The 60,948-nt window shown below is 41.5% G+C and overlaps 3 protein-coding genes and 2 pseudogenes across 5 annotated transcripts; 4 read left to right on the top strand and 1 right to left on the bottom strand.

Annotated features, from left to right (window-relative positions):
- Positions 1-1,711: 1,711 nt before the first annotated feature.
- On the top strand, positions 1,712-5,019 carry LOC135517004 (coiled-coil domain-containing protein 80-like; annotated as a pseudogene).
- A 3,376-nt stretch (positions 5,020-8,395) lies between these two features.
- On the top strand, positions 8,396-18,155 carry fyb1b (FYN binding protein 1 b). 3 transcript variants are annotated; one of them, XM_064942356.1, is made up of 18 exons: positions 8,396-8,580; positions 11,101-12,088; positions 12,966-13,092; positions 13,329-13,401; positions 13,521-13,564; positions 14,136-14,253; positions 14,410-14,569; positions 14,717-14,849; positions 15,010-15,029; positions 15,147-15,219; positions 15,363-15,458; positions 16,302-16,342; positions 16,460-16,541; positions 16,666-16,765; positions 16,851-17,013; positions 17,111-17,144; positions 17,297-17,328; positions 17,507-18,155. In XM_064942356.1, exons 1-18 carry the CDS (start codon positions 8,578-8,580, stop codon positions 17,527-17,529), a joined length of 2,310 nt encoding a protein of 769 aa, XP_064798428.1. In that variant the 5' UTR covers positions 8,396-8,577; the 3' UTR covers positions 17,530-18,155. The 3 variants fall into 3 exon arrangements, with proteins under 3 accessions (XP_064798428.1, XP_064798426.1, XP_064798429.1); XM_064942354.1 differs by having other exon boundaries at positions 11,098-12,088; XM_064942357.1 differs by lacking the exon at positions 15,363-15,458 and having other exon boundaries at positions 8,398-8,580; positions 11,098-12,088.
- A 5,603-nt stretch (positions 18,156-23,758) lies between these two features.
- On the top strand, positions 23,759-24,849 carry LOC135517765 (ATP synthase subunit e, mitochondrial-like). Its single transcript, XM_064942353.1, has 4 exons — positions 23,759-23,837; positions 24,406-24,460; positions 24,564-24,662; positions 24,769-24,849. The coding sequence occupies exons 1-4, from the start codon at positions 23,802-23,804 to the stop codon at positions 24,792-24,794; spliced, it is 216 nt and encodes a 71-aa protein (XP_064798425.1). The 5' UTR covers positions 23,759-23,801; the 3' UTR covers positions 24,795-24,849.
- Positions 24,850-35,161: 10,312 nt separating this feature from the next.
- LOC135518603 (rod cGMP-specific 3',5'-cyclic phosphodiesterase subunit beta-like) lies at positions 35,162-47,426 on the bottom strand. Its single transcript, XM_064943758.1, has 22 exons — positions 46,956-47,426; positions 46,062-46,214; positions 45,591-45,680; positions 45,275-45,415; positions 40,890-40,964; positions 40,728-40,792; positions 40,144-40,210; positions 39,956-40,003; positions 39,694-39,843; positions 38,885-39,028; positions 38,722-38,787; positions 38,188-38,334; positions 37,927-38,034; positions 37,690-37,799; positions 37,130-37,217; positions 36,889-36,989; positions 36,270-36,377; positions 36,080-36,143; positions 35,888-35,962; positions 35,676-35,759; positions 35,306-35,429; positions 35,162-35,187 (listed from the first exon to the last, which is right to left on the bottom strand). The coding sequence occupies exons 1-22, from the start codon at positions 47,424-47,426 to the stop codon at positions 35,162-35,164; spliced, it is 2,505 nt and encodes an 834-aa protein (XP_064799830.1).
- Positions 47,427-51,729: 4,303 nt separating this feature from the next.
- LOC135518602 (purpurin-like) lies at positions 51,730-54,258 on the top strand (annotated as a pseudogene).
- The last annotated feature ends 6,690 nt before the right edge of the window (positions 54,259-60,948 follow it).

Here is a 60,948-nt window from a genome sequence, read left to right as displayed (position 1 = left end):
TCCGGAATGGTCACATCCCAGTCAGGACAGACAATACATCTGTTGTGGCATACATCAACTGCCAGGGTGGCACTCGCTAGATTATTAAACAGCAGTCTGTAGCTCAAACACACAATGTTTAAAAGGGTTAGGAAGCACTAAATCATGCCACCGTTACTGTAGGACTCATTGTCTTGGCTCTTATCATTGCTTCACATCAGAAGAAAACAATGTGAAACATCTTTCTCTTTTCTCAGTCAGTACCAGGAGCACAAATGTTTCCATGCAAACGTAGTGTTCTTGAACTCATCTTAATGTAGGTGAATGACATATCTGTCGCCTATATCCCTGCTATTGGCAAAGGATGCGTGCTTACACTCATTTCAGAAGTTCTGACCACTTCCTCTTTTTGAGTGATTTCTGTCCTCCATCTTATCGTGGAGTCTCCGTTTGCATGGTGCAGTGTGCTGAGTAAGATATCTGCAAAGACAAACTGCAGACCTGTTCCCTTCTGCACCAAGAGTCCAGAAGGAGTATACAGACAGACCAACGCTGATATGACATACAGTTGGAGGCATGTTGACATTACTGTTGTGTTGTTCACCCTCATTTGAAGTGTAAGGTCATTACTTTCACTCAACAGTCTTACTATGTCTTTCTTCCTTTCAATTGAAAAAAAATGGAACTTAAAAAAAGACACTCGACATCTGAAAGACCCATCAATTTCACACCAGTCAAGTGAAAGAGATACTGTAGCACCCCTCGTAAGATTGAGCAAGAAATTATTTTATCATAGTCTGGACAACACTTGCTTTGGTGTGTGGTGTGAGTGTCAACCTCTCCAACTCAATGACTGAGATCGTGAATTAGTAAAAACAATGCATTAAAAAGAAAAACATGAATCAAGAAAGCTACTTGTTGTTATTTGTCATCTACAATATAAAGTCAACGCTTGAATATCTGACAGATGTTGGAATCAAAACTATAAAATGAAACTATTCTCTAAATCTTAGCAATAATTGTCTCTCGTCTGTGTCTATTTAAAGCCTTCTCTCCCCCCCAGGCTAGGTCCTCTTATACACTCTTAGAAAAAAAGGTGCTATCTAGAACCTGAAAGGGTTCTTTGGCTGTCCCCATAGGAGAACTCTTTGAAGAACCCTTTTTGGTTCCAGGTAGAACCCTTATGGGTTCCATGTAGAACCATTTCCACAGAGGGTTCTTCATGGAACCCAAAAGGGTTCTCCTATGGGGACAGCTGGTGAACCCTTTTGGAACCCTTTTTTTGTTTACGACTATTGAGGAAAATGTGTGTTCCTGTGCAGTGCATGATGTTTACATGCGTTCTAATTGTCAGAAAATATATCCTGTGTTTATTTTAGATGTACAATACAGATCGATGTTTGTTTTGTTCCTGCACTGTTTGATGTTAGAATCTGTAAAAGCTCAGGTTTCAGTACCCCTCCCGCTCGCTAAAACCTCTTCTCTCATCCTCTTCTTCTCTCCTCCTCTCTGTTATTCTATAGCTCGGCCTCTAACACAGATAGTCTCAGTCTGAAGTGGAGATACCACCAAGCATGCTGCTTGAGTGTGAACGGCTTTGAAGTTGAAAGATCCCGGGAGATTCCTGTAACACGGTCGGAGAATAATGTGAACCGGGAGTCCTCCTTATCCCCAGTCAACCCACTCTTCTGGTGAGAGACATTATCCCTCACTTACCACCACCCCACTGAGGATGTCTAGACTGCTCTCTGTTCCACTTGTCCTGGCTTCTCTGTGAAGTCACAGCCCAGGGGTGTCCGCCGCACGGCCAGAGAAGGGCAGACATCAGACCAAACCCCAGAATGAAGAACCTGCTGGTGTCCTGGCTCCGGAGGAAGATCATGGGGGTGGCGGAGAGGGAAACACGGAAAGTCCTGCAGCAAGCCTCGAGCGAGAAATATTTTCTGGTTGATTTTGCAGGTAAGAAGCATTTGTGGGTGATCACAGCCCCGTCTCACAGCGAACACTAACTCCACGTGATGGAGAAACAGATCCATGACATAGAGCAGGAGAGGCTAAACTGCCGCCTGGCCGAGAGGGACTTCGTTATCGTCACCATCATCCAGAACGCAATGATGGAAGGCAGGATCCAGAAGACCATCTTCCAGGGAGAGGCCACTGTGGAGAGCATGGGCCCAGGCATGGTCAAAAAACGGATGCATTACCTGGAGCTGGGGGACCCAAGGCTTCTCCGTGCTAGTCAGGAAGAAGAACCTGAGGGTGAGTGAGCGGTTCCCTTACCCCGTCCATGTGGAAGCCGTCCTGAAGGTCATTGATCAGTTCCCCATACGCAAGCTCGAAAAACTCACTAGGAAGAGCTCCCGTCTGAAATGTAAAATCATCAAGAAGAGGATGGATGAAGAAAAAGATTCCTGTGATTAAGAAGGTTCCCAGTCCCGGTATGCAGGCAAACGTAAGGAAGCCCGTGGACAAGAAGGCTGCACTGAAGAGCAAAATTCTGGACATCCTCAGTGGTCGCTCCAGGTTCGTCATTCGAAAGACACCCCTTGATTCAAAAGGAACACAAATATTAATCACAGGGAAGGCAAACTCCAAAGCTGTGGGAGAGGACAACCCCAAAAAATTATGGAAATGTTGCTACAGAAAGAAAAACATACCCCTCTACTGTGGAGGCAAGAGAAAAAAAGACTATAACCAAGTGATAATAGGTCAAAATCAGAGAACGTTGGTGGGGGAGGAGAATCATTGGAGAAAAACACAAAAGAAAAAGCAAAGGGAAGAATGATGGGCAGAAGAAGAACAGAAAAGGCAAAGGGAATAAATCCCACAGAGATGTGAATGAGAACAACCAGGAAGTACTGATGGCCTTTGTAGAGCAGTTGAAGGGGAACAGAAGACTTATGGTAAATGCTTTTATGGGTAACTGTTAAGTCTATCAATAAATCTGTTTGTTTGTGATAGATGTGCTCATTAATTTGTGATACAGGCCACGCCCAGTGACAGTACACCTCAGTGTGTCCAGCAGAGGGAGGAGAATGAACTTCATTTCTGTGACCTCGCTCTCAGGAAAGTTACTATGGCAACCATCCTGAGCTCAGGGTCCGATACCACCCTCACCCTGCACCACTACCAACTTGGCACTGCTATGTGTGTGTCTGTGTCTACAGAATCCATCTCTCAGATTGATCCTAAATAAATTTCTCTTCAGGATTATAGTGTCGTTATAATAACTAAACATCTGGTTTTCCTCTTTGGGCTTCCCTACCATAAAACTCCGGATTTCTATATTTGTTCCAGATTCTGAGCCTCAATTCACCTCCCTACCAGAGAAGTTCACTGATCCAGATCTCATCTCTCAACTGATAATAGAGTAAGGGATGTCCTCCAAGGATTTCTCCATGGCTATGACCGACTACGACCCAAAGCTCAATGCAAGGGTCATCTCTCTCACCTTTGCGCTGACACAAATCATTTGGTTACACAGATTATCAGGTTTAGTAGTTCAGTAGTGATCAATTGACACATTCATTAAGTGATATTTGTGTCTTGGTGGGTTATGTATTATAGGAAGTATGTCATGTACCTCCACCCTCATCTGTGTTGATGGATTATGTTGACACCTTTCCATCATGACGGTCTGAAATGGAGAGGGAGAGAAACTCCTGTCGCCTGCTCCAAATGCCAACAACAGGGTGGGCCACTGCTGAGGTATGTGATTAAGTCAACATGGGAACCTTACATAATACCCCCTATAAAGCATTATCATGTGACTTGTAATAGTTACAAAGCAGGGCACGGATAATAATAGAGCCGTTTACCCCAACCAGGTTCATGTCTAAAAAGAGACTGCTGATCATCTCTACTTCATCTGAGGATGACTACTCCTTCCAACAGTAGCTCCAGGGGCTGAGAGGAAAAGCCTGTCCTATGGGTCAGGCTCCCTGTTAAACATCGCCAGACGAGTCTAAGAATGATTGAGTGTTGTTAACATCAGAAACATTATGCTATTATCACAATCGTCCTCACTCAGAAGTAATGGAAGGATGATGACTAAATACTTGATTTCCATTGTTGGTCTTTCCAACAGGCGTCCGTCATTTTGCTGTCCGGAACAGGACCAACAGGACCAACAGCCTCAGGCTCTGTGGAACGGTATCCACTCAATGGTGAGTTTGTTTTTTAGAAGATAATACTGTGTACTGACATGTCAACATGTCATACATTGTATGTTTTTGGACAGGAAATAGAATCCAAATCCCTTTGAATGATCCAACCATTCTTGTACACAGACCTTAACCAAGAGATATGCCACAGAAAAACAATCTTTCTATTTCCTTCTGTCATTTCCCACACTGATTCGATCCCACTTATTAACAGTCCAATGGTTGATGGAAATAATCGGGAAATGGCATGACAAACACCTTTCCTTTATTCTTCTCAGGGAAGAACCAAACTGAGAACGAGCGTTTTGTCATGGGATGTGGTCATTGGTCTCCGGGATCAGCTGAAGATCAACTGGGAGTACTTCAGTGGGGTGGGGAAGGACGGGGATATGAATGACTGGTTCACCTCGCCCATGTGGTCTCTGGCCAACATCTAGGACCTATCAGACTCCATGGAGCTGCGGCAGCACGAAGAGAAGCTGCAGAGGACTTTGGGTATTCACTGTCCTGAGGTTACTGCCGATAGTTACCAAGGTCATGATGAGGAAGCAGACGAGTGCTACTTTTACCACAGGTCAGAGGTCAGAGGAGTGAAAGAGAGAACAGCCCAAAGACCTTTAAACACCATAGCAGCAAGCTCAAATGAATGTTTAATGGTTGTGGGTAAAACACTTGACATAATAACAGATGGAATCATAACCATTAAAGGAATTTTATTAGAAATGTCTTTGCAAACTAAATCAATTTATCAGCATTTTGTACTTTGAAACATTACCAAAACAATATCTACAAATACTTTCTTGAAATTAAGTTATTTTCTATAATTGTGAAGTTGACATCTGGTTTCTTTTAACTCTACAGACCTGGACAGCTGTAAAAAGAGAAAGTCATAAAAAAAACAATGCCTGAAGGTGTGCTTCGAAAGCTCCGCTTTTTGGCTTCACCAATCACACAAGACCACATTGTTATGAAAAATAACTCACACTCTTACAGTTAGACATGTAGACTAACGTTAAAATCCAGGTAGTAGAATAGGAATTTGTTTGACAAGAGAATGTAAGGTGATTAGCTGTAGGCTAATAGATATCCGTGTTTCATGTTTTACGTAAAATAGAATAGGAATAAGATGGGTCTAATGAATTTGGTTGTGTTTGACCTGGATTTATGTCTGTTGTCTTTGAGCTATGCTGGGTCTGGACCGGGATTAATGAGGAGAAAAAATATGTTCAGCAGCTTTGAACTGGACACAGATGACTAGGTGCAGGGCAATTCCACGATAACAGAGTCTTTAGAAGTTTTCCAAACAAAAACCATAGATTTCAAAGTTCAACAACCATACAACTCTATGCACATGGACGACATTGAGCAATTTCCACAGACAATTTTACAAAACGCATTTAATTGAAGAACAGTGCAGGTGTAAATTTTGGTGACAGAATGAAAGTAGGATCTCCCTCGTTTTTTTTGAAGTGGCCACGTTTTCCAAAAGCTCTTCAACATTTACTCCAAATGAGAATTTAAAGATGTCTGCAGAATGAATGGGGCTGTAAGCAATGATATGACACCTTGAAAACCACCCATCTATTTTGGTTATTGAATGACAGTAAGTGAAGTGGATTAGCACCCGTTAACAGAATGATGGTAACAGAATGACATCATGGGTCTCTGATCTGTACTGGGTCCCTGATCTGTACTATACTGCGAATGCATAATTAGGAATGATATTGATTCAGATCCGACTAAGTCTGTACCAATCATAGACATCTATGTTTCACAAGTTTGGACCTCACAGCACAATACAGTACAGTAGAGCACAGTAGAGTTTAGTATGGCACAGTATAGTTCAATACAGTACAGTAAATGATACTGTACTCTACTCTAGTGTGCAATACCGTACTGTGCAAGACTGTACTGTACTTAACTCTGCTTTGCTGACTACTGTGCTGTCCAAACATGTGAAACTGACCAAATTTCAACAACATTTTAACATCTATGGACCTCCGGTGTCTGTCGGTGCTCAGTGTATGAGAGGAAAGAGTTGCATGTAGCCAGCTGTGTACATTTGTTCATATTCTTTGCTAGTTAGTGAGTTATTAGCCCAGTTATAGCATATTTCTAGTCAGCAATGGGGGAGTGGTTGCTTCCTACAAGAGCACAAAATGTGTATTTCTAACTATCTTTGAAAAGAAAGACAGTTTTTTTCTGTCTTAAAGGGGAAGTGTTGTATTTTGAGACAGGCTTGAATAAACCAAGTGGCCAATAGGCACAGGGTAGCATCATTTGTTTGATTCTCTGTGATAATGATATGGGAATAATGATGCATTTTGTTTTGTAAAATGGATTCTTCCATCAAACAACACAACATTTTCAGTCACCTCCTTGTCTGAATGATGATATATAACATAACATAAACATATTGTTGTCAATCCCCACATGGTATTTTCAAAAGTCTCATGGTATGTAGGCCTACATTGAACACCCCACATTGGCTGCTACTGTAGGCTAAATGATAGAACAGCTATTTCCATGTTAACATGTTATGGGATGCATTTTCTCCATTTGTTTTTGATGGTAGGCCACTCTGGTAGGCCTACATTATGATCAAATAGCCACAGTAGGCTACTTGGCCGCTGTTATAACTGTAACTTAAAGAGGGTACAGCCTCAGTGCCCATATTTAACGTGTGCCAGAAGTTGCACAGAATTTTCAGAATGCTCAAGTTTGCACTCAGCAGACCTGAAATTTGCTCCGTGCCAAAAGAAATTAGAGGGAACGTTGCTCATTTGTAGGTGTCAGGGAGAGCCGGGAGAGGACATGGGAGGGAGAGGAGGGTTGGACAAACTGTTTTCACACTCTTGCTTTGACCACCATGTGCCAGAAAGGAAACATGCCAGTGGAAGGGAGTACAGTTCCCGCTCAGCCCAGTCAAAACTGTTCGCTGCTCTGGCCCCCCAATGGTGGAACAAACTCCCTCACGACGCCAGGACAGCGGAGTCAATCACCACCTTCCGGAGACACCTGAAACCCCACCTCTTCAAGGAATACCTAGGATAGGATAAGTAATCCTTCTCACCCCCCCCCTTAATGACTTAGATGCACTATTGTAAAGTGGCTGTTCCACTGGATGTCAGAAGGTGAATTCACCAATTTGTAAGTCGCTCTGGATAAGAGCGTCTGCTAAATGACTTAAATGTAATGTAAATGTAAATGAGAGCGGGTGACCAACTGTGCTTTGTGACTTCTATGAACTCCAATTGTAACCAATTCGGTTGCAGTCCTTCTGTTACCGATTTGGGAGCAGAATTACTCATTTTACACACTTAATAAATCACAAACCAAATTATCAGTAAAAACACTATAATTAATTGCTAGGTCTATCTTTACTTGTTACTTCTGCACATGTCCATTATCCTCCCTCCTCATGAAGGAGAGAAATGTGAAAATATTTTAAAGATGTGTGGGTTTTTGATAACTGAATGACAAGGCCATATAATTTCAGCATTATGGTGGCTTGATGCATTTCTAATGCCTTTTAAGACTTTTTCTGCTAGATGTTTTCTAAGACCTCTTTTCCATCTATTTGACCAGAAATCAAAGCCTATGTTTATTCCTATTTTTTTACGTTGGAAATGGTAGAAAAATATTATATATGCCTTCGTTTCGCAATAATTTAGACTCTTAGCTTTCATTTGACACCAAATGTGATGTGCTTGAAAATGCCATGCAACAAAAAAGGTACAGACCTTCCTCCCTTCCTGCCATTATTTTACTTTGGACGAGAAAGATGTAACTCTATTTTTGTTAATTTCAGGTCAATAATTTTCACAAACGATCTGAGACAGCTCATATCTAAAATATCAGACCGTAATCATCCAGAAACATTACATTTTATTCCCTTTCTACAATCAACAACAACATCAATCCCTCATTTACTTATTGGCTAACCCTCAGGTTTGACTACATTAGCCAGTAGACTTTGTGTCTCTGACCCCCCCCCTTATGTAATTCAGTACATTTTATTACAGGGTTTTGTATACTAGTTAACTACGTATGTCCAGTGGGAGGAAAAAGGTTGTATTTCACGACAGTTCTGGGGAACTACTGTGGAATTGTGACGCTGGTGGTTCATTGGAGATGGAAAGAGCAATGTACCTGCTTGAAATATGCAAATACAGCAGATGGACAGAGAGAGATAAGACTGCCATGCTGATGACTACACAGGAGTCATTTAGCAGAGAGGGGAAGTAGCCAATAGCACACAGACACTGAGGTCACAAATGCTCAAACACACACACACACACACACTCACTCACTCTCTCTCATGCCATCGCTCACAAAAACACATTCAGTACACACAGAGAAACTCTCTCCTACCTAAGGGCCGCCAGCCCACGTACAGACTGGGTAGATTCCCTGGGCGCTGACTGTTGCCACTATGGTGAGTACCTGCCTTACAATCACATCCTCATGAGTTGTGACCCTGAGAAGTTAATGGTGCTGTATCTTTATTGACTGTATGGCTAACTTGGGAAAGTGTTTGTTTGAATTCTTTGTTAGTAGCAGGTGTTTCGCTGATTTTGCTTTATTTTTTTATTTTTTAATGTGCAAGATCCTATATTCATTGTCTTATTTGTTATACAGGGCCCTGTTTTCTTTGCACATTTTTCTTGGGAAGTTTTATGAAAGTGCTATGAGATGGGGGTTCTGTACTTGATTACTATTAACCTATACTGTCTCTTTTAGAAGGGTTTGTAAATGTAGTTTTGATTTGGATGATTAAAGTAGCGCTTTATAACGGGTTGGTGACAATCTAGATTGTGTAATACAGACTTTTTAACTTGTTTCACCACATTGAAAAAACCTGTGGTTCCTCTTTGCTTTTACTCAAGGCATTTTTTTCGTTGTCTCTCATTTCTCTCCAAGCTTAACATCTAAAGGACATTGACCGTAGTGTGTCAGGAGATTCGTTCTTTTGTTGGAGAAGTCATTAATTGATTCAAAAAAGAGTCAACGTGTTACCTTCGACCCTCGGTTGTTAGCTGTAATTGTCTTGCTAGGCATGCAGCACATCTCTGGTGAAGTGACTAGAGACAGTAGGGCACTGAAAGTCTCTTTTTCAGTGTTTTGGTGACAGTCCACGTCACATACAATAGCCATATAGACAAGTGAAATCCACTGTATCTGTGAAGTCGTAAACATGACATAGCATTGTCACGGTTCTCTGTGTCAGAGTGGCGGAGTCCCTGCTTTGAATATCGTTAAATGGGTTGTACGTCTCACAGCCTTCAACACATAAATGACAGGCAGACAGTGTCTTTATAACGTCGATGCATTATAATCATTAGCTCAGAAATATCTACATTTATTAGGGACATAAACTAGTTTAGTGGAATCCAGCTGAAGTTGTGGCCTGTGTGGTTTCTAAGGAGAAACGACAGTTGAGGAACAGCCACGAGAATAGGCTACACATTTACCACCTAGTAATCTGGATGCTCACCAATGAGAGTAATGATAAAACAAAGTCAACTGACATTGACTCTTAAGCAGAACCAGTGTGAACTACTATAATCTCCCTACATTGCTCTTTATGTGACGCGACACACTTTATTAGGCTATATGTGTATTCATAAAGAGTGACAAGTCCAATACACTGTGAAACAAGTATTAACAAGTATTATGTTTAATTAATTGATGACTTAATGTCACTTTCAATGGACACTCCTGCCCCCTAGCTGTCTCCATTGTCTGTCCCCTGAAGTCCAACAACAGCACAGTTTGTTTCTCCCTAGTCTGGCGGCCATCAGCGTTGTGCAATCGGAACGCCTGTCCTTTGCACTTCCTCATGATAGGACTGCTATGTCTCAATTTCGAACAACCCACAATACAGTGAGGTGTGGTGCTACAAGAGGAAAGCCATCCACCACATGTCCTTTATTAGCAACAACATGAGGCATAGATTTGTACTGCAACTATCACCAGTGTGGCTAATAACAGATACATACAGTATTCTAACCTTTCACCAGACAGCAGAACCTGAGGTACCTGCTCACACAGTGCACAGATAAACAGCTTTTTTTTGTGCCCCAGAGGGTCATTTGCATCTTGGCTAAGGAAAGACAGAATGTCATAATACAGAACCCTTTCATCATAGAGGGGTAATCTGATTCATTAGGTCATATTAGGTCTTCATTACATTTACACGGCTCTTTTTACAGCCAGGCATTCAAGATACCTTTTTCCCCCAACTAGTAGTAGCAGAACCATTATCGTTAGAATGACTATATTGTTTATGAAAAACAAAGAGTGTAGGTTAATCAAACAATGAGAGCACAGAACACCTATGTACCCACTTCCTGTTTAGCGCCATGACTTTGTTGCATTTCCTCTGTGATCTGTTACACATACTTGGACCCTGAGGAGCTTAGTGCTCTCAGCACAGCAAGACACGGAGAGGTAGGTGAATCGTTGTTGGCTTGATTTGAGATTGAGGTGAGATTGAGGTGGTTTAATACCAACGTGGTGAAAACATCATATAGTTTACTCAGGGTTAAGCATCCTTTTCAGAGGCCGTCCTTTGATGAAATGTCAATCTAAGCTGTAAAATCATAGAACAACTTTTCTCTTTGATGACCCTGACCCAATAAGAAGGAGAAGTTGTACATGTGGAGGTTGGAGTCATTTCTAAATGTCAGTTATAAAGCATCTGTTACAACCTGTTTTCTCCCTGTTTTCTCTTTTCCCTATATCTCTCTCTCTTTCTCCTTTCCCTAGCTCCCCAGTTAGATATGTCTGTGAGTTTGTATAATAGAGACATAACCAACAGTGTTTAATGAATGACTATTGATGTAAATTATAGTTATTTGTTTCGGTCTTCCTCAAATTAGTATTTACTAGGGGAAACTGTATCCATAAAGGACACTTCCTCCTCACTAGTCTTGTGTTTGTTTGCTGCCAGCAGAACAACAAGTCTGATGTGAAGGCCATCACGGCTCGCTTCAACACGGGTGGAAACTCCACAGAGGGCACCTCTACAGGACGTCCCAAAGCTGCAGTGCACCCCACCCTGTCCTCTGGACCCCCCATCCAGCCTAAGAAACCTGTCCTGGAGACCAGCCTATCAGGCAGTGCAGCATCCACCGCACCCAAACCCAACTTCCTCAAAAACACTGTCTCCACCAAGAGTGCTCCAGAAGTTAGGGAGTTGCCCAAAACCAAAGCGATCGCTAGCATGTTTGAAAGTGCCCAAGAGGACAGCCAACCCTCTGCCAAACAGTACCCATTTAAACCCAAACCTCCTGGCCCAGAAGTATCCCATGACGCTGAGGTCAAAATTCCTCTGCCAAAACCCCCTCTCCAGAAGCCCTCTCTGAGCTCGACCCTGTCTGGCACCAAGCCTGCCTTCCCCAAACCACCCTTGTGTGTGGCCAAACCCACCTGGGGCAAAGAGAGAAGCTCCAAACCTGACGACAGTGGGGGTACGCCGAACAAATTACCCCCTTCCATAAAACCCATCAGCTCCATTGCAAAGATGCGGCTTCAGACAGAGGATAGTGTGGCTGGCGCTGTGGATTCCACAATCAAACCGTTCACACCAAGCACTACCCTCAAGCCCACAAACGTCAGGACAGCTCAGAATGCATTCAATCGAGGAGAGACACTATCTGAGGAAGGAGTAAAAGAAATAACCAAACTCCCCCTCACCTCCAGTGACTCTTGTCCACCCAAACCTATAGCCAGTAAGAAACCCAGCTTTACTAAGAAGCCACTGGGCCACACCATTCCAGTCGTGGGGTTGAACCCTTCTGCCCTTACCAGTAGCTCTTCTTTCCCCAAAAGGAACCCACTGCCTAATATCCTGGCACTGGGGACTGCCCCAGCCAAACCCAACCGGCCTCCTAGGGTCAACTTGGAAAAGTTCAAGAAGGGCACAGAGGCTAGTACCGATGGTAAGTGTTTTGTCTTTCACTTACCACTAATAAGCCACATCCGGATAAGTCTATCAGCTGCTAAGATGCACCTGCTGTGGTTTTCTAAGCGTGCTCCAGTTCTGCAGATTGACGGGCCTTTCACCCAGTCTAGTGGTTTCTGTGGTTTTGTATGTATCCACTGATCGGAGACAGGTGGTAGAACACACACTTATCAGCCATGTCACAGGTTGTCATCACAACAGACAGACCGATTAGAGGGGATGACCTTCCAAAAGCTTTATAAAAGTCATTACACACAGAAGTACAATTCCACGTTGAAATGCGAAACCAAAGACGCGAACATTGGCTTCCTCTATTCAAGTTCCCGCTCTAGTTTCTGCTTTACCTTCCTCCTTTTTGCAGCTGATGTTTGCTCCCTAATTGCGGAGTTCCTCTTACAACAGGGACACATCCAAGTGAAAGGTTTCCTTTTTTTGGATCCACATGTGAACATGGTTTTGACTAAAGATAGACTTCACCACGGTTTGCATTACTGTAAGTCCGCAGACAGAAGAGGGGTCCAATGTGAATTCCACACTCCCTCTGGGGACAGTGTCGTTTTGACTTAGGATTGTTGTCTACATGCAGGATGAAATTCAACATATTCAGTAACCAGATATCCCATGCTTGTTTTCTGCTGGACACGTTGTAGGGACATTATTATTATTTATTTTTTTATCTCAAACTCTGCTACTGTGCATTCCCTTTCAACCACAGAATAACGTCCATAGAACACGGAGGACTGAGGTCTTATTCAATTGCTATATTAAGAATCTGCAATTGATTTCAAAAGGAAATGTTTTTCTTCACTGATGTCTGAAAGGACCATCTAAAGGTTTGTGATTTTACCCTGAAGGTCCTGCTGGGTTTAGAAAGGGAAGTGTTCCCCCACCTCCTGCCTCTCACCCCAGTAACCATGTGGCCCCACCGCTGCCCTCTAACCCCATGGCCCCTAGCCTGCCACCGCGACCACCAGGAGCCATGTGAGTATCAGACTCTGATAATCAGGGGAATGTAGTGTGAAAAACGAACAATATTAGGCTAGGGTGATTGGCACTGAGGTACATACACAAGTAAAATACACATTGGCCTGTAGAGACACAATGCACTTTCTTCACATCATAGAAACATCCAATTGAATACTTGTGTACTGACTTTATTTTCATGGATGTGGTGGGTCATTTTGGCCAGTTGACTGACTGACTGTCTCTGCCTCCAGAATCCAACCTGACCCAGATGAGAACTATGATGATGTGGGGTTAATGAACAATCCTCCCAGTCAAAGGAATGAGGTGACTTTAAATATTTGTCACTTTGTCAACATTTCTGATTTTTTTATTTGATTTGATTTTTTACAAACTATTGCCATGTATTCGTACAGTATTCTAACTAAATATTTTTCCTCCAATAGGACAGTGAAAGTGATGAAATGTATGAAGATCTTGATGAAAGATGGTGAGAAAAATATTCCCTCATAGAGATGTTAAAAGGTCTCATCTTTGTATCTGTGCCATTATGGCACCTGTGACAGCTTGGGCAGCGCAATCTCCATTTTAAAGTAGTAAAAAAAATATATATATATATATATATATATATATATATATATATATATATATATATATATATATATATATATTAAATAGTGTAAAGCTGATATGGGTGTTTTTACCACCCCCTGCAGGGCTGGAGTCCTGAGCCAAATATTGTGTGTCATTTATTTTGGCCATTAGATAGATGGTGGTGAATATTTTAAAATGTACATTTTAGCAAATTCAGACGCTCTTATCCAGAGCGACTAATAATACAGTAGTGAGTGCATACATTACCCTCAATGGCGTACATACATTGGTCTTCAATGTCCATGGGTTATATGGATATAAAATGGGTTCTATCCAAGTTGAGTCCTCTATCCACAGTATCTCTATGGATTCCCTCCAGTTTCTATTAAACTTTTATTGTACCAGGTTTTAAATGAACACTGCCCTCTAGTGAGCATTAACACCACTGACACTTATTTTTTTACCAGGGAATCGTCAAAGGAACAAGAGAAAAAGCGAGAGAGGGAGGAGAAAAAACGACAGGTGGAAAAGAAAGAACAGAAAGAACGCGAGAGGAAAGAACAGGAGGCCAGAAAGAAATTCAAAGTGAGTGTTTGCACTGCAGAAGCCTGTTGTTCAGTGGTTCCCCTAAGTCTTGCTATATTGTAGTTATCATGGAGTCCATCCTGTAGAATATTTGGGAAGTTAATGTGTATTACGTTGCATCCTCTATCATGTTTTTATTTCTCCTTAATGTGGCAGCTGACTGGTCCACTGGAGGTCGTCCACAGGGCCAAGGCCAGGGTGGACAGTAAAGGGAGCAAGACGGACCTGGGGCTGAAGCAGGGAGAGTCTATTGACATCATGCGTGTTTTGGACAACCCAGAGGGCCGCTGGCTGGGAAGGTCACAGGATGGCTCCTGTAAGTGACAGCTGTCTCCTCCTCCTCCTCCTGTCTGCTCTTCCTCCTCTACTCCATCTCCTTTCTATGTGTCTTACTTTTCTCCCTCACATCCATTTAAATATTCCCCATGTGTGAGACTTAGACATGTGCTTTGTATATTTTCAGATGGCTATGTGAAGACGGAGTCCGTTGCGATTGACTTTGACACTCTGAAGCGTCAGGGTGGGTCTACACCCAGTCAGATGGAACACGAACCGGAGGTATATGATGACGTGGACTTTCATAATGACCTCAGCAGGTAAAATGGCCACTGACACTAAAAACCTTTGAGACAGATAACCATTGGAAAGATATGAATACCTTATTATGAAAAATGCACTGCATCAATCCCTTTCACTGTCTTTAGTTTGGACTGTGTGATTATGTGCTCCATTGAAATCATGTTCTCCTCATTCCAGTGGGATCAAGGGTCCAGGAAGTAAGTTTCAAATGACCACAACTTAATATTGAAAGTGAATAACACAATATGTGCAATGTGGTCACATGACCTGAGTTACATCAACAGTAGCGTAAATCTTCCTTTTGTCATTCCTAGTGGTTCTTCCTCCACCACCTGAGGAGGATGGGGACGTATATGATGATCTGGACGAGTCAAGCTTCAACGTCAGGTGAGAATACCGTGACCTGCTGCACTCTGATGATGTAGATTCATTGGCGTGCGTTCATCTGTGAGTGTATACTTTCTATGCATGTGTCTGTGTGTGTGTGTATGTAAATAAGTGTGTGTGTGTGTGTGTATGTGCAACCCTAGCCTCTCGGACACCAGATTGCCTCCTAAACCTCGCGGCCTCTCTTGGGTGTTAAAGGGCTTCGAGGAGTGGAGAAAAGGCCCAGGCAGCAAAATTGAGTAATTCTCTCATTTAGTAAGATGGATCAGGAAAATTCACTGTCATTAACTCCTAACCCTATAACCCAAAATCTCAACGAACTAAAAAGGAGGAACAGAAGGGATTCATTAACTCATTACTGAATAATTGAATCAGTCTGAAATCATTTGTAAAACATCAATAAAAATACTGGTTTTGTATGTCCTTCAGTTAATTAAAGGTCCAATGCAGCCGTTTTGATCTCAGTATCATATAATTTCTGGGTAACAACTGTGATCGTGTTCAATTAAAATGTTTTTTTTTTAAGAAACAAACATTGCTCTTTTCTAAGCAATCTTTCGAGCAAGAATTTTGCTAGAACTGTTAGGAAGTGGTCTGAGTAGGGAGGGGAAAACTGAAAACTAGCTGTTATTGGTAGAGAGGTTTGGAACTTTTTCTTATCGGTCTATTAACTAGACCAAACTCCATCCCACCAAAACAGGCTGAAATTTCAGGCAGCCTTTTCAAACAGCTAAAGTGGCGTTATCATAATTTTCACAATTTCGCAGTATTATTCCAACCTCGTGGTGTGGAAATATATATAAAACACAGTATTCACAGTTTTGACTGCACTTGGCCTTTAACAACCGTTTCATTCTGTCTATAAACTTATATGTACCCACAATTATATATGTACAGGTGTGAGTTAAATAATTGTAATTGTCGGCATTAGTTGACTTTCTGTGTGGTTGTTCAATTATCTGTGTTGATTCATGTCCATTTGATCAAAATTGACCTACAGCAAAAGCAATCCAATCAAATTACACCAGAGACAAGGCATAACATAGACTAAGATTTGAATTTGTTTTTTTTGTCATTTTCAGAGTACCTCCACCTTCCCAGTTTGATCAGGAAGGAAATACTGGTAAAGTATTATGTTGAATATCTTGGGTGACTGTGTGCTCTGTGTCGGTGGAATTACAAAAACGTACATTTTCAATGTGTTTTTACTATTCTTTCTTTGTATCTCTTGCTGTTCTAGAACATTTGGCTGAGGTCATTGACGAGGAAATCTATGATGATGTGGATGTCACTAACTTCCCTCCGACTCCATCTATCAGCAGGTAATGAGAGAGAGAGAAAAATGGACCCATGGATAAACAAAGTTACTGTAATGACATAAGAATGTCCTAATCCCCCACTGGGAATTTTTTTTGATAATGTCATGTTCCATCTCTCTCTTTTCAGTCTCCCACAAAGTAAAACCAGGGATAAGGCTGAGGACAAAGATCCTAAAAAGCTAAAGAAATTTGAGAAGGAAGAGAAGGATTTCAGGAAGAAGTTCAAGGTAAGTAGTATGCTATTACCATTGACATAGATTTGACATTTTATGTGTTTGTTTGACCCTCAGTCCTGTTCTCTCCCACCAATAGCATGATCGGGAGATCCAGGTCTTGTATCAGGTGACCATCGTTTCCACCTTGACCAATAAGAAGTGGAGCAGTAAAGATCTACCGTTGAGACCTGGGGAGACTGTGGATGTCATCGTTGAGCCTGTAGACAACAAGCTCATCTGCAGGAACGAAGAGGGCAAGTGTGAGTAACAATGAATCCACACATTGGCATTCTGCAATAAAACCATTTTTGCAAGGGGGGCTAACTTTAATGATGGTCATCTCTCTCTCTCCTTTAGTTGGCTACGTCTTGACTAGCCATATTGCAGTAGAGTAAGTACAACACAAAAACAGATCATACAAAAACATCCAGAAATACACACCATCTAAAGTATGTTATTGACCAGTTCACCAAAACTGCAGAGAAAATGCTTAGATATGAAATGCCCTGAATTTGATATAAATGATCTGTTTTGCTTTTACAGAGATTCTGATATCTATGATGACATTGGTGATGGTACGTTTCAGACTTTTGACATGAAACAATGGCATTTATACAAAGATCAAGTGATCAACTAGATCAATTTTATTCTTGCAATAATGGTGCTGATATGTTTTTTTAATGTCAGAGGATTTTTATTTATGTATTATTTCTATCATTTCTAGTTAGCCTAATAATTCACATTTCTTTGCAGATTGCATCTATGACAACGACTGAACACTGTGTGCCAATATCTTGTTTTTTGGTTTGTTTCTTGTTTCACATCAATAATCTTTATCTTATTTATTGTGGTTATTTTGGGGGTGATATGACATTTTCATTCAAGAACAATTACCGTCCACAAATTCAGTACTTTCTCTATGTTTTCCCTTTATGAATAACTGTGACTGCAATGTATAGGCCTAAATTACGTACAATGTTGCATTTTTATATTGAACCTATGGGTTACATAGCATGACTTAATCACATTGAATACTTATATTCGATATTTAACAAGACACATTACACACTGATTGACAACAAAGGTGTGACGATGAGGAGGATGATAAACATAAACTTAAATACTCATCGTAAATTAATTTCAGATCAGCATTTCAGATCAGTTGTCATAGCTGGCTGGTTATCACCTGACAGGTGTGTTTCCTATGTCATATTGTACTGAAAGTCCATGACAACCGTAGGTTTTATGCGATAGGTCTGACCTTTCTGACTGAGAGTGTGAGGGAATAAAGGCCTTGGTTTCTTAAAAAGCCCATGTCATAGAAATGCATTTGATTCACATAATAACAAATACAATAAAATAAATGATTTGCCCTTCAAGGGTTGCATTTTTCTGCATGAGATTCATGACTGCTTTCTCTGAATAATGATATTTACTAGAATGGCAGTATTTCACTGGGACTCTATTTGCCTAGAACACACACAGACTATGTAGCCTATCTAATGTTATGTTTAGATAAAAAAGAATGGTGACTAAATAAACCCCATGTGGGAACCCACTGAGCTATATGTGGCAAAAAAGAAAAGAAGATGTATGTGCATTCAATTTGATCTGCTATCAAAAATCACTGAACAAGTTAATAAGAAACATCTTAGGAGTGTTGAGTTTGGTCAACAAAAATTGTTATTGTTAATTTGCTACGTGAGGCTTATTTGATCAAATAGAAGTTTCGTAATGATTAGATTGTCAGAAAGGCTATTAAATATTCAAATTCCTAGTTCTGTGCACTGATATAAGTGGATGCACATGGCACACACCTACTCCCATTGCCTGCTGCACTGCTGCTTGGATTCCACCTGGCGATCTGTTCACCGTCTGCCCTGGCCTGTCTCCCCCTGTCTGGTACAGGTACCTCCACCACACTCAACCCTCTCTCCCGAGCTTTTGCTCACCTCCAGCACACATGCACTGTTGGTGCTAGTGACTCTGAATGTACCATGGCTAGCCCTAAGTCGTTATATGTATATTTTTTTAATCTTGTGCCTTTTGCTATTTTCCTCATGACTCCTGCATACTTTGTTGGCGACAAACTTTCTTTACCCAAACGTGGGACAGACTATGTTAGTTCCCATCCTCGGAACTCTGACTCTCTATTGGTTACACAGACTTTTGGCCTCCCATCAAATCAAATCAAAATCAAATCAAATGTATTTATATAGCCCTTCGTACATCAGCTGATATCTCAAAGTGCTGTACAGAAACCCAGCCTAAAACCCCAAACAGCAAGCAATGCAGGTGTAGAAGCACGGTGTAGAAGGTGTATGCAGGTGTAGAAGCACCATCCTATTCTAACCACCTCTCGCCGGCTTTGAATTCATGTTACCTGATGAAATTGCTGTACAATGTTGCCATCTGATGCACATTGATGTCTTAAATCAGCACTGCAGAGCTCTCCCTGTCCTATGCCTTGCCTTGATTGTATTACTGTTGATGATATCTGGAAATGTGCATGTACACCCTGGCCCACCTACTGTTGCTAGCCCCAATTCTGACTTGTGCTCTGATATCTGCCTCACTGTTTTCTGCTCTCGTAATAGCCTGGGTTTTCTGCATGTTAATAACATTAGAATGTATCAATTGAAAGTGTGGGTTCACAGCTCCAATCCAGATGTGTTGGTCATTACTGAGACGTGGTTAAGGAAGAGTGTTTTGAATACGGATGTTAACCTTTCTGGTTATAACCTTTTTCGGCAAGACCGATCTTCCAAAGGTGGGGGAGTGGCAATCTTTACCAAGGATCACCTTCAGTGCTCGGTTTTCTCCACCAAGTCTGTCCCCAAACAATTTGATTTGCTAGTTTTAAGCATTAAACTTTCAAATAGCTCTTTGTTGACTGTCGCTGGGTGCTATTGTCCTCCATCAGCACCAGCCTGTACCCTACCTGCCCTAAGCTCTCTCCTGGCCCCTTACACTAAGTCTGAATTTGTCCTGCTAGGTGACCTAAACTGGGACATGCTTAAACCAGCTGACCAAGTCCCAAAGCAATGGGACTCCCTAAATCTTTCTCAGATTATCACCAATCCCACAAGGTATGACTCCAAGCACCCAGAAAATGCTACTCTCCTCGATGTTATCCTCACAAATAATCCTGATAGGTATCAGTCTGGTTTTTTCTGTAATGACATTGGTGATCACTGTTTTACAGCCTGTGTTTGTAATGGCTGCTCAGGGAAATAACCTGTCCTGATTTGTCATAGACTTTAATGAGCAAGCCTTACTTCACGAACTGGCCTCTGTACTGTAAAAGGGTATAGAATCAGCTTGATCCCCTCTGTCGAAGACGTTTGGACCTTCTTTATTTATATTTTCAGTGGTATTGTTAACAAACACACCCCCATAAAGAAAATGAGAATTGAAAACAGGTTCGGCCCCTGGTTCGATCGTGATCTTGCAGCGTTACTCCACCTCAAGAACTGCATTTGGCAAAGGGCTTGGCACACGCATACTCAGGCTGACTGGCTATCGTTCAGGCAAATGAGAAATACGTGTACTCAGGCTATCTGGAAGGCCAAAGTTAGTTTCTTTAATTAAGGAGCAGTTCTCTCTCTGTGGGTTTAACCCCAAGAAGTCCTGGAAAACAGTTAAAGACCTGGAGAATAAACCCTCCTCACAGCTGCCCATGTCCCTTAATGTTGATGATGTAGTTGTTACTGACAAGATGCATATGGCTGAGCTCTTTAATCACCACTTCATTAAGTCAGGATTCCTATTTGACTCAGCCATGCCTCCTTGCCCGTCCAACATTTCCTCATCTCCCACCCCTTCTATTGCGACTATCCCCTATGCTTCTCCCTCTTTTTCCCCTGCCCTGCTACAAAGTTTCTCCCTGCAGGCAGTCACTGAGTCCGAGGTGCTAAAGGAGCTCCTTAAACTTGACCCCCCCAAAAAATCTGGGTCAGATGGTTTAGACCCTTTCTTCTTTAAGGTTGCTGCCCCTATCATCGCAAAACCTATCTCCAACCTTTTTAACCATTCTCTCCTTTCTGGAGAGGTTCCCATTGCTTGAAAGGCAGCCACAGCTCATCCTTTATTTAAAGGGGGAGATCAAGCTGATCCTAACTGGTATAGGCCTATTTCTATTTTAACCCTGTTTATCAAAAGTTTTGGAAAAACTTGGCAATAATCAACTGACTGTCTTTCTTGATGTCTATAGTATTCTCTTTGATATGCAATCTGGTTTCCGCTCAGGTTATGGATGTGTCACTGCAACCTTAAAGGTCCTCAATTATGTCACCATTGCCTTTGATTCGAAGCAATATTGTGTTGCTATTTTTATTGACTTGGCAAAAGCTTTTGATACGGTAGACCATTTCATTCTTGTGGGCCGGCTAAGGAGTATTGGTGTCTCTGAGGGGTCCTTGGCCTGGTTTACTAACTACCTCTACCAAAGAGTGCAGTTTATAAAGTCAGAAAATCTGCTGTCTCAGCCACTGCCAGGGAGTAGCCCAAGGCTCAATCCTAGGCCCCACGCTCTTCTCAATTTACATCAACAAAATAGCTCAGGCAGTAGGAAGCTCTCTCATCCATTTATATACAGATGATACAGTCTTATACTCAGCTGGCCCCACCCTGGATTTTGTGTTAAACTAAGCTTTTTTAGTGTCCAACAATCTTTCTCTACCCTTGACCTTGTTCTGAACACCTCCAAAACAAAAGTCTGGTAAGAAGAATGCCCCTCTTTCCACAGGTGTTATTACTACCTCTGAGGGTTTAGAGCTTGAGGTAGTCACCTCGTACAAGTAGTTGGGAGTATGGTTAGACGGTGCACTGTCCTTCTCTCAGCACATTTCAAAGCTGCAGGCTAAAGTTAAATCTTGACTAGGTTTCCTCTATCATAATCGCTCCTCTTTGACCCCAACTGCCAAACTAACCCTGATTTTAGATGACCATCCTACCCATGCTAGATTACGGAGACATTCATTGATCGGCAGGTAAGGTTGTTCTCGAGCGGCTAGATGTTCTTTACCATTCAGCCATCAATTGGCCACCAATCCTCCTTATAGGACACATCACTGTACTCTATACTCCTCTGTAAACTGGCCATCTCTGTATACCCGTCGCAAGACCCACTGGTTGATTCTTATTTATAAAACCCTCTTAGGCCTCACTCCCCCCTATCTGTGATATCTACTGCAGCCCTCATCCTCCACATACAACACCTGTTCTGCCAGTCACATTCTTTTAAAGGTACCCAAAGCATACACATCCCTGGGTCGCTCTTCTTTTCAGTTCACTACAGTTTGCAACAAACACTCAAACTGGGCAGTTTTATCTCAATCTCTTCATTAAAAGACTCAATCATGGACACTCTTACTGACAGTTGTGGCTACTTTGCGTGATGTATTGGTGTCTCTACCTTCTTGACCTTTGTGCTGTTGACAATAATGTTTGTACCATGTTTTTGTGCTGCTACCATGTTGTCATGTTGTGTTGCTACCATTGCTGTGTTGTCATGTTTTGCTGCCTTGTTATGTTGTCTTAGGTCTCTCTTTCTGTAGTGTTGTCTCTCTTGTTGTGATGTGTGTTTTGTCCTATATTTATATTGTATATATATTTTTTTTTAAATCCCAGACCCCCGTCCACGCAGGAGGTCTTTTGCCATTTGGTAGGCCGTCATTGTAAATAAGAATTTGTTCTTAACTGACTTGCCTAGTTAAATAAAATAAATGCATTTCGGCCTACTTTGAAAGAAAACAACTTTATATCCGAGTTGTGCCTATTGTTTACGGGTATCTACCCTCTCATTGGCTAGAATTCCCCCACCTGATCTCGCCTCCTCCCGCCTGCCTTCCTTCTTTGAGAACATATATTTCCATTGTAGAGTGGTCACTAGACTATCTTGTCATTATAATAGATTGTCTTTCTTTGACATCCTCAAACACAGATAGGGGTCTTACTGGAGAGGAGCAGGCGTGTACATTCCTGAACTTGACGTGAAGATATGTCAGATGAACTGTCAGTATACTCAGTTGAACTGTTGATGATAGTAGCTGCCCTCTAGTGGGTGCAGGATGCTCAACCTGTCAGAATTATATTATGATCAGTTTCCCTGTCTGTGTTGAATAGCTTATCTGGCAAATGGGAAATGATTTGGGTCCCTGGGTCCCAGCTCACTTGGGAGTGGGTGGGAGTGAAATAGTAGACCAGGTAGAAAACAATGCTTTAAAACATGATATAATTGGGTAGAGGTGAGGCCAAATGTAAGATTAGAGCCATAATGATAGATGTGTGGCAGAAGAGGTGGGACAGCGAGCCCAAAGGCCGGCATTTATTTTCCCTACAAAGAAAGGATGGTGGACCAAGATTCAATGGTCAGATTAGGAAGGAAGAGATGGTGCTGTTTGCTCAGTTGCGTCTAGGGCATTGTACATTGAACTCGTCATTAGATCTGTTTGGCAAGCATGGGAATGGTTTGTGTACGGAGTATATGGTTGATGAAACAGTCAAGCATGTGTTGATGTATTGTTGTAAGTACCGGTATTGTTGTAAGTATTGGTATGTGGAAGGGAGGGAAAGATTGAAGTATAGGGTTATTGAGGTTGGATGAGGATGTGGAGTAGGAAGGGATTTCAAATCAAATCAAATTGTATTTGTCACATGTGCCGACATGACCTATATTCTGGTACAGTATATAGGTCCTGGATGTAAGGAAGCTTGGCCCCATTGATGTACTGGGCCGTACGCACTACCCTCTGAAGCGTCTTACAGTCAGATTCCCGAGCAGTTGTCATACCAGGCGGTGATGCAACCGGTCAGGAAGGGTTTGTTAGAAGTTACTAGGGCTCTTTTTTATTTTCTTAGTAGTACATGATTAGATAGGAGGGTTTATTTTATTTTAATGTTTATGGATTTATTAATTTAGTCTGTGGACTGTGATAGACTACACACTCCAGTACAGTAGGTGGCGGCATGCACCTCTAACTTTTGTTTGCGATGTCCATTATATTATAGAAGAAAAAGAAGACTTCCTCAATTTCTCACTAGCAAAATGGTTCCTCCAGTTGCAGTCTCTCCTGTCATCAAGGTAAATCTATATTCATTTTAATAACTTGTGTTGTACTAACTCATTTGAATGCATATGGTGAATACAGCAGGTTATTTTATGTCATGTTAAAATCAGACGTCTAGCTTGTTAGTAAGTTTAGCTAGCTAGCTTCTAACATATGTTAATCGTATGACATTGACTGGTTCAATCCAATGAGGGTTAGCTAGCCAGCTAAATTACGATATACCTGCCATAAAGATAGTATAACTAAATAATCCAGCCAGAATTGATGACAATATGTTACTTTGACCCAGGTTTAATAGTTCAACTCACTAGTCTATAATAATTCTGAGGCAAGGTCACAGTATTGGCTACATGCCGAGTACGCTCGCTAACGTGCTAACTTATTAGCTAGCATGGCTAACTGGGGCCGTTCCAGGTCATCTCACATGTCGTCTAACGTTAGCGTGCAAGACACGAATTAAATATTCTGCCAAAAGACGATTGAAAGTCAACCAGCATAAATAGATAGTGGTCAAGGCAATCGCATACGTTTGAACTGTGTAGGTAAGTCAACTAACTAGCTAATCAATTGTCTTTATTTCAGACGGCCAGGTGGTCATTCTTGCTCATTGGCATGTTTTATGGCAAACAAAGATATGGTAAGTAGCTTACTACCAAGATATACGGTTGTTGTAATGTCACATGAGGGTATTTTGAATGATCATTATTGCAGTATCAGTGTCATTGCTGTATTTCCCTTAGACTATCTGAAGCCAAGAGCAGAGAAAGAGAGGCTTGTTGAGGAGGCAGAGAAGAAGATCCGAGAGGAGCAAGAGAAAATTGCCAAAGCACTTGCAGAAGGTAAATAAAACATTTTTTTAAAAACGCATCAGAATGTTTGGTCTGCAGTGAAGATGTAACTGAGGAAATGTTGTGAAACACGTTTTTCTGTTTTGTTTTTTTACAGCCTCTGAAGACACCATCCTTAAATGAACTGCCTATGGATTCTGTTTGAAAAATAATGAAATAAAAAACATAAGTAATTTAATGTATTAAATAATTATTCTTGGATATATCTGTTAAGATGGTAATGTGTTTTGACATCCAGATTCATTTTTATTTATATATATATATCTATTTGCGCCAGATGTTTCCCAAATATCCGATATGAAACCTAGCTGAAACGTTTTTGTATAGTTAGAGGTATTAGTCTCAAATCTGAAAATGCACTACTCAAAAAAATAAAGGGAACCCTTAAACAACACAATGTAACTCCAAGTCAATCACACTTCTGTGAAATCAAACTGTCCACTTAAGAAGCAGCACTGATTGATAATACATTTCACATGCTGTTGTGCAAATGGAATAGACAACAGGTGGAAATTATAGGCAATTAGCAAGACACCCCCAATAAAGGAGTGGTTCTGCAGGTGGTAACCACAGACCACTTCTCAGTTCCTATGCTTCCTGGCTGATGTTTTGGTCACTTGAATGCTGGCGGTGCTTTCACTCTAGTGGTAGCATGAGATGGAGTCCACAACCTACACAAGTGGCTCAGGTAGTGCAGCTCATCCAGGATGGCACATCAATGCAAGCTGTGGCAAGAAGGTTTATTGTGTCTGTCAGCGTAGTGTCCAGAGCATGGAGGCTCTACCAGGAGAAAGGCCAGTACATCAGGAGACGTGGAGGAGGCCGTAGTAGGGCAACAACCCAGCAGCAGGACTGCTACCTCTGCCTTTGTGCAAGGAGGAGCACTGCCAGAGCCCTGCAAAAAGACCTCCAGCAGGCCACAAATGTGCATGTGTCTGCTGCCTGCAACATCCTCCAGCATGACCTGTTTGGTGTGGGGTGGCATTTCTTTGGGGGGGCCCACAGCCCTCCATGTGCTCGCCAGAGGTACCCTGACTGCCATTAGGTACCGAGATGAGATCCACAGACCCCTTGTGAGACCATATGCTGGTGCGGTTGGCCCTGGGTTCCTCCTAATGCAAGACAATACTAGACCTCATGTGGCTGGAGTGTCAGCAGTTCCTGCAAGAGGAAGGCATTGATGCTATGGACTGGCCCGCCCGTTCCCCAGACCTGAATTAAATTGAGCACATCTGGGACATCATGTCTCACTCCATCCACCATGCCACGTTGCACCACAGACTGTCCAGGAGTTGGAGGATGCTTTAGTCCAGGTCTGGGAGGAGATCCCTCAGGAGACCATCCGCCACCTCATCAGGAGCATGCCCAGGTGTTGTAGGGAGGTCATACAGGCATGTGGAGGCCACACACACTACTGAGCCTCATTTTGACTTGTTTTAAGGACATTACATCAAAGTTGGATCAGCCTGTATTGTGGTTTTCCACTATAATTTTGAGTGTGACTCCAAATCCAGATCTCCATGGGTTGATAAATTTGATTTCCATTGATAATTGTTGTGTGATTTTGTCAGTACATTCAACAATGTAAAGAAAGTATTTCATAAGAATATTTCGTTCATTCAGATCTAGGATGTGTTATTTTAGTGTACCCTTTATCTTTTGGAGCAGTGTATTTGTGTATACCCACCCTTGTTTTCTTCTGTGTAAATTGAGTGAAATAACTATAAAAGATACACCTGGAACCAGATGTACATGTTAGGCTTGGGTGGTATACCTTTATATGGGTATTTGGAAAAAGCAATGGGATGCTTTGTCAATACCATCAACTATTTATTTGAAGTTTTTCAATACATTTTAATATTTGTAGCTACTCTTTAAGTTACACTACATGACCAAAAGTAATCAAACATCTCAATCCAAAATCATGGGCATTAACATGGATTTGGTCCACCCCTTTGCTGCTATAGCAACCTCCACTCTTCTGGGAAGGCTTTCCACTAGATGTTGAAACATTGCTGTGGGAACTAGCTTCCATTCAGCCACAAACATTAGAGAGGTCAGGCACTGATGTTGGGCGATTAGGCCAGGCTCGTAGTCGGCATTCCAATTCATCCCAAAGTCGGGGCTCTGTGCAGGCCAGTTAAGTTCTTCCACACCGATGTCGACAAACCATTTCTGTGTTGACCTCTCTTTGTGCACGGGAGCATTGTCATGCTGAAACCGGAAATGGCCTTTCCCAAACTGTTGCCACAAAGTTGGAAGTATAGAATTGTCTAGAATGTCATTGCATGCTGTAGCGTTAAGATTTCCCTTCACTGGAAGTAAGGAGCCTAGGCTGAACCATGAAAAACAACCCCAGACTATTATTCCTCCTGCACCAAACTTTTTGACACTGCATTGGGGCAAGTATCATTGTCTTGGCATCTGACAAACCCAGATTTGTCCGTTGGACTGCCAGATGATGATGAGTGGTTCATCATTTCAGAGAACGTGTTTCCACTGCTCCGAAGGCCAAGGGCGACGAGCTTTACACCACTCCAGCCAACGCTTGGCATTGCGCATGGTGATCTTCAGCTTGTGTGCGGTAGCTCAGCCATAGAAACCTATTTCATGAAGCTCCCGACGAACAGTTATTGTCCTGACGTTGCTTCCAGAGGCATTTTGGAACTAGGTAGTGAGTTGCAACCGAGGACAGACGTTCTGTGAACTTGTCTGGCCTGCCACGTCGCTGCTGATCCGTTATTGCTCCCAGACGTTTCCACTTCACAATAACAGCACTTACAGTTGACCAGGCCAGGGCTGAAATTTGATGATCTGACTTGTTGGAAAGGTGGAATCCTATGACAGTGGCACTGAGGCAATTCTACTGCCAATGTTTGTCTATGGAGATTGCATGGCTGTGTGCTTTATTTTATACACCTGTCAGCAACGGGTGTGGCTGAAATGGCCAAATCCACTAATTTTGTATATGTAGTATATTACCTTCAGTCAACTTGTGCAATACCTTAAGAGATGAAGCAGATTGGGTTCTTCATTTCACCATAGTTCCCCAGAACAGTTAAGCCATCCCTTGTTTGTACGGTAAATAGCATGACCAGAGAAAGCGAGCTGGTGAGTCCATAGCGTTCTATATCTATCGGCGATTCAGTTGTGCAACGCACATGAGATGAAGTTACACTTGTATACAATTCACTACTAAATGTTTGCCATCAGTTATCTATCAGCTGCCATTTATTTCCCCCCTGTGCTTCCTACTAGTGTTTTATTTTTTCTCCCCCATCTGCTCCGTACAGGCCTACACATGCTGCTCTTTCTTCAAAGGCATGCATCACAACTTTGGTAATTTGCATAATTTATCTCGTTCAACTTTCACTTGTAAATGTCCACACTCACCGAAAAGGATATTCGGTAACTACTAGCTAATCCTGCATGACTTTATGACCTGGATTTACCAACCATTGCAATTAGTGTATGTTCGTTTTTGCTCGTTAGCATTCAGATAACGGTGTCTGTCATTTAGCTTGTTTGTCTTTTTAATGCCCCCTTGTGTGCTATGCCAGTAATACTGTATATCCTGGTATGAGAGCAGGACAATATGAAAATCTCTGTCACCCTGCCCTTCACTGTGAGATGACCGGAGTAGGGACTAGGCTGTAATCCAGGCCCAGTATAGCATAAATCCCAGGATTCAGGTCATAGGACAATCTAAGAAAGTGCTGAGTGAACATTACTGCCACACACCCTTCGACCCAGGTTTAACACACAATAGACACATACCTGGTCAATTTTACTTTACATTCATGAATATTCAACATGCAGTTTTTTTGTTGACAATCTCAAAGCATTTGACTGGGAGGTTTTCTACTTGTAATCCTGAATGACAAGCAGAACAATGGCAGAATTTTACTTATGTTATGTAGGCAAATAACACCAACTCTGTTTAATGTTAATTAGGTTTTCTCAATGCTATTAGTGAGCTATATTGTGACACTCACAAAGGGTGTGTGTGTATATATATATATATATATATATATATAATTCTGCAACAGCCATAAATAACATGGCTTAAAATGTGTTCCTCTGTACAACTCGGTACTGCAACTGTGCCATAACAATGTATATGGGTCAGAAGATTGGTGGAAACTGCTGAGAGTTAGTGCTGGTTAAGAGGCTTTATTTCCAGATGAGTCATGAGCTAGATACTGACTGGAGACAATGGTAATTTCAGCTGCAAATTATACTGTGGAGCTAATATCAAGACAAAACATTCCCAAAATAGAAAAATGGTTCAGATTGACCAGGGGTGATTTAAACCTTGTTCACATTGGCAGTTTGAAGTGACTCACCCAATGATTTTGCATATCTGAGTTGAATCTGTTCTATTTCAAACAACCTTTGGGGGTTTAAATCAGATGTGGATTCCTGGCCATGCGACTTGTCTGAATGGTCAAATCTGATTTATTTGCCCTTAAATGTTTTTTAGACATATTTGGCATATCTTGTTGCTTGCTAGCTACTCTGTTGACAGTTTGATAAGAACATTACATGGTAGCTACCTAGCTTGTTAATTGTGTACAAACATCCTGTCAGGATATATCACAGCCCGGTATGGCAACTGCACCACCCTCAACTGCAAGGCTCTCCAGAGGGTGGTGCGGTCTGCACAACGCATCACCGGGGGCAAACTACCTGCCCTCCATGACACCTACAGCACCCGATGTCACAGGGAGGCCAAAAAGATCATCAAGGACAACAATCACCCGAGCCACTACCTGTTCACACCGCTTTCATTCAGAGGGTGAGGTCAGTACAGGTGCATCAAATCTGGCACCGAGAGACTGAAAAACAGCTTCTCCATTTGGAGTCTGAAGTTTACATACACCTTAGCCAAACACATTTAAACTCAGTTTTTCCCAATTGCTGACATTTAATCCTAGAAAAAAATTATTCCCTGTCTTAGGTCAGTTATGATCACCACTTTATTTTAACATTTACATTTACATTTAAGTCATTTTTTAAGAAGTGAAATATCAGAATAATACTAGAGAATGATTTATTTCAGCTTGAATTTCTTTCATCACAATCCCAGTGGGTCAGAAGTTTACATACACTCAATTAGTATTTGGTAGCATTGCCTTTACATTGTTTAACCTGGGTTAAACAATTCAGGTAACTTTCTACAATAAGTTGGGTAAATTTAGGCCCATTCCTCCTGACAGAGCTGGTGTAAGTGACTCATGTTTCTCGGCCTCCTTGCTCGCACACGCTTTTTCAGTTCTGCCCACACATTTTCTATGGGATTGAGGTCAGGGCTTTGTGATGGCCACTCCAATACCTTAACTTTGTTGTCCTTAAGCCATTTTGCCACAACTTTGGAAGTATGCTCGTGTCATTGTCCATTTGGAAGACCCATTTGCAACCAAGCTTTAACTTCCTGACTGATGTCTTGAGATGTTATTTCAATATATCCACATCATTTTTCTCTCTCGTGATGCCATCTATTTTGTGAAATGCGCTAGTCCCTCCTTCAGCAAAGCACCCCCACAACATGATACTGCTGCCCAAGGTTGGAATGGTGTTCTTCAGCTTGCAAGCATCCCCCTTTTTCCTCCAAACATAACGATGGTCATTACGGCCAAACCGTTAAATTTTTTGTTTCATCAGACCAGAGGACATTTCTCCAAAAAGTACGATCTTTGTTCCCATGTGCAGTTGCAAACCGTAGTCTGGCTTTTTTTATGGCAGTTTTGGAGCAGTGGCTTCTTCCTTGCTGAGCGGCCTTTAAGATTATGTCGATATAGGACTCATTTTACTGTGGATATAGATACTTTTGTACCTGTTTCCTCCAGCATCTTCACAAGGTCCTTTGCTGTTATGGGATTGCTTTGCTCTTTTCGCACCAAAGTACGCTCATCTCTAGGGGACAGAACGCGTCTCCTTCCTGAGCGGTATGATGGCTGCCTGGTCCCATGGTGTTTATACTTGCGTACTATTGTCTGTACAGATTAACGTGGTACCAGGCATTTGGAAATTGATCCCAAAGATGAACCAGACTTGTGAAGGTCCACAATTTCTTTTCTGAGGTCTTGGCTGATTTTCTTTTGATTTTCCCATGATGTTGAGCAAAGAGGCACTGAGTTTGAAGGTAGGCTTTGAAAAACATCCACATGTACAACTCCAATTGACTCAGGCTAATTGACATAATTTATCAGAATCTTCTAAAGCCACAGTCCCCTTAGTGTATGTAAACTTCTGACCCACTGAAATTGTGATTAAGTGAAATAATCTGTCTGAAAATAATTGTTGGAAAAATTACTTGTGTCATGCATAAAGTAGATGTCCTAACCGACTTGCCAAAACTATAGTTTGTTAAGAAGACATTTGTGGAGTGGTTGAAAAACGAGTTTTAATGACTCCAACCTAAGTGTATGTAAACTTCCGACTTCAACTGTATCTCAAGGCCATCAGGCTGTTAAACAGCAATCACTAACTCAGAGAGGCTGCTGCCTACATTGAGACCCCATCACTGGACACTTTAGACAATGGCACTTTAAATAATTCCACTTTAATAGTGTTTACATATCTTACATTGATCATATGGGGCAGCAGGGTAGCCTAGTGGTTAGAGTGTTGGACTAGAAACCGAAAGGTTGCAAGTTCAAATCCCCGAGCTGACAAGGTACAAATCTGTCGTTCTGCCCCTGAACAGGCAGTTAACCCACTGTTCATAGGCCGTCATTGAAAATAAGAATTTGTTCTTAACTGACTTGCCTAGTTAAATAAAGATAAAATATCACATGTATATACTGTATTTTATACCATCTACTGCATCTTGCCTATGCCGCTCGGCCATCGCTCATCCATATACTTTTATTTATACATATTCTCATTCACCCCTTTAGATTTGTGTGTATTAGGTAGTTGTTGGGGAATTGTTAGATGACTTGTTAGATGTTACTGCGCTGTCGGAACTAGAAGCACAAGCATTTCGCTACACTTGCATTAGCATCTGCTAACCATGTGTATGTGACCAATAAAATTTGATTTGATTTGAACAAATGAGTGAATGAGCTGGAAAGATAAACATCTACCTAGCTAGCTAGTTGACTGCTGTGGCTAACAACCAAGAAAAGTTTGGATAATCTCTTATCCTTTGATCCTTGAAAAGAGTTCTCACACTATGATTAGGAAACATTCAAAGCAACTGGGAAACGTCCATGGCGGGCATTGTTGTCACCTTAACTTGCTACAACTTTTGAGTGATAGGAAGCACGAGCACCACCACCAATCAGCCTATACCACTGTGTACACCTGTCGTTACTATGATAACTAGCTTAGCCATGTCAGCAAATGACTGCTGTCTAAACACACACATCGGATTTGGTCACTTGTAACTTCCTGTTTGGAAAGTCAGTATTCCAAAACTGATTTGAGAATTAAGGCCTGGAGCATGAATAAGGCTTTAGATACTTTGGCCCAACCTCTGTCCATATAAATATATATAAATATAAAAACAATAGGATACAATGGATATTTAAATGGTTTCCTGTTGTATAAAACTAACAAGATATCATTACACAAAATGCATCCTTAAAAATAAATGTACTTTATTTTGGTCATTGTAGACAAAACACATACATTGAGCTTTAGAACTTGTCATATCTACGCTAAAGTATTTTTAACAGCAAATTGTGGAATAAAATGTTTGTTGCTATGTTTAATAATGTGGAATTGAAAAGAGGAAGTACATAATTACTGCTTCTAATTAAAGGGTCCTTAATATTCCCTTCATGCTATAATGTCGGCACAGATCGAACATAACAGTAATGTTGCACTGACGCTCATAGAGGAAATGAAGTATTAATCATCTGGAAAAAATATATACTATTATTGAAATATATTTACAGGAGAAGACTATTTACAATTGATTCCATCTATAAAAGCATAGGTACCCCATTGACAGTGGGGCTGCTGTAAGAGCAGGATTACCCTCTGTTCATAATGAACACTAGGAGATTCTATGGATCCAGTGAGTAGGCTCAAGAGTAACAGAATCAAGGCCACTGGCTTCAATCACTCTACTGAGGGATTGGACTTTGACCACTATTCGCAGTGGACTGGATCATATAAAAATCCATCCAATATTGTTAGATATGCATATACTGAGACATACCGTATCTTGTTTTTACCCTAAAAGTATGTCTCATTCAAATATTCAACAATAAACAGTGAACAGTTACATAGAGAGAACGATGGGTTTCTCAAAATGAAGCATTTCTAGTTAACTGTTGATAGCCAGGGACAGACCTTCCTGAAAATGTCAACTCCTTTCTCTCCTATCTCAGAACAATAAATGACAATGTACACACAGAGAACATATACTTGTTTTCAACTGCTTGACTGCAGTCGTTCTATAACAGCACCTCTTACATTGCTGTACTAAAAGTGCTACACACCATTATTTCACCCAACACAGCATGGGACAATAGTAATATACCGCAAAACCATCACTTAGCATCCCACAGCAAGGGGTCACATTACCCTGTAATGAAGTAGAACCATAAAACACTTCTTATGGCATATGTGGATGCTAGCCCTATACCCTAGTATTGCATAATCTACTTTTGATTACCATTAAAGTAATTGTCCAGTGAAAATCTCACAAAAAGCTCATTCTGTTAACTCATACTAATAATGTTGTTGACTCGTCCTATTCTCGTACTCGTGGCCAAAAGCATCAATAAAAGAAAAAATACTTCAACCCCAGCTCAAAAATATTAGCTATTTCCTCATTTAACATGTCACGTTGGGTCATTGGCTGAGCTGGCCAATCAGCTGTTTACTTGTCATTCATATTTTTATGACCGGTATATGCCACAACATTCTGTTGTTGGGGTACGCCCACACCATTCAAATGCAGAAAAGCTTATTTTTAGCTACCATTTATTGGAAGGAAAACTATTTCACTCATTCTGTATTTAATTATAGGTCATATTTCATAGAAATCTGGAAAAACTGGGCAGTTATGTAAATGACGACTGACTGGAAGGAGTAAAGAACAATGTAAGTCACGGGTTATTACACTGTTATTATAACATACTTACAAGTAAAGTTGGATCCTTGATGAATCCACCAACATTTGGTAAAGTGTTATTTAATGGTAGGCTCAGCGTTCTGACGTAGATGTAGAAAGTAAAGACCATAGTGGGTCAATTTCCGCAACAACTAAGAGTGTTGAAGCGCGAGGCTCAACTTAACAGCATGAAGCAAACCCAGGCACAGATACTGTATGTGACCGTGTAAGACCGGGATCTTGCTTCTCGCTCATCTCTATCTGCGGTGCTGCTCGTGGCAACGTCATTTCGTTGAGTCTACCTTTAATGTGATAACTCTAAAAACAAGCCTACTTGTTTTAAAAATCTATAGAAATAACAGCGTAAAATATTAATGTTAAACAAAAAGTATCCCTGTGCATTTCATACAGTATTCTGTACGAAAATGTTAGTTAAGAAACAGTAACCTGTTTAAAACGAAAAGCAATCATAATGAGCTAACAGGTGCTAACATGTGTCCTTTGTCCTGATCTTGTCCACAGCCTGATTGTTCCCAGAATTTTAGACAAATGCAGTCATAGGTCAGCTCTTCCTTACCACCTCCAGAGGTAGTCAGACACACATTGTGTCTGGATATCTACGAAGTATAGACTGATCTGCACAGTGAATCCATTTAAATAATCATTATTTTGGCCTCTAAAATCATTGACAGGTGGCACCATTGACTTCTGCCATGTGTCTTAAATAAATATTATTTGGAAAGAATATCTGGGAAATAATTGCATACAGGTAGGGACCAGGAAATCTGGTCACAATGCAGACACAGTGGATGGATAAGAGACACACTTTAATACCATAAGTATGAAAATGTGGCCACAATCAGAATGTGGACTAGATCAGGACAAAGAACGTATGTTGGCACCTGGTTTAAACAGGGCTTTAGTGTCATATTAATGACATTATACATACATATGGAAACATTTCAGAAGTTGTTGACTTCTTGTTCCTTTAATTGGTCAATAAAAACCTTCCGGAACCTACTGTACATACGTTAAAAAAGTTAGTACAAACAAAAATGAACTCCACTAAGACCATGAAGGATTCCTCAGAATGTCGTGAAGCATAGTGAAAGGGGTAACTTCCAAAATGTGGATATGCCAATGCAACTAATGATAACTGCTCTTCAGTTGAAGGCAGGGAATTGACTGTTGTGGCCATAATGTGCCAACATGGGTCTGGAACCAGAAGGTCCAATGGCCTTGCTGCGTGACTGATAAGGAGTCCCTCTGGCTCTTCTCTAAAGTTCTGATGCTGTGAGGGGAGGCTGTCCTTCCACAGCTGTTCTGAGGTGAGGCTGGTCCTGCCCACGGCCGGCAGTAAGACTGTGTGGCTGTGATGTATCCTGGAGTGACCTACCTCCAAAACAGGTCCTGAGCTTCAGCACACTGAGCACGTCTTGGACCCTTTACATAGCAAGAATACAAAAAAACAATACATGTTTAAGGATAATCTGTATTACTTTTAATGCACAGACAAAATGCCCTCTAAACTAGAGAGCAATAGTATATCGTCCACTCTGACCTGACTGGGCTTTCAGGATGGCCTGTTGTGCCTCGTACTCTTCCTGCTTGGCCTTCCACTCCTTCCTGTTGTTCAGCAGGCCATCATACATCGGCTGGATGGCCGGATGGAAGCGGGACAATTCCTAAACAACAAAACAAAAACTTGAGAGCTCTATTTCCGACAGTCAAGCCATCTCACCAAATAATGCTTGTCGGAAAGGCAACGATTTGTGCATTTGGTCATTCTACACATCCAATAGAAGGTATGCCAACTATTTGGCCAAACACTAAGATCTATTGATTCATGGTTTACTTGGTGCTTAGCAATAACTGTGAAGCTGAGTGATGTAGCTCGTCTGAAGGAGTGGTAGGACATGCGGTGACATTACCTTGTAGACAAATGTGCAGACAAAGTCAATGAAACCACACTGCAGCTTGGGCAGTTCACCAGCGCAGTTTCTGTCCATCATTGTCTGGTTGGAAAGGAGGGAGGAACAACACACGCGCGCACAAAAAAAACGTAATTCTTCGTCAGGCATCTTGGATGTGTAAAAATGTATGTGGACATCCGAAGAACAGACACACACGTTGATATACTCACAATGGGTTGATTTTCAAGAACTTCTCTTTCCAGGTCACCCTGCACCCAGAACTCAGCTGCTTCAGACAGTGCCACCTGGAACGAAGCCAGGTAGTCCAATGTATTTCACTATATTGGACAGCTTTATTCACTTACAGAAACACAAAAGCATCTACTAAAATGTCGGTATATATAATCAAGGGAGGTTCTCACCTTGCTTTGTACCTCCCATGGCTTAGTGAGGGCTGACAAGTCACATGCTGTCATCATCATAGCCCTTTGAGGGGAATCATTGAAGGTTCAGCGTAAAATAGAAATGCTCAAATAAGATCCAATGTGCATGTTATTATCCTACATACCCCCCTATCACTACTATCCTCCCCCTACCATGAACTGCACTCACAGGACAATCTCTTTCCTGGTCGTCTCCAGGGACATCCAGTCCACCCACTTCTTCTCATCTTCGTAGGTCTTTGATAGGTCGACAATCTTCTGGAACATTGTTCGCTTCCTGGTGACATTGGAAAATGTCCAAACAGAGATTTATACATTCAGTTAAAGTTATAAGCGCTGTATTGTGAAATCTTGTTCCCTCAACTTTACAGGACTAAGTAGGCTAAGTAGGCTAAGTAGGCTAAATCCGTGCTTTAAAATGCAGAAAAAGAGTCCACATTAACAACAATACATTCTTCCTAAGATCTGTATGGGGAATACAATATGTAATGCAGTTAAGTAAATACAGATGTAGGATCTTAATATCTTCACGCTTTTTTTGATGAGAATTTTCCTGCACAGCACGAAATGCAAACTTCTAGAGAATTCAAGCTTTAGAAAGTCTTCTAAAGTTTGTAATTTCCACTTTAAAATGTCCGACTAGATTTTCCCTGACAAATTTTTTTATAAACCCCTTCAAAAAACATCCATACATTTTTTAATACACATAATAATTCATTATTTTCTGTTGCTGCAGGATTATTTTCCTGCTCTAGCAGACTTAATTGGATTGGAGTTGCAAGTCTTACTTGAAATAGAGTTGCAAGTCTGTTGCAATGATGGCAATGTCCATGAGGTGGATGGCATGCTCGTTCTGTCTTCTGTTGAGGTTCTGGTATATATTCAAGGACTGGGGGGGAGGATGGAGGAGTTAGACTAGAGCATGTGATCAACATGTAAGCATAAAGTACAAATAAATAAATAATTGACCTAAAATGTTCTACTGTAGTAGTGGATGTTTATGGCTGAGATACAAAAAACCTTACGTACCTCGTCTGCCAGGAGGAACTTGCTAAATTCTAGATGATGCCTCTCCAGGACGGATGAGCCGTGAAGCTTGGCAAGTGGGTTACCAGATCTGTTCGTGAGGGGAGATCAGACCAGACACTGTAAAGAGCTCATCATAAGCCATTCATCACACAAAGCTAATCAAGGTGCTTCTCTACATGCAAGGCCTCAGTCATGATGAGAGAGTGAGTAAAAGAAGAGACCCATAGATAATTTAAGGACTGGTTGTACAGATATATGATCCTAATTTTGATCACTCTTTTGTTGCTGAGAATTTTCCTGCAATTGTCCTGTGATTTACATCAATTCACTGAAAACCCACACTAACACACCCACACTAACGCACAATAACAGTATTGCATTTTTCATGTAACATACGTTTGAGCAGCTAATAGCCTAACCACCGATCAAGCAACATAGTGGACTAAACAGTCAAATCATTATTTTTGCTGTGACAATACTGGTCAAATGAATATCCAACATCAGTACCAACTTTCAGAGAGCAGAGTGAAAAGAGAGCAGCAATTCCCAGGAGTACTCACTTCACCTGGTAGAGGTTGTTGGTGCCCCTGTGGTCGATATCATGGAGGAAAGCAGATGTGATCATTGCCATCACCTCCAGATCTGTGTAGTATCTCTTCATGTTCCCTGTCTGACACAACAAAATACAGCCGTTTGACTCTCAGAATTAGAGATCTTTCAATCATACCTTCAGTTAAGCTTTTTTGGCAAGTAAGAAAACATGTTAGGGTACGTTACCGAGGTGTAAGCATTCCTACCGTCAACAGTGTGAACATGGTCTGTCCGACATTGAAACCGTGACGCCAGTTGTGATAGGGCATTTTCCTGTAGCCTTTGCTGATAGAGTACATGAAGCGTACCAGAACCTGTTGAAATAAATAAAGTTGCCTGTTAGAGCATATACAGATAGTATGGGAGAGTAATATAGTACCTAACGACAAACTGCACGGAGATCATTCAGAATTGCCATTTTCCCGGCACTGAAAGATGTCGCAGTACAGATCATGATTGCACCATACCTCCTGTGGAACCTGGAACTTCTTGACCACTCCCACCTCATAGAACATCTGAATCCCACACATCACCAGCTCCAGCTCTGTGCAGTCAAAGTCAGAGAACCCGAACTCATAGATCTCAAACTTCTTGGGGCCAGGCAGTTCTTTTTTCTGTGTGATAATGCATGATTATTACGGCATTATTAACAAAAACTAAACATGCAGATGAAGGATCTTAATTTTAGCTAGTTTGCTACAGCAGGAAAATGATCCTGCAGCAACTGGACATTTGAATTATTATGTCGATAATAATTAATGGGCATTTTTGTAGGGACAATCAAGCCTTTTTAAACCTCAAACACACACTATACATTTTACATTTCCTTCTACAGGGTGATCAAATGAAGATCCTATACCTATACAACCATATAAATCTAGCTAGAGCTTTCAAATGCAGGCCTACTGTTCCAGTACTTAAACGTAGACTAAATCAGAGATAATTCTACAACCTCCAGATTATGACCAAATTGTTATTCTACAAAAATAAGGTAGCAATACCAGAATCTGCAGGAACTCTTCCTCTTCACAGTCACAGGGCTCTCTGTTGAAATACTGTCTGGTTTTCTAAGATACATGAAACAACAATGAGTGTGAAATATTAAAACAACACTTCTCTTGTAAAGGAGGTTAGATCTGTGTATATCTGTGAGCAAGGCTTCACCAGGATATTCTGTATTTCGTCATCACGGCACTTGACGTGGTAGAGCACCATGTCCTGAGCTATGTCTTTCCGGTTCTCTATCATTTTCATCCTGTCATAGGTGTCTGTGTTGAGGTGGGACCAGCCCAGGAAGTTAGTCATAGCCTGGGGAGACCAGCAGAAACAATGTCATTCAGAGTAGGTTCTCTCAGAAGCCAGCATGGGTAGACAGACAATCACACTATCATTCAGAGTAGGTTCACTCAGAAGCCAGCATGGGTAGACAGACAATCACACTATCATTCAGAGTAGGTTCACTCAGAAGCCAGCATGGGTAGACAGACAATCACACTATCATTCAGAGTAGGTTCACTCAGAAGCCAGCATGGGTAGACAGACAATCACACTATCATTCAGAGTAGGTTCACTCAGAAGCCAGCATGGTTAGACAGACAATCACACTATCAATCAGAGTAGGTTCACTCAGAAGCCAGCATGGTTAGACAGACAATCACACTATCATTTAGAGTAAGTTCACTCAGAAGCCAGCATGGGTAGACAGACAATCACACTATCATTCAGAGTAGGTTCACTCAGAAGCCAGCATGGTTAGACAGACAATCACACTATCATTCAGAGTAGGTTCACTCAGGTCAATGTGGTGAAGAGAGTGGGAGGCATTTGACTGCCACAGTGCATTGTATAAATTAATGGTCTACACAAAGAAAATGCAGAGATCAAGGCTTTATAGAGCCATTTGACTTGACGACTTCTCTGTGAAGAGAGGAGTTGTTGGGAAGACAGTTGCGTGCTGTAGTACAGTAAAGTACCTCCATTAGCTCCTCATCCTGCTGATCGAATGGCTTCCCATCTTTCCTGTTGTAGAATGTAGCCACGCCCACGATATCTTCCGTCATGTTGACGATTGGCATGGACAGCACATTCTTTATGGTCCAACCACTATCATCCAAGGGTTCTGACTGTATTATGGGAAGACACAAGGTAAATGGTCAACAGGAATTATGCAAGTTGCTAAACTGTTTGCTAAAACCACATGCAAGGATACTTGATTTTATGAGGAAGCAAATGTACCTGAAACTTGAACATCTCCTCTGTTGCGGGATTTATGATGTTACATATCTAGATATTCAAAATAAAGTGTACAGCATCAACACACATGCAAATCATGGCAATTTGAACATTGTGTTACTTTTAAGTCAATTCCAAATTCTGATAGCGTTTCAAACACTTGGTATCTGAATGCCAGTTAAAAAACTTACAAGACCAGTTTCAGCCACATATGTGGGAAGTCCAGTACACAAAACCCAGTGTTCTAGAGTGGGAGTCCTGTTGACAACACAGTCAGACAACACACACGGATTATTCTGCTATACAGTATCAAACACAGACCTGGGTTCAAATACTATTGCAGATATCTCAATCACTTTAACATACATTCAAAGTAAGTTTTCAGAAATATTTTTTTTGAAAAGACAAGTAGTTGAACATTTTTTATGTCTTTGGAAATACATTTGGAAAGGATTAGAAAAATGTGCATACACGGAGTAAAATGCACTCGCTTGCGTTTAACAAAGGTATTTGAAAATTCTATTTGAAATAAGTATTTGAAAATCCTCTAAAATACAATTTGGTAGACTTTTTGGTCTTTACAAATAACCATTCAAATACTCAAATAAAAGTACTTGTTTTAGGCTGTGTATTTAAAAATACTCAAATACACAGAAAAAATATTTATAATGCCAACTACTCAAATGCACATGTATTTGAACCCAGGTCTGATAATACAGAGTTGAAACTACTTCAGCTATACATTAATGATCAGAGAAAAGTTCAATAAACGTACGCGATAACTTTGATGTCCTCTTTTCCATGCAAAATATAATCAATGACTTTGTAGAATATGACTTCCTAGAATCACAGAAAAGGGATACAACATTGTAAAAACAAAGGCAAAAAGATAAAGACCAGTTCATAGGATAATAAGTAGATAGTTATGAACACTTACTCTGCCATCAGGGGTAAGAGGTCCAGAGTAAGGGGGCTGGTCTCCCATCAACACTGGCCAGATGTCAAAGAACTCCTATAGGAACAAAGCAATAACACAGATGGATTGTCAGACACAGCATATTAATAATATTACAGAGCCTCAGTGGCGGTTCCCCCCCCCCCCCCCCACACACACACACACACATTAGTACTGTACAAAGTTAGAGGTTCGCCCATTCCCCCGGTCCCCCTACCTCAGGCTTCCAGTGGGGAGACCTGAGGTCAACCTACCCCAGGCCCCCTCCCCATCTCATACTTCTGAGTGGGAGACCTTCCCAGGCAGTTGCCTGCCTAGCTTACAAACTAGAATCAGGGCGCCCACTCCGACTAGGTTAATTGACCCACAGTCCCACACGGTGACATATCATTTACGTGATGTTCAAATGAGTGATAGAAAACCGATCATGCAAATGTCACCATTCCAAAACATTTTGTGCGGGTGCCCCTGTGCCACCCCCGGCAAGATGCCGCCCTGGGCGGCTGCCCATGTCCCCTATACCTAAATCCGCCACTGCAGAGCCTTCAGACAATATTAGTACCCCTTGATTTATTCCACATTTTGTTGTTTTACAGCCTGAAATCAAAATGGATTAAATAAATTATTACACACAATACCCCACAATGACAAAGTGAATACATGTTTTTAGACATTTTTGCAAATTTATTGAAAATGAAATACAGAAATGACTCATTTACATAAGCATTCACACCCCTGAGTCAGTACATGTTAGAATACCTTTGGCAGTGATTACAGCTATGAGTCTTTCTGGGTAAGTTTCTAAGAGCTTTACACATCAGGATTGTGAAATATTTGCGAGACAACATTTTCAAGTCTTGCAATAGATTTTCAAGACAATTTAAGTCAAAACCACTCAAGAACTGTCTTCTTGGTAAGCAACTCCAGTGTAGATTTGGCCTTGTGTTTTAGATTATTATCCTGCTGAAAGGTGAATTGATCTCCCAATGTCTGGTGGAAATCAGACTGTACCAGGTTTTCCTCTAGGATTTTGCCTGTGCTTAGCTCTATTCAGTTTATTTTTTATCCTGAAAAACTCCCCAGTCCTTAACGATTACAAGCATACCCGTAATAGGATGCCTTGTTGCCAACATGATGCATGTTTTGGAATATTTTTATTTTATACAAATGTTGTTCTTTTCACTCTGCGGATTAGGTTAGTATTGTGGAGTAACAACAATGTTGTTGATCCATCCTTAGTTTTCTCCATCCTCCTAATTGATTTTCATAAAAATGTAAATAGTGAAACATTAAAAAAGTTATAATTTTTAGATAAAACTATACTAAATATATTCACGTCACCAAATAATTGATTAAAACACACTGTTTTGCAAAGAAGGTCGACAGTAGCCTCAACAGCACTCTGTAGGGTAGTACCATGGTTTAGCTGGAGGACAGCTAGTTTCCGTCCTCCTCTGGGTACACTGACTTCAATACAAAACCTAGGAGGCTCATGGTCCTCACTCTCTTCCATAGACTTACACAGTATTTATGACAACTTCCGGAAGACATCCTTCAACCTATCAGAGCTCTTGCAACATGAACTGACATGTTGTCCACCCAATCAATGGATCAGAGATTGATTATAGTACTGAAAGCAGTTGTGCCGACATGGCCATACTTGTATTCGTATTCGTATCCGTAACTTGACAGTTGATTGTCAGATCGGATTATACTTGCAAACTGAAAAAAACAGAAGTGTTTAAATATGCCTAAATAGATGTTGGCCAAATTCCTGCAAAGAAGCTACAGATTCAGAGCAGCGCGTGGAGGGGTGTGTGTGTGTGTGTGTGTCTGTCTGGCCTCAATTTGCTGCTGGCAGCCAAGTTTGTCACTCAGTCAGAATCCGTGAGATATTATCCACATTGATAGCAAACGTCCTCGCCATGTGACTTATCATAGTAGCATCCAGGCAGCAGCAATCTAAATGATCAGCTCAAAAAGAGGAAAACTGATCGGGTGAAATTAGGAAGCGAGTGGATGGAGAAATATAGTTTCCCTCTATCCAATCAGAACCACAGGATCAACGTACAGTCTGCCCTTCTCTTTACAGACAGCCAGTTGAGTTATTTAGACCACGTAGAACCTCGCACATGACCGACTGACATGAGAAAGATGCGTGCTGGCATATGAAAATTACTTTTCCCCGATCATAATGTATACAGATATATATATCCGTTATGATACTCGTTTTGTCCAACTACTCGGCACACCCCTAGCTGAAAGCGTAAGCTACAGTTATCTAGCACTGCAGTGCATGTGGTGAGGTGAGTAGTTGATACAAATAAAGAGAAAGATCATATTTGAACAGTTTTGATCAAATACATTTCTTTAAAAATTAAGGAGAAGCAAGCGAGAGACAGAGAGAGAGCTATATTCCGTTGTATTTTTATTTCTCTTAGCTAGCAAATGCTGCTAGCTAGTTTATCCTACTCAAACACCCGGCTCAAACAGAGCGGGATGCTATGTTAGCTAGTTGGCTATATCTATCCAACACTGGAACTCTTCCAAGTCAAGGTAAGCGTTTGGTTTTATTCATTTATTTCCACCGGGGCCTGCCGGTGTAACTGCTAAACTGCTTGCTGACTGTACACTGTACTGCATGATTGTAGCAGGTTAACGAACACGTTAATTCTAGTAGCTATGTTAGCTAACTATCACGTTAGCTAATATGGTGATAACAAAGGCTGTGTGTAGCGCTTAGCGGTTATGATATTGTGTTTTTTTCCCGCCTGTTCACAGACGACTGATGTGTTGTTCACTGAAGTCCACAAGCAAAAGGAAAAGGTGAGAGGAGAGCACAGATGAGAGAAGGAATTCTACACTCAAAATGATCATGCTGTTTGTATGTGGCTGCTATGAAAGTGAACTGTGTTCGCGTGTGATCAGGGATTTATTAATTCTGCAGATTCTGTTGAAAAACGTTTCTTAAACGGAATGAAACAGGGATAAACATACCTGAATTTGTCTAATAGAAACTATTGTTTGCAACTGTTGGACTAATGATTACACCCTCGATCAGCTAGACGCAGGTAAGAGTGTGCATGGCAGTGTTGAATGTGTCACTGTCTGTCACCTTAATTACTTTATTTTTTCTCTCGACCTGTGCACCTACGTTGTAAACTTTCATTCATAGGCTAGGTTGTAGCAACCTTATGATAGGTATAGGGACAATTCTAGTGTCATGTAGTAGCCTAAACCTATCAATGTTACATTGAGCTGGGTGAATAGAATACAGTCGTCCAATATGCTGTAATAGAAATAAGGCCATGCTCATAAAAAAACATTGACCTCGCTCATATTTAATGCCACTGACCGCCATTGAACTTCACTATTCTCAAAGGGATATTCAATGTCTGCTTTTTATTTTATTTTTACCCATCTACCAATAGGTGACCTTAGTTGCGAGGCATTGGAAAACCTCCCTGGTTGAATCTGTGTTTGAAATTCACTGATCGACTGAAGGACCTTAGAGATAATCAATCGTATGTTACGAGTTACAGAGACGAGGTAGTCATTCAAAAATCATGTTAAACACTATTGTTACACACAGAGTGAGCCCATGCAACTTATTAATGACACTTGTTAAGCAAACTTTTACTCCTGAACTTATTTAGGTTTGCCAAAACAAAGGGATTGAATACTTATTAATTAACTCAATACATTTCTGCTTTTCATGTTTAATTAATTTGTAAACATTCTAAAAACACAACTCCACTTTGACATGATTGGGTATTGTGTGTAGGCCAGTGAACAATAATCTCAGTTTCATTCATTTTAAATTCAGGCTGTAACACAACAAAATGGGCAAAATGTCAAGGGGTCTGAGTACTTTCTGAAGGCACTGTAGTGCTGTAGGGGCAAAATATGAACAAATACTGCTAGAGCTATGTTTTGTGGGCTACAGTATTACTAGAGGAGACCCATAATAACTATTCTTTATGGCGACTAAATGGCTGGATCATTCTTGATTTGCGGTGGCTCCCTCACCTCTGCAACCATGAAAAACGCTTTAAAATCACACATAGTTACATATCACACGTAAACTGTTTATCAGTGATGAAAAATAATGCAAGTCCTTTATATTGCAAAACTTTATGTTTGTGCTTGGTTTAAAGTACTTAGGGCAAGTAAATTGTCTTGTTCCAGAAGTGATGAGTGGAGTTGTAGTGACATGTTTTGAGGATTTGGGGATACCTATTATTTTGAATGCAAGAAATTAAACAAAAATATTGCATATATATTATAGATCAATAAAAACCTTAGAAGGCTTAAGACAATACCGCAATTCAGGAATGGCCTGGCTACATGCAGACAGTGTCACCCACCTTCTCCTTGGTCATGTCCAATAGGCCCACAGAGTACCTGTCACAGTTCAGGTAGGCCCGCACTGTATACAGGGCTTTGTGGAACTGTCTCTCAATATCTGTCAGCTCCTCAAACACCTTGTTGGCAGACCACAACAGGACCTATACCCGACAGAAAAACAACAACCACGAAGGATCAGCTAATAACCAGTTGGTTGATATATCATTAAATGTTTGAAAGCTAAAAATAAAATCAAAAGGCCTTTTTTGTGTGTTCACCATATTGTCATCTGCAACTAGTAATTCCTCTGAATATCAGTACAGACAGCAGACTCACCTGTCCTTTTCGAGTCTCACAGTTGTACAGGTAGTTCAGCTGGTAAATCTTCAGGTTCAATGTAGCTATTCTGAGATACTTCAAAAAAAGCTGTGAGATCAAAAATGTGAATTATTGTTAAAGAGAAATACATGCATTGATGTGTAATCAAGGTGGTAGAGGAAAGACAAGAGGGAGTATTTGAAAACATCAGGTGTGAGTGAATGTGACCTTCCTCTTCATTTAGGCAGCAATGGCACCGTTTGTATGTGTTCCCTGTGCTTGTTTGATGGACAGGCTTGTGTTCTACAACATCAGCCAGTGTTTATATGCCACATACACTTTGAGTAAATTCACTTTGGGGGAAACCTGTTGATTACTCATCCCCCAACTTATTCATGTAATAACCCCCTCTTAGTATTTCCATTGTAACACTGACACTTGGACATGTGTAGGTCCTATTCTCAGAGAGCCTTCGTCCTCAGTACTCACATCCTCATCCTCAGTGGTGAAGTGTGGTCCAGTGGTCTTGTTCAGGGCCATGATCACAGCCACCACGTCCTCTCCGTTCATGATGGGCGAGGCTAAAATGTTCCTGGTCTTGTACTCTGTCAGGTCATCAACGAATGAGCTGAAGTGACTGCTCTGTATGGCAGGAAACAAAACAAATCACTGACTTCAGAGATCCCGCATGGATGTGTTAAGACGGGTCTGTCTATGAGCCAGTACATGGCCTTGGTTTTGAGCCTTTTTTCAGTTGGCATGTCATTATAGACCACAGATTAATACATGTTTTCCTCTGGCATATTCAAAGACAAAACACAATTTATTAAAGAATTATAACTGCTCGGGTAAGAAGTACACTCCATTATCAAGGGTGAATGTAAATCGTGGCAATGTGAAATATAAATGAATTTGAACCGTGTTAGCTTCCTGCTGACCCTAGTGTAAATGCCCCAGAACAGGTGCCCTAATCCCAGTTACAACAGGGGGTCAAGGGATATACAATAACTGGATTACATCTGTCAAGAGGATTTATATTGTCTCCAGATATACATTTAGAAGATCCCCACAGTACTGTATAGTTGCGATACCACTTTGTGTGTCACTGCGTTTTAGCAAAAAACACAATTTTAACAATATGTGTACGTTCGGATAGGCACGGATTAAATAACTATTCACTTTTCTCTCTGACTGAACATAAACGTGATACATCTATTTATTTTGGTACAGCTAGAAGATGATATCATGTCGGAGCGTATGACAAGGCCATTGTAAAAGACTATTAACACAATCTCACTGGCTCTCACTAGCCTCTGGGACACTGTCTGTCTGTTCTCATCACTACCAGAACATTTATGCTTCTTTTCCCCATCTGACTCTTACCTCATTGACATCTTTCAAATTGACGTGTTTCTTGGTCTGGGCCACATTTCCCACCACCCCAAGGTCCAGGGGGAAGACGATCTCATGGTCAGGGTGCACCACACAGTCGTCCAGCTCTGACTCTGTAGTGATGTTGAAGAGACGAGTGGCCAGCTCCGCGATGCCGTTCCTCTCCCGGTACATGAACAGGCTGCAGCGGTCAGCTTGGATCAGGGCGACGATCCTCTTCAGAATCTTAAACACCACTTTCTCCATGTTCACGTTCTCCTGCATTTCTTTGATCAGGTCGAACAGGATCTGGCCTTCCTCTATCTGACCCAGCTCCTGTAACATCCCAAAGTCCACCTTGGACTCCGAGATGCCTGCCATCACAGAGAGGGCCCCCGGTGTGAGCTTCTTGTTGAAGTAGCCCTGGGCGAAAGCCGGGTTCCCATCCAGGAACTTCTCAACATCTTCCTTCGTCGCACTCATCTTGGGTTAGGGATGTACTGGTTCTCCCCCAGTCCCAGTCTTCAAACCACGGTCTCTAAAAAGACGACAAAACCAATTATCTATTGATTACTAGCAAATAAAAAAGAGGGCAAGTTCACACTATGTAATCCCCAAGCTCCCTTAAAAAGAGGGCAGGCACGTTAGTTAGGTCCTGGTGTGAACAGAGGAGACACTTGCAATGGCAGGGGAGGGAGGGCTGAGTCCAATCCCATTGTCATCAGCAAGCTTTTCTCTTAATAGTGTTGAAGGTGAGCCAGGATCTGCTCATGCAAAACTGATCAGGTGATCTCTATGAAGGAGGCCAACCCAGTCCTTTCATTGGCCGATTATCTCCTCTTCTTTCGCCCCTCGCCATGTTTAGAAAACGAGCCTGAAGGAAAAGAGATCCGGACTCCCTCAAAGGAGGCACATGTCTGAAAGCAGTTAGCCTTAAGATGTCCCCCCGTTTGGTTTGTCTCTAACTGTAGTCTGCTCTTGCCCCAGGCATGCACCACACACACAAGCTCTTAACTTTCTTATTTAAAAAAAAGCACTCCTCATTGCTAAGCCCTATTTAACCAGGCCACGAGTTGATTATCTCAGCACCCCAATTCTGTTGTCCTCAGTCAGTACCACTGCTATGGGATCTTTCACAGGCCTCTAACGGTTGTAGCCTTCAGAAGCAGAAAAAGATTTGTTCGTTATATCCATTTAAGCTTTTAGATTTTATTTTTAAAAATTAACACAGTAGCCTTACTTGCTGCAGTATCTGTTTTTATCATCCAATTACAATATTACATATTACATGGTTAAGTGAGAGACACACACGTATGGGGGTCTATGAGACAATAAGACAAGCCCGATGATAAAATGCCATTAATCTTTCCACACCGGCTATATTAAGGTTCCTTAACCATCTTATACAAAAGGTCAGCTGGATAATCTCCACATGAATAGATTCATACTATCAGATCTGCTACCTGTGAGAGAGACAAGGCTGGCGAGGGATGTGTGTCTGTCTGTCTGTGTGCATGTGATATGTACTGTGCAACGTATGTGCACATGCATAGGCATACATTTCTAACCTATGAACCTGCGTCTGACTTCCTTTACGAGGGCGCGTGCTTACAAGCATTTGCTTATGAGTGTGTGTAAAACAGTATAGTCTCTAATGTTTGTTATTCAATATTACGTTGGATATAACTACTATTACTTTATAATCAATATCGAATGAATTAAACAGTTCTTTCATCGCAAACCTCAAATGGAGATGAGGGATTGAACCAATGTGCACATTTAATGATACTAACATATTAATCCAGCCATTGCAAGCCTTTACGTGATCTGTTTACGTTTACATTTACATTTAAGTCATTTAGCAGACGCTCTTATCCAGAGCGACTTACAAATTGGTGAATTCACCTTCTGACATCCAGTGGAACAGCCACTTTACAATAGTGCATTTAAATCATTTAAGGGGGGGGGTGAGAAGGATTACTTTATCCTATCCTAGGTATTCCTTGAAGAGGTGGGGTTTCAGGTGTCTCCGGAAGGTGGTGATTGACTCCGCTGTCCTGGCGTCGTGAGGGAGTTTGTTCCACCATTGGGGGGCCAGAGCAGCGAACAGTTTTGACTGGGCTGAGCGGGAACTGTACTTCCTCAGTGGTAGGGAGGCGAGCAGGCCAGAGGTGGATGAACGCAGTGCCCTTGTTTGGGTGTAGGGCCTGATCAGAGCCTGGAGGTACTGCGGTGCCGTTCCCCTCACAGCTCCGTAGGCAAGCACCATGGTCTTGTAGCTCCGTAGGCAAGCACCATGGTCTTGGTTTATTGCCAATGAACTGTTGACCCCTTGTGGTGCATTACGTCCATAGTGCGTGGCCCATATTTCACCCTAGAAATACAGTGCAACACCACAACACAAGATGGCAGCCGGCTTATACGAAGGGGCAAGCTAACTTCTGCTGTTAATCACTGCTGCTGAAGCTGACCATGCCAAAATTGTATTCAAAAGATTAGGTTTAACCAGTAAATAGTAGAACCATTACTTGTTTGTCATGCATATTCTGTTATTTTTTACTACCCCTGGAATTTTTTAAATGTCAGTTCAATTAATTTCATATGTCAGAAATAGTCGGCAAATGTATGCTCCCTCTCAGCTTCTTCACCTAAGGTACAAATGAATAAAGAGCAACAACACACCTATACACACTGTAAAATGGTAACCAAAATGCCGACATTGAACATCAGTACAGAAAAGGCTGTGGACGGTCTGACGCAGTACAATATCGTGTGCTATCAACAGACGTGCCAAAAATCTTCCAGCCTTAGATCAAGTATGTGTTTCCAAGTATAAATATAGTACAGCCATCAGCTTGTCGTTTGCTAGCACAGTATGTGGCTTTTAAAAGAACTACAAAACAACAAAAGAACTACAGAACTGTAATGCCCAAGGTGTAGTGGGGAAGAAGTCAGGCGCAGGAAGCAGACAGTTCAGGGTAGCGCTCACTTTTAATGCACCACAACGGTGAACAGACGCCAACCAAAACAAATGCCCCAAACATGCGGGACTTAAACAGTCCAGCAAAAACCCAAACACATGGACAACCGTGACATACAGCCGTGTACACATGTACATTGAAATAATCCCGGCCGGCTGGTAAATAAAGCCCAACCAATCAGCCTAAACTAAAAACAGGTGAAACCAATAAACAGAAAAGGGGAAAAAAGGGATCAGTGGCAGCTAGTAGGCTGGTGACGACGACCACAGAATAACTAAAGAACTACAGAAAAACTAAAGAACTACAGAACAACTAAAGAAGTACAGAACAACTGAAGAGCTCTCAACAACTACTAATGCCTAAAGAGCTATTCAGGAAATAGACCATAACATTGTGTGTAATGCCTCAGAGTAGTGCCTCGAGTACAGTACACAATGCTCTAACTACCCAGAAGTGCCTTTAATTAAATGAATGGAGAGTGAATGAAGAGGGGCTGAGTAGTGGTGGTACTTCTCTGCTGGGCCCGTTAGCCAATCATTCAGGCCCAAGCCTCATGTTCAGCCTCTTGCCATCATCCCCTGTGTCTACAGCCACACGTAGCCACTCCTCAGAGCCAGGTGTCTCTAGAGAACTACAGAAAGTTCCAGACAGCTGGCAAGAAGCACCCAGTAGTGGGATTTCACCTTAGAGTCTTTTACTAGTAACAGGGGGATAAGAATAGCCTCAGCAGAAACTCCATTCAGACAGTAAATGCTGGTGGTACAAATAGACATGTTATGTAAAAACAGGTTCTTAAATAACTAAGATCATGGTGACTCACATGGCACTGCTTACGTGTGTGTGTGTGTGTGTGTGTGTGTGTGTGTGTGTGTGTGTGTGTGTGTGTGTGTGTGTGTGTGTGTGTGTGTGTGTGTGTGTGTGTGTGTGTGTGTGTGTGTGTGTGTGTGTGTGTGTGTGTGTGTGTGTGTGTGTGTGTGTGTGTGTGTGTGTGTGTGTGTGCCTTAGTGTGTTCAAGTGTGTGTGTGACACAACAGAAGCACTAGTGTTTACTGCGTCACGTTTGTTCCCACTGAGTTTGTGCACGGACTCCATGGAGCACAACACATACAGTAAATAACAGAGCCAAACAAAGCCTAGTGTAACACTAGCTCACACAATACAGCTTCAGGCCTTTAGCAAGTCAATTATCAGGACTGATTAGAACAACACATAGAGCACCAAGGGTCAAAACATTTGAAAGCAATAGTTTTGACAGAGAGCAATCCAGCTGGTAGATGACACTACAATATTGATGGTTAGGGATGCCTCTCAAGTGGCGCTTCACATAACCCTACATTTCATTTCCAAAATACTATTTTAGCCTGCTGACTATTTAATCATACTCCAGGATCTCCAAACTAGTCTCAAGGTCTACAAAGCAGTGCTGCTGGTAGTATTCTATCATCAGCAGTAAGGATTTACTTGCTGGAACACAACAACTAATGCTCATTAGTTGTTGTGTTCCAGCAGAGACTGGTTCTGCTGGGGTATGATTTCTCTAATCCTAATGATCCTTAGCGTTTGGACAATATATTTTCCCATCGTAAATGTGTGTGTGTGTGTCTTCACAGTTACATAAAGCCCTAATTGTTTTTACGGGAGGCATGGGCGGATTCAGAAGCGAAGCCAGATTATAGTCAGAACATCACCAACCGGATTAACCCGTGATTTAAGCATCTTATTTACTTACAAGAAGTGAAAAATAATCAGTACCCTTGTCTGTGTTCACTGTGCATAAAGGGCCCCAAACACAAGAGATTCCAAAACCTTAACGGACAACCACAAAACACGGAATTCTACACACTGCTCATCCTCACTAAGATAGGTAAGGTCCAGCATCTTGATGGAAAGGACCCATGAATACATTTCATGCTATTATATGAATTGATTATCTCACTGAAAATGTAAATATTGTTCTTAAATAGAGTATGAATTGTTTTTGGAAGATACTAGCAAGCTAAGAATTAGTTAGAATCAGTCTCTATTTTTCTCGCCCTCCTGATTTTGGCCCCCGCCTGCCTGACCACTCTGCCTGACCCTGAGCCTGCCTGCCGACCTGTACCTTTGCCAAACCTCTGTATTATTGACCTCTGCCTACCCTGACCCTGAGACTACCTGCCGTCCGGTACTGTTTCCCCACCTCTGGTTTACTGCCCCCTGCCTGCCTTGACCTGTCTATTGCCTGCCCCTGTTGGATTATTAAGCCATTGTTAATTACGTGTCTCCATCTGGGTCTTACCTTCATGTGAAATATGGCATTCATTTCTACCTCACAACCCCAGAAATATGTAACGGAAAGACCATTGCACTTTAGGGACTGTAGTAGTGTGTCCTCATTTTACTCCAACTAGGATACACTACTACAGTGTCTCTAGGAACGCACTGCATGTTTACTAACTTAGAAGCAGATCTGCCCCCTGCCTGCCTTGACCTGTCTATTGCCTGCCCCTGTTGGATTATTAAGCCATTGTTAATTACGTGTCTCCATCTGGGTCTTACCTTCATGTGAAATATGGCATTCATTTCTACCTCACAACCCCAGAAATATGTAACGGAAAGACCATTGCACTTTAGGGACTGTAGTAGTGTGTCCTCATTTTACTCCAACTAGGATACACTACTACAGTGTCTCTAGGAACGCACTGCATGTTTACTAACTTAGAAGCAGATCATTTGAGGTTCTCTCGCCTGATCTGATGTGCATCTTATCTGGTGTGGTCAGTTCATCCTCATTGTCTCTCTCCCTCTGTCTTCTGTGCAGCTTGAAATCCTCAAAGCTGGCTCTCCTCATTGTCCTGATGGCCTGCGAGGAACACGCCTGGTCTGCCTCCTGCGTGGTAGACAGCTTCACAGTCAAGGCGGACTTCCACCCCAAGAGGGTGAGCTTTGCTACAGTCCACACATTAGGGGTCACATCCCTAGACAGATAAAAACAAGTGAACAATGTCAGTTTTAAACTTGATTGGATAAACATGGCTATGATCATGTGTAATGCAAATGCATAAGAGACGACTACAATGGTCTGCCGAATAAAGTTTTGAATCTCCTCTGGATTTCGATCCTCATCGTCTACTGTTTGTGAGTTTTTCTCAATCTTCTCTATCTCTGGTTTTCTCTGTTAAAGTATTCTGTGAAGTGATACGCTCTGCAGAAGAAGGACCCTGTGGGCCTGTTCCATCCAGGACAACATCTCTGCTGAGTACACCGGCGATGATGACGGCACCATGACCGCCTCCTCCAAGGGACGTGTCACTCTCTTCGGGTGAGTAGATCTGCCTCAACTTGGAAGAACTAGCATATAAAGCATACACAGATGCTAAAATAATTGTCTAGTTGTAAGGAAGAATGTGGTCTAATAGACCACAGAATTATGGCACAAACCAATCAAATGTTAATTGGTGGACAGGAAATATAGACAACATTTTACACTGTAAGTGATTGATCACAATGATCGTGCATATGTGTTTGACCTCTGGTTTTAAGTTGTGAGAGCTAATATGAGTTTGAGTGTGTTGATATGTTCTGTGCAAATGAGTGTGTGTTGTTGTGTTGACAGGTTCTGTGTTGTGTGCGCTGACATGGCTGCCCAGTACACTGTGCCTAAGCCCACCAATGCCAGCAAGATGTTCATGAACTACCAGAGACTGGCCAGCTACCTGGCCAGTGGAGGTGACAACTAGTAGATGATTGACACCGACTATGATACCTACGCCTGCCGTACCCTGAAGGACGATGGACGCTTCGAGGATGGTTACTCCCTGATCTTCTCCCGTAACCCCTGTGGCCTGTCCCCAGCAATCCAGCACATTGTCCATGGGAAACAGGAGGAGATCTGCATGGCTGGCCTGTTCGAGCCTGTCCTGCACTCCGGTGAGTTGGACTCTTGTCTATAGGGACACAGCATGAAAAAAAAGGCTAAATGAGATCATGTCTAGATAATATCAATGAGCATGATGGAGAGCATCATAATTAAGAAATGAAAGCTAAGAGGGAGCTAAGAGTTGTAGTTCAAAAAGGATTGAAAATATTCACAACAATCTGCATTATGCCCCAGTGCAGAATTTTTTTCTTAGGCATATATGTCTGGTTAGGGGGCATGAATAAGTTATTTTTCTCTTTCCTCTACAGGAGCTTGCTAAATTGTCAGCTCAGCCTGAACCGAATTCCTTAAGCATTCTGGCATGAGATGAGGCATCCAGGGCCGATGGATAGGTCCATAGCAGCGCTGTAGAAATGAATAGACCATGTTGCAAGGCGGGAGAGAAAGGTCTGCCACCCATTGTCTCAAGGGAAGGGCTGCTCAATCGAGTAAAGTGTGTGTGTGTGAAAATAAATGTCTTTGTTAAACAAATCTCTGAGTTGCATCCATGTTTGATCAAGAGTTAAAAATGGATTAAATAAATAGTTTCATATATACAGTGCCTTCAGAAAGTATTCAGACCCTTTCACGATTTTCACATCTTGTTACGTTACAGGCTTATTCTAAAATTAATTAAATAAAAAAAATCCTTAGCAATCTACACACAATAGCCCATAATGACAAAGCGAAAACAGGCTTTTAGATTATTTTGCAAATTTATAAAAGCAAAAAACAGATACCCTATTTACATAATTATTCAGACCCTTTGCATCCTGTTTCCATTGATCATCCTTGAGATTTATCTACAATTTGATTGGAGTCCACCTGTTGTAAATTCAATTGATTGGACATGATTTGGAAAGGCACACACCTGTCTAAGGTCCCACAGTCCACAGTGCATGTCACAGCAAAAACCAAGCCATGAGGTCAAAGGAGATGTCCGTAGAGCTCAGAGACAGGATTGTGTCAAGGCAAAGATCTGGTGAAGGGTACCAAAAATTTCTGCAGCATTGAATGTGCCCAAAAACACAGTGGCCTCTATCATTCTTAAATTGAAGAAGTTTCGAACCACCAAGAGCTGGCCGCCTGGCAAATCTGAGCAATCGAGGTAGAAGGACCTTGGTCAGAGAGGTGACAAAGAACCCTGATGCTCACTCTGTCAGAGCACCAGAGTTCCTCTAAGGAGATGGAAGAATCTTCCAGAAGGACAACCATCTCTGCAGCATTCCACCTATCAGGTATTTTTGTTAGAGTGACCAAAGGACCCCTAAAGGACTCTCCATGAGAAACAAGAGATTAAACTATTTGGCCTGAATACCAAGCCTCACGTCTGGAGGAAACCTGCAACCTCCCTACGTTGAAGCATGGTGGTTGCAGCAGGGACTGGAAGACTCGTCAGGATCGAGGGAACGATGAATAGAGTAAAGTACAGAGGGATCCTTGAACAAAAACCTGCTACAGAGCGCTCAGAACCTTAGACTGGGGTGAAGGTTCACCTACCAGCAGGACAATGACCCTAAGCACACAGCCAAGACAACGCAGGCTTGGCTTCAGGACAAGTCTCTGAATGTCCTTGAGTGGCCCAGCCAGAGCCCGGACTTGAACCCGATCGATAATCTCTGGAGAGACCTGAACATAGCTGTGCAGTGATGCTCCCCATCCAACGTGACAGAGCTTGAGAGGATCTGCAGAGAAGAATTGGAGAAACTCCCCAAATTCAGATGTGCCAAGCTTGTAGCATCATACCCAAAAGACTCCAAGCTGAAATCGCTACCAAAGGTGCTTCAACAAAGTACTGAGTGAAGTGTCTGAATACTTATGTAAATGTGATATTTCAGATTTTAATTTGAATGAGTGTGGCTTTGTTAGTGTATCTAGTTTATTTTGAAGCTATTGTGTTGTTGTTTTGTATTCAAATGGTCCAGATAGTCCCACTCAGCAGTCCCACAGATGCCAGATTGCTGATGAAGGCTGCTCCTCACAGAACCTCTTTGTAAGAGCGATGGTTAATAATATAAGTGGATTAAGCTGCTCAGTTGTTATCCACTAGTCTTGGCTGTGAACTGTGAATAATGGCAGAGAATCCACTGGTCGGGGTCCAGCTAGGTCCAGACTAGGTGAGTTTGGGAAGTCTCTCACCCACACCAGCTTAACTCCTCAACACCTCAAGCCTCAACTCCTGAACCATGCAACCACAGAGATCGTGTTAGTGTTCTAATACAGTATGTAATTCTATGTGAGATCCCTAAGCCTTTATCCGGAAAGTCCCCAAGTTTAATGAGAATATGGTCAACAGACAATGTGACCTTGACTATTAACAGAATAGTTGAGTTGTAGTTTTGCAATAGGCTAATCAAGCTAGTTATTCAGGAATTGTTTGCTAGCTATATTTCCTCTACAGAGAATATAATCCTGAGAATGTAAAATCTTTAATTTACCAGTACAGTCCCCTCTCTCGTGAACTCTAACCCCTTTCTTTCTTTCTTTCTTTCTTTCTTTCCTTCTTTCCCTCCTTTTCCTCATTTTCTTTCCCTCCTTTTCCTCATTTTCTTTTCCTCCTTTTCCTCCTTTTCTTTTCCTTCTTTCCTCCTTTTCTTTTCCTTCTTTTCCTCCTTTTCTTTTCCTCCTTTTCGTTTCCTTTTCCTCCTTTTCTTTTCCTTCTTCCTTTCTTTCCTTCTTTCTTTCTTTCTTTCTCGGAGGACCATGCCTCAGTACTACCTGGCCTGATGTCTCCTTGCTGTCCCCAGTCCACCTGGTCGTGCTGCTGCTCCAGTTTCAAATGTTCTGCCTGCACCTATGGGACCCTGACCTGTTCACCGGACGTGCTACCTGTCCCTGACCTGCTGTTTTCAACTCTCTAGAGACAGCAGGAGCAGTAGAGATACTCTGATTGATTGGCTTTGAAAAGCCAACTGACATTTACTCCTGAGGTGCTGACCTGTTGCACCCTCTACAACCACTGTGATTATTATTATTTGACCCTGCTGGTCATCTATGAACATTTGAACATCTTGGCCATGTTCTGATATAATCTACCCTCGGCCACCCCTTATAGCCTGTTTCCTCTCTAGGTTTCTTCCTAGGTTCTGGCCTTTCTAGGGAGTTTTTCCTAGCCACCGTGCTTCTACACCTGCATTGCTTGCTGTTTGGAGTTCTAGGCTGGGTTTCTGTACAGCACTTTGTGACATCAACTGATGTAAGAAGGGCTTTGATTGATTGAAAGTTTTAAAAATATGTTCTATTTGACTCAACATTGACGTACATGATGTACGGCATTGTTGGCAGAATAGATGGGTGCAGTTCAATGTATGATTTATATAAATCACCAATACATTTCTTGGTAACCCAAAAAATATAGAGCCCCACAGTGGAGGTGTCAAAATACCCATTAAACCTAGCGGTTAAACAGGGAAATGGTTTCAATCATATTTCTACCATTCAGTTTTCCCATAGGGAATTTTAAAAACACTTAAAATAAGGGCTGTGTTTCGTGTAGGCTTACCCTGGTGAGACATAATAACAATGTAAATCTCTCTCGGACAAGGTGACATTTATCAATATATTCGTCTCCATAGTCCGGCACAGTGGACGCGTCATAATACCCATAAAACCTAGCGGTAATACCCGGTAATGGTTTCAATAGTTTTTCCCCTTTCATTTTTGCGTTTGTGATTTTAGAACTACTTCATAAGGTCTGTGTTTGGTGTAGGCTTACCCTGGCATGACATTTGATAGCCTGTTTAATTCTCTCTCGGACAAGGTCAGTTTAATCAATATATTCGCCACAATTTACTCTCAAAAATGTGAAATTCGAATTAGCAACAGAAGATCTCAGCAAGACTACAAAATCCTGCAGGGAGCTCCTGCACGTCATCTCTAGCCGACACTGTCAACTTCCGTTCACCAGCGCAAATAGAGACCCGTGTCCTATCCATGAACTTCTTCCGTCCCCTTTCTCTGTCTTAGCTAGCCACTGACTACACTTTAGTTATATAGTTAGCAGAGCAGTAGATCAAAAAAAAAAAAAAAAAAAAGCTTAGATAATCGTTTGTACAGTATGTGGACTTTGGTGTCTATTTCAGACCTTATGTATATTTTCAAGGATGAACATAAGAGCATTTAAAGGCGAGAAGACCTCTGTAAGTCTGGCCATGTGGAGAAGTGCATCTAAACCTAGGGGCAACTTACCAATTTGGTCAGGGCCAGCATGAGGGATGGAATTTATATTGGGTCGGTGAGTGTAGCTATTAATCTGTGAACGCGCAATACCTGCTGAATATGACCAGTGTCAGTAAACATAGGAGAAAAAAAGTATAGTTAGTCAAGGACACTCCAGATAACATGTAAACAGCCTAACCAGCTCTGCTAGGTCTAGTAAAATGGTAAGAGTGAGGTGTTCTCTCATTTGTGTCAGGAAGTAGCTAGCTAGCAAGCTAGCCAACTTTAGCCAGTTAGCTTGGTGCTTGATTGGGACAAGCATGCATTGGCAGGTAAGCTGCAGGACGAGCAAGCTACTTACTATTCCCCATCGTTTATCAGTGAAATTTTGATGGTCAACTATCTGAAAAAGTTTGAGAGGGTTTATCTAATGTTCCTTTGTTAGATTTGAGCTCATCTTGCTCTGGCTGGCCTTAATCTTGTTGATGTGGATATAGGGAAAGATAGCCTACCTTTTTATGTTTGTTTGATCAATACGACTAAAATTTAAGAGGACTCCAATGGTATTTGCATAAATCTATTCAGGTGTATTTTCTGGCTTTTGCCAAATGCTTTCTAATGGTTTAAAGTTGCATTGTTGCAACTGCCTGTAAACACACAGTTCAGTTCACAGTGAATGATGGCAGGCCCTTGTGGCAAATGGCTTGTTTGCAAAGGCCTACTGTAGCTCTGATTGAATATGGCGCACCGGTCTGCATACACTCTGGTCCTGGAAGACTGATGTTTTTATTTCGTTTTATTTACTGCAGTGTCTATTTAAGTGATAATGCAAGAGAAGCCGGTGTTTTGATGATATATTGGCTCAGGTGCTGATAGGCCCAAGACGAAGTCGAGGGCTGGAAAACCATGCTAATATATCCTCCAAACACGGGTTTTGAGGGCATTATCACTTTTATACAACTGGTTACCAACATATTCAAATAATGATTTACATATTTTAATTTAAAACATTATTTTGATGAATTTAATCACACTATTTCATATTTCCACAAGATATAGTCCCGGCACAAATGTAGGGCTGCTACCCAAGCCAACTGGTCGTTCGTTCTATCGGTTCGGTTGCCAGAGACGAGACCCAGTTTCTAAGTCTTTTTGTTCGGTATCTATGGACGCGACCCAGTCGTTCAATCGAAATGTTCTGTTGCTATATTGGCTGGCAACATTCTTATTCCATGCTTACTAGCTAGCCAACTACGGCTAACTTACAGTCACGTCAAACAGTGCAGCCAGAATAACAACCAAGTAGCTGCATTTGTTTAAGATGTTTTTTAGTGACATTTACTTGGGTACATCCATAAGATTGAGCTAATGACTCGTGTAGAAAATGTGCTCTCTCGTCAGGACATTGTTGTTCCGAGGAGCTAGCCAACAACACAGCTAACACAATCACTTCAAACTGGAGCTAGAAAGACTGCAAACTAGCTGAAGTTGTACCTGTTTTCTATTGATATTTCTTTGTATATATCCATAAAAATGATTCAGGGTTTCAACTGGCTGAGAAAAGCTGCCTGTCTGTCTGTCTTGTCCAGACTCGTCCATTACTATGCGACAGCTGGAGATTGAAACAGTGTTTCAAATGTCGACGAGACAGACAGCAAGGTTTATACAAATCTCCGCTGCTGAAAACTAAATGCTAGCCTAAAAGAAATTAGATAATGTCTCGATACTTTTTATATCTGAGATCGGCCACTTTCCCACTCTATATTGCTGTAGAATTTTCACAAATACCTTAGTATATGTTATTCCCAAACCTTCTAAGAATTTATGAAAACGTGAACGTGACCATATCAAAGTGCTCACTTGTCAGAAAATGTAATAAAAAATAGTCATATTCGTCCTGGGGGTGTATATGAACAGATTTGAATAAGATTTCATGTTGCTAAAATACTGTCAGTTCCAGGTCCACTCAAGGCTTAGAGGCCTATCTGGGAACATATCTGGCCTGAGAGTTTCTTTACAAATACACTGTGTCCTTATCTCCATTTGGACTTAGGCAAAATGTTATATTCAAACCATGATCAGTGATCACCCACTGATAAATAGTTATATCCTAAGAATATATAGATAAAGTAAACATTCACAAAAACCTATTGCATTGCCATACGGTTTCCACTGCCTTTTCCAACACCCTGTACTATTCAACAGTAGTGGTGGTGACGAGCGCTCAAGATAGGACACTGCTCCCTCTAGTGGCACATGGTATTCTCATTTCGCCACCCAGTGGAACTACCACACTCGTGGCGAAGAATTAATGATGTGCAATATGGAAAATATTTGTTTTATGAATACCATCAAACCTGTATGGTATGCATTATTTTTCCCCAAACAACTACTCACAGTCTTAAATACATAACTCCATAACCATAACGAAATGAGTGACCGATTTTGTGTGAATCAGCATTCTACGTAGACCTAAGGTATTCGATGTAGCAACAAATGATTATATGGTTACAATATAACCCAGACAAAGGGACTTTACAACGACAATGACCCTGGACATTTGAGCTGGGACAAAAGCCTACTTTCCCATTAAACAAATTGAAATGATCTTGGCTGTTAGATAATGTAATTGTATGCAAGCCAAAGTATTTTTTTGCACCTAAGTATCTCTCTTCTTAAGTACGTCAATGTAGGATTCTAATTAATGGGACAAAAATATGTAAAGATCAGAACATGTTGCTAAGACAAAACCCCTAAGTAAGCCAAAGGATCTGGATAAGAAGTTCCTATCGTCAGTGGGCAGATGTCAAAATACTGGTGACAGTGTGTGAATAATTTATAACATGTTTCATGTCCTCTTGATGAGGTTTAACCACTGTTTGGCCATATAATTCCATTATAGTTCATGGGAGTTGACACCTATGTCATGTGCACAGCAGAAATATATCAGTTTTCGAGGATCATACAG

This window comes from Oncorhynchus masou, chromosome 28 (genome assembly GCF_036934945.1).
Source record: "Oncorhynchus masou masou isolate Uvic2021 chromosome 28, UVic_Omas_1.1, whole genome shotgun sequence".
Taxonomy (NCBI): domain Eukaryota; kingdom Metazoa; phylum Chordata; class Actinopteri; order Salmoniformes; family Salmonidae; genus Oncorhynchus; species Oncorhynchus masou.
This window is presented reverse-complemented; position numbering and strand designations above follow the sequence as displayed.

What these genes read in the sequence shown, in the direction of transcription:
- fyb1b (XM_064942354.1), top strand. An exon ending in AGGCCAGAAAGAAATTCAAA is followed by an intron (nt 14,254 to 14,409) that starts GTGAGTGTTTGC and finishes TTAATGTGGCAG; the next exon opens with CTGACTGGTCCACTGGAGGT. An exon ending in GAGTCAAGCTTCAACGTCAG is followed by an intron (nt 15,220 to 15,362) that starts GTGAGAATACCG and finishes GTGCAACCCTAG; the next exon opens with CCTCTCGGACACCAGATTGC.
- LOC135517765 (XM_064942353.1), top strand. Translation starts at nt 23,802, where the DNA reads ATGGTTCCTCCAGTTGCAGTCTCTCCTGTCATCAAG. An exon ending in TTATGGCAAACAAAGATATG is followed by an intron (nt 24,461 to 24,563) that starts GTAAGTAGCTTA and finishes TATTTCCCTTAG; the next exon opens with ACTATCTGAAGCCAAGAGCA. An exon ending in TGCCAAAGCACTTGCAGAAG is followed by an intron (nt 24,663 to 24,768) that starts GTAAATAAAACA and finishes GTTTTTTTACAG; the next exon opens with CCTCTGAAGACACCATCCTT.
- LOC135518603 (XM_064943758.1), bottom strand. Translation starts at nt 47,426, where the DNA reads ATGAGTGCGACGAAGGAAGATGTTGAGAAGTTCCTGGATGGGAACCCG. An exon ending in GACTTGCAACTCTATTTCAA is followed by an intron (nt 36,378 to 36,888) that starts GTAAGACTTGCA and finishes CAATGTCACCAG; the next exon opens with GAAGCGAACAATGTTCCAGA. An exon ending in CATCCTGAAAGCCCAGTCAG is followed by an intron (nt 35,188 to 35,305) that starts GTCAGAGTGGAC and finishes TGCTATGTAAAG; the next exon opens with GGTCCAAGACGTGCTCAGTG.